At 40.2% G+C, this 61,418-nt stretch overlaps 4 protein-coding genes across 4 annotated transcripts; all 4 read right to left on the reverse strand.

The window, feature by feature from the left end:
* Nucleotides 1-324: 324 nt before the first annotated feature.
* mfsd2al2 (major facilitator superfamily domain containing 2a-like 2) lies at nt 325-11,701 on the reverse strand. Its single transcript, XM_030734148.1, has 14 exons — nt 11,696-11,701; nt 11,151-11,270; nt 10,926-11,050; nt 10,672-10,804; nt 8,176-8,254; nt 7,929-8,092; nt 5,410-5,518; nt 5,038-5,135; nt 4,843-4,926; nt 4,620-4,703; nt 4,421-4,533; nt 4,041-4,184; nt 3,783-3,950; nt 325-694 (listed from the first exon to the last, which is right to left on the reverse strand). The coding sequence occupies exons 1-14, from the start codon at nt 11,699-11,701 to the stop codon at nt 325-327; spliced, it is 1,797 nt and encodes a 598-aa protein (XP_030590008.1).
* Nucleotides 11,568-15,820, reverse strand: fam110a (family with sequence similarity 110 member A). Its single transcript, XM_030732662.1, has 2 exons — nt 15,684-15,820; nt 11,568-14,579 (listed from the first exon to the last, which is right to left on the reverse strand). Exon 2 carries the CDS (start codon nt 14,397-14,399, stop codon nt 13,119-13,121), a length of 1,281 nt encoding a protein of 426 aa, XP_030588522.1. The 5' UTR covers nt 14,400-14,579; nt 15,684-15,820; the 3' UTR covers nt 11,568-13,118.
* Nucleotides 15,821-16,274: 454 nt separating this feature from the next.
* Nucleotides 16,275-44,030, reverse strand: prickle3 (prickle homolog 3). The gene is made up of 11 exons (XM_030733749.1): nt 43,812-44,030; nt 35,509-35,591; nt 24,945-25,128; nt 24,649-24,762; nt 24,010-24,147; nt 23,526-23,729; nt 21,640-21,826; nt 19,729-20,070; nt 19,327-19,632; nt 18,827-19,225; nt 16,275-18,746 (listed from the first exon to the last, which is right to left on the reverse strand). Exons 1-11 carry the CDS (start codon nt 43,851-43,853, stop codon nt 18,286-18,288), a joined length of 2,460 nt encoding a protein of 819 aa, XP_030589609.1. The 5' UTR covers nt 43,854-44,030; the 3' UTR covers nt 16,275-18,285.
* A 2,356-nt stretch (nt 44,031-46,386) lies between these two features.
* plp2b (proteolipid protein 2b) lies at nt 46,387-57,405 on the reverse strand. Its single transcript, XM_030734658.1, has 5 exons — nt 56,984-57,405; nt 52,646-52,801; nt 52,451-52,549; nt 47,795-47,891; nt 46,387-47,671 (listed from the first exon to the last, which is right to left on the reverse strand). Exons 1-5 carry the CDS (start codon nt 57,077-57,079, stop codon nt 47,658-47,660), a joined length of 462 nt encoding a protein of 153 aa, XP_030590518.1. The 5' UTR covers nt 57,080-57,405; the 3' UTR covers nt 46,387-47,657.
* Between the last annotated feature and the right edge of the window lie 4,013 nt (nt 57,406-61,418).

A 61,418-nucleotide genomic window follows, 5' to 3' on the forward strand; every position in this document is an offset into this window, starting at 1 on the left:
GAAATAAGGAAAGCCAAAATATTTTTTTTTCTTTTGCAAAGCCTCCTGGGCTCATGAATATGCTAAATACAATGCTAAATCAGGTCAGGTTGTTAGGATAACATAAAGCAATGACCAAAGTTAAAAACATATTCAGTGTGTACACAGAGGCTGCAGGATCTAAGCTTATGTTTTGCAAAGATTTCTTGGCTGGGACTTCAGTAAATCTCCGTTAATTAACTATCAATGCATTTCCTGGATTGTGCTAATCCAAAGCATATGCTAAGCCAAGTGAACACAGCAAAGCTGTGATATTCCCCAAACTTGGAACTGTGGGGTATGGTCCTAAACCCATGACTCTTTGGATCTCACATGTGACCTGTTAGAGGCAGACTCAGAATGATTCTCAGGAACATTTCTGCCCAGCTTGGCCTCACCTGAGCACTGTTGAGGGTTGAAAGTATGTTCATGACATCGAGGGTGTGATTTAGGCCTGCTCCCATTTCCAAAAGGTCTGTTTGACACATTTGAATGAGCAGATGACTTGACTGAACATTTTTTATCCCGACTGTAACAGCGTGGTGAGGACTGAAATTTTAATGTGTTGGTCTTTGAGTCGTAACGTGATGTTGATGCGACTCCAGCGTGGGCCTGATGGACAACTGTTGGCAGCTCTGTGGTTTCTCTCAGTTCTGAAGATGATGTAGCTTCTGAACTAGATGAAGAATAAAAAATAAAAATGTATATTACATTGGTATTCTTCTTTCTTTTGAAAGTGGCATGTTAATATTGTTATTAACTGAAGTCCTGAAAGGTATTTTATAAGACCACGTGTAGAGGTATTACTGAATAAATCTATTCTGCTCTTTACTTTGACTGACTCTGTTGAAAGTCTTGGAAAATCTGCTCTTTTTTGCTTTCTTTTGGAACAGTGAGATCTGGGCATAACCAGGGAAAAGTGCCGGAAGTGAATATGGCATAATAGTTGGAGGCAAGGAAAACAGCACCTTTAAAGCTCTCCAATGAACACCTCTGTCGTGTGTGTGTGTGTGTGTGTGTGTGTGTGTGTGTGTGTGTGTGTGTGTGTGTGTGTGTGTGTGTGTGTGTGTGTGTGTGTGTGTGTAATTAACAAGACAATAAACTTGATAGGTGCTGTGAGGCAGGCGTGGGTCATATTACTTTGTGTTCAGTGGCTACTTTGGAACAAGTTACTGAACACAAGTTGATGTGTGATTCTTTAATCATTAATGCCATCGTTGGCATTACAAAATCATGTAATCAGATCTAGTTAGTTGTAAATGACTTCAGAATCTAACATTGATAATATTACTCTGTATACTACAAGTGTGTGGACAACGTTTTCTCTCTCTTTAAACATTTTAAAGCATTTTCATTTTTTGCAAATGAAATACATTTCACATATTCAGCATTTTCAATCGAATCAATTTATCCTCACAAAAACAGCACCAACAGGCTTTTCATAATATGAAAGGTTACAGGATTTTAAAAATGTCATATTTTAAGAACATAAACTGTAATCATGTAATCTTTGACAATTTAACTATACTCTGATTACACATCTTTCCAAATGTAATCCTGGCTGATTATATACACTCGCCAGCCACTTCATGCACCTGTTCAGCTGCTTGTTAACACAACTCAGACAATCACATGGCAGAGTTCTGTTGTTATTCACTCATTTTGTTGGCCACATTTTTTCCACTGTTTTATATTTGAGGGTTTAATCTCACTTTGTTAGAAGCAGCCTGTTGCAAAAACAATTTGTTCCTATTTATTTTGTTGAATCTAAGAAAAATCCCAATAACTGTTTGAAAGACATGAAATTTTATTTTTGCACCAACAAGGTTATGTGCCAAAAACTTGGCATATCTCAGAATAGTGTGCACTGTGTTCTTAAAAAAAAAATTGAGGAAACTGGACATATGGAGGATAAAAATAATAATAATAATGAATGTCAGGCTTAAAAAAATTATCAAGCCATTTTGAAATAGGAAAAAAATCCAGCAAAGATCTGACACTGTTGACTGTTGATCCATCTACTGTTCACTGAAGCCTCATCAGAAATGGTCTCAGTGGAAGAAGCCATTCTTAAGGAAGGGAAAGAGTGAGAAAAGGCTGAGGTATGCTAAATCATGTCATGGATTGGCATCCCCAGAGCCTGGACCTGAACGTTACTGAAGCAGTGTGGGCTCATCGTGACAGAGATGGGAAAAAACGGCAGCCAACATCTAGATGAATGTCCTACAAGAAGTCTGGATAACTCCAGTCCATCATGTTCAACAATCCTTTGAATTAAATATTGAATTTCACTAGCCTTTTTGGCAGCCCATATTCATAGAGTCATATTAATATTAATGCTCTTGAGCTATTTCACTCTACAAAGTCACTTTATTGTATAACATTCAGCTAATGTTTTATTTAATTTTCACTTACTGAGATCCTTGATTTTAGGTTTTTCTATTTACATGAGCTTCTTTCTTCTGTATAGTTTTTACCTCATTGAGTTATTTTGTTTTTTTTTCATATTTTATTTATTTATTTTTTTAGCTTTTCTATTATTGTTTTTTTTTTTAATTATAGGTTGTGTTTAATCATTTGGCTGCTTTAAAACACAAATTTGTTATCCTTTGGGATAAATAAAACAGATATTAATATATTTTGCTGAGTGAGACCATGTTATTTTGAAGAGCTCCTGTGTGTCACTGAGCATGCAAAGTTTAACCTGTATTTTTGAGACTGCATTTGAAGTCTATGACATGTAAGTTAATATTCAGTTAGTATTTATTTCACCATTCAATGAAAACATTTTGGTAGGGTGAATTTTTGATAGTTTCTATGCAACTGTTAAAACTATGATTGGCCTTCATTCTTTGCATAGTACCTGGGGAATGAGACTGACAATAAGATTACAGCCAAGATTGCCTGATGAAGATCTAGGAGTGAAACATCTCAAAAACATGCATTCTTGCGAGTTATACTGTGTGGGAGTCTTGTTGCAATGCTGGATCTGTTTGTCCTTCTCCTACGCACCTGTCTTACAAAATAGATGTGTGAAGTGTCTTTTATTTCTGAAATTCCTGCCATGAAATCAGTGAGTGTTAGGCTGTTGCTCCCAAAGAGAAATAATGAGCTGAAACTTTTTCAAAAGACTCAGAATGAGATTTAAACTCAAAGTGAGCACTCACAGACTGTATATAAAAGAAGTGCTTCAGGCACGCGTTGTTGTACAGTGCAGTGTTGTTTGTTTCTCGGTCAGAGCCGTGCCTCATCATCACACCTACTTTAAAAAATAACTATATGGGGATGACTTCAGAAACCAGTGGCTGACATCATGGTGGTTCAGTCCATCTTTTTTACTTCCTTCTAGAAGCAAGTGTTGCCACTCTGCAAACATTTTGAAACACCTCCAGCTATTTACTTGGGACATTATTTATTAGTGTTAAATTAACTTAATTTAAAAATGTCAATTTTATTGGTCATCGTGGCATAAAAAATGCATATTAGCATATCAGATCTCTAGTCAAATGTGATTTTACCTGGAAATTAGGTTTTAGAAAGATTTTTGCACTCTGCACCATCTTTGCTGCTGCAGGGTTCTCTCATGGATTTCAGTTTTACCATTCTTTGCATGCCGTGTGTATTAGCGTCTCTGTTAATAGACATTATATGCAAGCAACCCTTTTAATACTATTGTGTCCACTTCTTAATTTGATGGTTTTTTTTTTTAATGATAAAAATCTTGGTTGTAGCTGCTTCAAAGACGACGTGTCTGAGCCTCTTACTGGATTTGTTCCAGGAGCTGCAAGCTTCGCCTCTCGTTAATTGGGTAGAAGTGAAAAAACACCATCCCTATCAGCAGAAGTGTGATGGGAACTGGCGAGAACAGTACGATCAGAGCCATCACCACTCTGTCACCATGGTTACAAGCACCTGCTTCGTAGCCCACAAACCTGCAGACGAGGAGAGCACATAATGTGACAGACCAAGTGGTGCACCCACATAACAAACATAAAGAGTGAGTGGACCGGAGTCTGACTCACTGTAATGTCATGGTTGAGAGTCCAGCCGACAGTCCTCCTGCCAGCTTACTGCAGAACGCATAGCAGGAGAAAAACAGAGGCTCCAGGTCCTTACAGGAGGGGTGTCTTACAGCAAAGTCATCCACCACGTCTGGGAGCATTGACCTGCGGCACAAACACTACAAATTGACATATCACATGTCAAAACCACATGTCACCTTTAATGGAGTGCTCTGGCCAGCCAACAAAGCATAGTTTCTGGAAGAGTCATGACTGGCCGGGGTTGGGTACAGACTATGAATGATTCATGTGCACCGCATTCAGCTCTGATGCTGATTAGATCTGACAGGGGGCCTTGGAAAGGACAGCGAACTTTGTGTTCAGGCCGGGAGCTGACTCACCAGGGAAGCAGGAATATGGTTGCCACACTGAATCCCATCAGAACGCACATACTCATGAAGACCAGCAGGTTACTGGGAACACAGGCAACTATAATCACCGCTGGGATGAAGAGCTGAGAGACAAAAACAGGGCTGATAGGGAGAGAGGAGATTTAAGGTGTGGAAAACTTCTCTTATCAAGAATTTTCAGAGGTCTCACCGACAGTCCGATGAAAACTGTAGACTTTTTCCCAATTCTCAGAAGAATTATTTGCCACAGAGGAACTGCTACTGAAGCAGAAACCTGCAGAAACATTGATTACATTTTTATTTTAAATTCAAAACATATCTAAAATGGCCAGAAAGCTACTGAAATGTTTATTTTATAAACATGCAGCAGAGCAGAGTCTGTGTAATAGTCTGTTAGGTTAGCTGCACCTTACCAGTAAAACCAGCAGGAGGTGCTGGAAATGGGCTCCCAGCCCAGCAGCATGACTGCAAAACAGTGCAAAATTGCCCAAGGACATCTGAGATAAAACAGATGGTGAGAAAAAAGCAGATAAGTCAATTCACATGTGACTTTGAAGAGGATAAAAACAAAATTAAAAAAAGAGAGAACCATATGCAGAGATGATTACTTGAAATGCAAAGGCACTGAACATGAAGCCCAGCACCAGCCTTTGGTAAGGAACGTGGCACATCAGCATCTTCAGCGAGTTCACATAGGAAGGTCGTACTTTGACATCAGACCAGTGAGGAGCTTGAAAAATAACACACGAGAGAAAAGAGTGAAATTCCAGGCTCCCTATTTTGCTCTTTTTGTGGGTGACTTCAGTTCTTTGGCTAATTTTACAGTTTTGATTAAGTCCTCAGCTACATGTGTACATGCTATGGATACGGCAGAGTGAATTACTTTGTGGACTTGGTCCACATCTACCATAAGCTTTGTTTAACAACAAAAATATATGTTTTATAACATCTTTTATAACATATTTATAGTGAACACCGACTGTCTCTGTGTGACTCCCCCTGGTGCTCCTCCACCCCCAGGAACAAAACCAGGCTGCAGAGGAAAAACAAGGCCCCCAGGACCAGAGCTGAGGTCAGGAAAGCCTTTTGCTGGAGGGGAAAATGTACACATGAAACCATAACTTTTAAATAAAGCATATTATTCTGCCTACAAACCTAAAACATAAAAATAAAATCATTGTTTTATGGCATTATAATTAACACAGCAATGATAGTTGGTTTCTAGAGGGAACATTATCACATGAAATACATCCATTTACATTCTTGCTGAACGTTGCATGAGAGGACTTTCAGCAAATAAATGAACTTGAAGCTGAGAATGTTTATATCACTGTCATAAAATCCAAAAGGAAAGGCAAACTATAGAAAAAAGGTGGCTGGGCACTTTGTTAGGTACACCTATTCAACTGCTTGTTAATGCAAATATCCAATCAGCTAATAACATAGCACAGGGATCCTCAAATCCAGGCCTCGAGGTTCGGTGTCCTGCACCTTTTAGATGTGTCTCTGCTTCAACACACCTGAGTCAAATATAGAAGTCATTAGCAGGACTCTGGAGAACTTGACTGCATACTGAGGAGGTAATTCAGCCATTTGATTCAGGTGTGTTGGATCAGGGATACATCTAAAAGCTGCAGGACATAGCATATTAAGAGTTGCTGACATAGCAGCAACTCTTAGTACAAATTGAGCATCATTTAAATGCCAAAGCCTACAACAGTATTGTTGCATCTTCTGGTGGCTGCTTGCAGCAGGATAATGTGCCATGTCACAAACCTCAAATCATCACAAACTGGTTTCTTGATCTCAATCCAATAGAGCACCACTGGGATGTGGTGGAACGGAAGAGTCACATCATGGATGTTCAGGCAACAAATGTGCAGCAACTGTGTGATGCTATCATGTTACCATGGACCCAAATCTCTGAGAAACGTTTCTAGCATCTTGTTGAATCTACGCCATAGCAAAATGGGGTCCAGCCTAGCAAGGTGCACTTTGACGGTGCTGGCAAGCATATTTGGTCACATATGGACAGAACCAGGCTGGCTTGTTTTCCCTACTTTTGTGCTTGGCTAAGTCAACCATTTCCTGGAATACTGTCATTCATTGTTTTTGCTGAGCAAGAAATTTACAAAAATATCAAACTATATTATATACCAAATACAACACAACAGCTCAACGCTACAGACACACATACAGCTCAATCACTTCAGAGGACTTTGCCTTAAATTAATTTCTTGGAGACTTACCCTAACCTTAAACAAAAATGTCACGCTAAATTTAATGGTTTCAGTTTTGGGGATTTGCAAAGAAAATGATTCCCTGCTGTCTCCACAACATGAGTAATACAGGTTCACCTCAGACACACAAAAACCCCACAACAATAGTGCATACCTCAAGCAAAGAGCAGTAAATTACAGGGTAACAAGATATGCCTGAGACAATGTTAGCACAAAAACATGCTGCTGCGCTGCTGAGGAAATAAGAGTGCTACATCAAGGTGAGCAATTTTTAGTTAACATTAAAGGGGACCTGTTATTCTAATTTCTAGCTATATATTTTTATTCATGCCACATAGTAGCTTTATAAGATTCACAGCTCAAAAATAATCCATATGTATCTCATGCTGGGCCTTGGAACATACTTAGACTATGAAAAATGGATTTGGTTATTATGATGCCACCAACTATTTTGCTAAGTCCCATTTTTGAATCCTTGAGCTGAGAGCTGAAACCATGGACACTGAATTTTTTTAAGGTTGGTGAATTATCAATCAAAGGTAGAGCAGCTCTGACATCTACGCTGCTTTATCACCCTTCAGGACACTAATGACAGCCATAATTTATCAAATTAGCATCACATTGTTTTCAGTTAGACTTAAAACTAGCAAGTGAGACCATAAACTCATCAGGAAAGTGTTTATTCAGGCTACAGACAAGGAAGCCACGGACTGTTCCTTTACACACCTCTACATAATCAAACTTTTTTGAAACCAAAAAAGTCACCCTCTGCTGGCCATTAGGAAGAAGTTTAAGACACTTCTGCACAGCCATCTTTTATATACAGTCTGAGGAGCAGCCCGTAGGTTCGTCCTCCTCATTCCCCTTCTCATTACATTAATTTCCTTCTGGCTGGTTTGTAAGATTTGGTTAGCAAATGGGTGCGGCTTCTCCACTCACAGCCAGAGCTGTTTGCCTGAGTTATCAGGGATGTCCACTCTCACTGACATCATACAGAGCTAACAATGGAAAAAAAAAAAAAAAACCCTCTGAATTTGTGTTTAGATGAGTCTGAAGCCTGAACTTCTGGCTCACAGGTATTACTTTTACATATGTTGACCTCACTATTTGAAACAATTGGCCATGTTTAATATGAGAATGCATCATTGTAACAGTATATATATATATATATATATATATATATATATATATATATATATATATAATGTATGACAAAAAATAAAGAACAGTGTAACTAGCCCCCTTTAACAGCAGCATACCGTCTCTTGAAGGGAAGCAGCCTGTGGTGAAGATGAGCTTTGAGTTGTTTCATGGTACTGGTCCCAGTCCTTGCAGGCCTCCTGCTTCTCTGTATTGTACACAGCCACAACTTGTCCCTGAATTACTGAAGCCAGCAGTATTGCCACCATCTCCACACTCATTCCTGGCCAAAGAAGGGAAGAAACTCAAAAAAGTTTGTCTTTTTGTCCTCTGATTAAATTTCTGAATGTGAGTCAATATTCTTACTGTAGGCTATGGCAGAGTCCCTGTCTCTCTGATGTCCTCCCAGAAACATGTTCAGTGACAGGTAGGGGATGTTGTAGCACTGTTCACAGATGACAGGAGGAAAAACACGATGCCAAATGACACTACACGATTGGTGTGAAAATCAGTAGCCATGGTGACACAGCTTGGAGCAAAAAAGCAGCAGGAACAGTGACATGAGAGTACTACGACTTTCAGTCACCAGAAAGATAAGGAGAAAAGACTGCAGTGACAGAGACTGAGACATAACATGTGGGATAGATGACAAGTGATGGGTAGTGAGTGGGTTATGAGTAGTGGTGAAAACTCACACTTGATAATTTACATAATATTATCAAGTGTTTCAAGTAAAATATCAATTTACCTAAATAAGTACACAAAAGTATTACCAGAAAATGTTACTAAAGTTAAAGGAAAGTAAAGGTCTTTTCTATTTGACATCATATCAGGCCATTTTGATTGCGCTGATAGCTGTCTGTGAGATTTCACCTCAGCTAATTCATGGCACAAAACTGTTTTTGCTGTTGGTGCCTTTTGGAGTATTTTAATAAAATAAAATGATGTGGCTTGCTGTGAGGGTGGACATCCCATCCAAGAAGTCAGTGTGCTAGTTTTGAGTAATAAAAGTTTAAATCTCTCTCTTTCATTTGTATGCAAGCTACTCAGCATTTTAGGCCGCTCTGTCTGTGCATGCTACTGAATCATAAACTGTATATAAAAGATGGCTGGTCTGAAAAGTGAAGCCAGTGTTGACCAAATGCTGGTGGAGTGGATCCTGGGTTCCTCCTGGGATCCTCCTGGGATCCTCCTGGGTTCCTCCTGGTGCTTGACAATGGCAAGAGTGTGCAGGCAGTTCGTGGAGGATGAAAGAATTGATACTACTGACTGGTCCCCACACTCACCTGACCTAAATCCAATTGAATACTTCTGGGACATTATGTTTTGGTCCGTGTGATCCCACCAGCATGATTTTTTTTTTCTCATGTGTGTTTAAAGTGTTTAATCTTTGTGTGCAGTATAGGATGCAGGGAGGAGGTGTGGTGGTCCTGGGTCATGGACCCAGAGTTTTGAGTTTTATGGACTTGTTAATTCCTGATTGTTATAATGTTTGATATTTGACCCTCAGTTTTCTTATAATTTAACTTTTGGTCTTCGTGTATTTTCTTTGGTGTCTTGAATCTTTTAAAGTTCCAGTTTCTATTTGTATTAAAGTTCAGTATTCTTGCTGATCTATTGCTTAATTTTTGTTTGCTTCCATAGCCATTGCATGGTTCTGAGTTTAAGTTTAGAATTTTTATCTATTTTTTTGGTCCTCTGGTTTCTGGTTCTGTTCTGTTTATTGCTCAGGGTATGTGTTCTGTTTATATTAATCCCTATGGTTCTTTGGTTTAGGTTCTATTTTCATGCATTCAGCAGTTTTCTTTGTTCTCAGTTCCTGTTTGGTTACTTTTTGCTTCTGTTGATTTTTTTTTTTCCTCCAGCATTTTCTTCTGTTAAGTTCACCAGTCTGCATTGTTTCAGATTTGACTGGCAGTCACTCCCTTTTTGACTTTGATAGTCTTTGTCTCCTGTGTCTGGTGTCTAGTTTTGCTTCCTCTTTGTCAGTGTCATTGAATTAGTTCAGCTGTCTCTAGTTCCCCAGGTTTCTCCACTTCCCCCTGTCTATTTAAAGCCTATGTTAGCTTGTGTTTTTTGTCAGAGTGTGTGTGTGTTCCCTGCATGTTATCTCACCTCATGTTTGCCTTGCTTCAGCTGTAGCATTTTGGGGTTCTGATGGACCTCTGCAGTCCGCCTAAATAAAATTGTTGTTTTTTTTTTTTATTATTTGTTTGCAGGTTTATGACGTTCTGCCAGCAAGTCCTCATGTGTTGTTTCAGTTATTTAAGATGATCAAACTTTATTCCTTTCATCGTTTGAGTGTGTCATAATAAAAATTTTTAAAAGATATATCTTGTCAAATTGTGCCATGCTGTTTGAGTTAAAATGGGCCTAAACAAAAAAAAGGAAAAAAAAAGAGAGATAATACAACAGACCAAAAGCCAGGTCATAACCAAACTATTTATGTTGAGGTTGTGTCAAACAGCATTCAAACAACGCCTCCAAGGTGAGGATGTCTCATTTGGTTAAACACCTGTTCCCTTGACTCCTTCCTCCTCCTCTTTCTCACCTCCTCTGCTAGCATCTGTGGTGGGAGGCACTAAGATGTGAGGAAACGAATCCAGAATGCAAAATTTGGAAAATGAGGAAGGAGGAAGGCTTCATAACAGGACCTCACTAAACCATTTGCGAATTTCAAATGGCTATGACCATCTTTTATATACAGTCTATGCTAGGAGTGCTCCTTGATAACAAGTGCATCTGTGTTTTTAATGTAGCATCTTGATTTTCAAACAACAAAAGCTTAAATTTTATCTATGAAATGTACTCTAAATCAAACTGAAAGCAAGCGATTGTCCCTGCGAACATCCACCGACTTACGCTCATGAGGGTCTCGAACAGGCAGGCTGCTGTGAGGAACCACAGCACGCTGACAGCCTCAGACATCAAGCCCTGTGGCACAAACCACAGCAGCAGATAGGACAGGATGCCAAATGGAGTGGAAAAAACCAGCCTGTGAGAAAAGCATTGATGGCTTTGCTGAGCACAGGGCTGCAGGAGGACTCGTAGCTCAAGTCAAGATGAAGTGCATGAAGTGTGGCTCAACCAACCAACCAACCATCCAATCAACCAACCATGGAGTGAGTTTGCCAATGGGCGTCCAGTTACTGCGGCTCACCAGATATCCAACCAGGGGGTCAGTCACAGCATCCCAGGCCCGACTCACAAATAAAATCATGGAAACATAGGAGGCCTCCATCTGTGATATTTTTATATACTTTTATATACTTGAAATTGAAAGCAGTATCATGGAAAGTACGGAACATATGTGTAAGTATCAGAACACATTGAACTTTTACCTTTACAACATCCAGAAGGAAAATCTGCAGGGAAATACCGATAGCTACTGAGGTAATCTGATTGGGGACCCCACCCACAGCATAACACATCTTCCTGGCCAGAGGAATCCCCCCTGAACCCTGTGAAGATCAGATAGAGGTAGAGGCAAAACCTGAATGTGGTTACCACTGAACGATGAGTTCAAATACTTAAATTGGCTTATATAGAAAGTTTTTCCTCCAATTGCTGATTAAATTAAATTGATTAAATTGCTGATTCTTTGTGGGTCAGGCCACCTTACTTTTCCCAATGAAATAAGAGGGAACGCTGCTCCTTTCACGTGAGCTCGTGTGAAAGTGCAAAAACATGCAGAAGCATCAAATCACACATGGATGGTGTTTTCTTTAATTTATTAAAAAATATACAGTTGATAAAAAGACAAAAAAGGAGTAAGAAAGAGAAAATGTACTTTTGCATGTGACTTAACAAATGCAGGTTTGACACAAGCGTTGAAAGAAATACAGGAGCTTGCTGCTACTCAGTGAATAAAAAGTTTTTAATTCACCAGCATAAGTTTGAGAGGACAAAACTAATACACTGAGTTCAGAGATACTGATAATAATGATAACAATCAAGGAAAAATTGGGATACTATAACTATGAGGGACCACAAAAACACTTGAAAATGCAAACAAATGCATTCTATACTGTAGAATTTATCCAACTTCAATTAAAGGGTTTAAATGTGAATGCAAAGAAGAAAAAGCAGAAGAAAAAGGTTCCTTACCCCCTGCTGATCCTCTCTGCACGAGTTCCTGTTTGTGTTTTGCTTTAATAAATTGTTTTTAAATGTTTGTAACTGGTTTGAAAAATTCTTAAGGCAACTCATTCTTGATGTGAGGAGGAATAATGTCACTTGAGTATCACTGGACGTGTAACGCTGTCCCTGTACACGCAGCTAAATCCCACTTGTTTGAAATTGGACTCTGCTTCAACGGCTCTTTTGTGTGGAATAGGAGTATTCTTATTCAGTCTACAAGCTCATACCTAAGGACAAATAAGGTGGCTCAACAGCAACGCATGTAAACTACCAGGGATTGTGCTGCTTCCTGCAAATCTGTTTGAAATGAGAAACTTATGGAATGTGTTTTAAATATATTAAAATTAAGATTAAGTGTCGAGGTACCTTTTACATTAAAAATGAAAGGCCTCCGTATTTTCATAAGAGTTCCAATTCTGGGAGTCTGGGAAAAGGCCACAGCTTTCACTGTATTATCAGTAAGTAATTGCAGATTAATTCTGTACTGGTGTGCTGAAATAATGTTAGTATGGATGGCTGTGACCTCTTGTGGAGCATCAGTGAAATGCAGGTAAGTCTTGTTGAAACGGGTATCAAAGTAAAACTAGAAAGTATGGAAGCTTGTTTCTGCCTGTTTCTGACCGAGTAGGTGGGCAACAATGCACGGGGTCTATAAAAAACGTTGTCTGCTGGGTCTGAGGCCAACTGTGTACTTAGTCCTTCAATAGAAAAATCTTACATTTTATGATATTTTTGATTATTAAATTATTGTTATTCATTCAGGCAGAACCAAACCACATTCTTGCAGAATTGGCTCTTTAATGGCATCCATTCACAGCAGAAAGTTATTTTTAACCACTGAGATGTCACTTCATTGTCAAACAGGCCCGATCGTGACACACACAAGTAATCATTTGCAAATAAGCACAGCATTCGTCAACATAACACAAGAAAAACTTCCAGAACAAATATTATGGCTCAAATGATCTAATTATTGGGGAAAAAAAATTAAGAAAATCAACTCACAGTGGATTTCTTAAATACTTCCCCATTAATATCACATTCCTCGGTGTAATGGCAGCTCAGTAATAGGGCACCATCACTTCATGCCAAACTAAAGTTTGTGCTGGAAAAAAAAGTAAAGCTGACATTTTTATTTTTAATTTAAAGCTTATATGTTTAACACCAGCCTATAAATTGGTGCTCTTAGTTGTGTTGTCCTTGGCCTGCTTGATTCCATAGAGCCATTTGATCACTCGTGCATTTCTCTCAATGACAGAAACACCATAGGGAACACGACCTGCAGCTTTGCCAGCCTCCTCATCATCCTCGTCATCCTCGCCTTCTCTGTCAGAGCCCGCACACTCGGACCCCGGAGCGCTCACGCTGCGAAAACGAGCCATGGAAACGATGTCAGAGCCAGATCCTGTCAGCTCCTGCAGGTCTGCAGGGTCCAAGCCGCACAGGTTGAAGAAGCGCTCCAGGTCTGTCCCAGCTCGGGAGTATCGATCGCTCATGTCTGACTTAGACCGGGTCAGAGAAGGGCGTTTCCTGGAGCTGGTGGAAGACAAACGGGTAATTGCTGGGGAGGGAGGAGGTAAAACAGGGATGCTTGGGGGAGGTGGAGCAGGAACCGGCGACTTCGCTGAAGAAGTGGAAGAGGTATCAGGTTTTGATGGAACGACGACTGGTTTCCGAGGAGAAGGACCTGGTGTTGTTCTAGGGTGAAAGAGACGCAGATTTGAAGCAGCTGGGCAGTGTGGCAACTTGGACTGTAAAAAAATTGGTTGAAGGGGCCGTCGAATGACCTGAGGTTGCCTAACGGCAGTCCTCACAAGGCCGGCCTGGGGCACCACGTCCACTCTGCGTACTGTCCCTGAAACTGGAGGCCCAGGAGAGCTTGTGCTTTCTACCTCAGCAGATCCAGATGCTTTTAATCTCACTTTAGCTGCACTGGACCAATTAGGGCGTGGAGGTGGACATGGTCTCTCCTTTTTCTGTTGTGCTCCTGGAGGAGTAGGACAGGGAGAACTGTGTGCAGCTGCAGCACAACCAGGAGGTTTACTGTCATTTGACTTTACAGTTGCATTGAACTGGGGTGTATCATGCACTCCACTGATGAGGTTACTCAGGTGCTCCACATCAAGCTGGACTCCTTCCTGCTTTGCTTTATCTGGTACCGGGGTCTTTCTGATGGGCCACGGGGCAGAGCTGGGGCTGAGCAGGGGATTCCGCACTTCTGAAGGCCTGATTGGCTGCTGCTTGGTAAGAGCTACCTGACTCTTGACATATTTAGCTTTGTCTGCTTCCAGTCTCTCCACAGCACTCTGCTTTGGTCTGCCCGGAGTCATCGGGTACCTCCGGTAGAAATCTGGCCCCACTGGCCCCTTGGGCCGCAAGCGCGGGGGTGCAGGAGCGACAGCAGTCTTTGTTGGTTGCCTCACTGAATGTTGAAGCCTTTCCACAGGCATTTTGTGACCTAGCAGTCGTGTCTTGTCCACTTCCTGAGCCACCTTGGAATTAAAGCTGTTTTCTCCTCAGTGCTTGTTTGTGCTGCTGTATGGTTCTCTCATGATCATCTTAATGGCACATTTGAAGAGACTGAACTTCAGCAACTCAGCTGAAATCTAATTCCTTGACATTTGGACTTCCTGTGAAAAAACAGAGTCAGTCAATAGAGCAGGAAGGCAGCTTAATAAAAAAAAAAAATAACAGCCAATAAAAAACGTTTACCTTCAAAGACAAGCAGACGCCTTAGCACTACAAAACTCCACAAAGACTACACAACCACAAACCCTCCCAATTATTTAAGACTGCAGCCAATCGCTCTCCTGAAGCCCCTGCTTCTAACAAGTTCATTGGCTGCCCTCTCAGACGGATTCAAACAATTACTCGCAGTCATCCATCTCTCCGCAGACAAACACACAATAAAACCTCATTTTCAGTCAGTAGAAAGGCTGTGAAAAGAGTGGCAGAAGTGTGTTTGTGTGTGAGGGGTGATGGGTGATGGGAACATGGATCAGGACAGCTGTCAACAAGCTATTGTCTGGAGGGAATACAGCGCCGATCACACACACACACACCAACAGCTGCTACAGGAATAATGACTCTTCATCTTAAATATAGCAGCCTGTTGCCAACTACAAGCTTCTGTCAGTTAATGAAGTGTAAAAATAAAAGGAGCCTATACTTGGAAACCTTCAAGTCTCTGAATGGTGAAGGTTAGGCTCTTCTTCAGTGTATACATAAGATCCTGTGTGTGCATATGTTATATGCTGCTTGAACAGCCTGCATCCAATAGTCAAATTCTCTACATATTTGCCATTCCAGCCTGAGCAGCCCGGCCAAACTCCTGCTGACAGTTAGCTTCACCACCTCCAGTCTTACCTGTTTTTAAGTTTCCAGCTCCCCCAGAAAATTATCTCCAAATGATTTGTAATATCTCATTAAAATAGCAGGCTAGTGGGTTACAAACTTAAGAGGAATGTCAGAAAGTGAGTCAAACTAAAATAGAGCCTCTAATTCAATGTTTCCGAGTCAAGTGCTGACACGTTCTTCTGACTGAGGGAGTGAAATAGGAAGCCAAACACACACAGACACACAAGAACGGCAGGTAAACAATACAAAATGGCCTACATGCACTCTACACTCAAGGCCCACACACTATCTTGCCCTGAGAAGCTCACACCCAGCCTTTATGAGGGTGCAGGTTAGTAAAGAAAGCTTTTCTTTTTGCCTATCTAGATGAAACTCACCTTCACAGTTTGTGTTGAGCTCCTGAGTCTCACCTGGGTTTCTTTGTGTTGTAGCCCAGCGAACACAATGTGCTAACCTACAGTGTGTTTCAAGCAGCTTTACAGCACAGGACAAACCTGTTTGACAAACCGGTGTGCTGCTCCTAAGCCCGCCCCCTTCTTGTTGATTTGTCCAATCAGGCTCCTACAAGGAAAAACACACTTAACTTCTTTGGTCATGTGACCATGCCATTGATGTCTGCTTCCAGTAAGGTGATAAGCACCCTTTCCCAGAATCCAGGAGTGGATCAAGGTAACTGAAACTGTACAACAGTGTTGTAACAGTATGTCTGAAAATTAGTCTATGGAGTAAAAGGTTTATACTATAGTTAGTTAACATGGAGTTTATATTGGGGGCCTTATATTAACTAAACAAGACTGAACTATTATGAGTTAATCTGATTACATTTACTAAGAAAAAGTAGCAAATCAAATTATGTTTAACTAGTAGTTTTAAACCACAAACTCAAGTAATCTTCCTATAAGGATTCCTCTATGTTCCATCCTTGGGTTCTGCGGTTCAAAGGTCAGTGTTGAGTGTTTACACACATCTAGATAAACAAGTTAGGCGCATTTACTCATATATACACCATACAGTCAGAGAAACATAAGTGTATTACAGCTTCTTGCTTTTACCCCAAATCAGACCAGCAATAACAGTGACCTACACCAAGTATATAGAAATAAACAACCTTTAAGTCACGAATGATTACAGACTTGAAGAATGTTTACAGAGTTTGCAGTATTTCATTTGAACTATACAAAAAAGAAAAAGAAAACTGATCTCTAATATTCACACAAAGTGTGAAACAACCACAGTTTGCTGAAGTCATCAAACTTCACCCCAACACTATTTGGCCATTCAGTATCTATAACTGTAATATATTACAGCCACATAGCGATTGCACGTAAGAGCACAGAAAAGTTGTTACAGTAAAGTTAGACACAAAAATATATTCTTTTTACAAAATGTGAAGGAGGAATGTGCTGGAGCCGGTTTCTCAGAGATATTTTTGACTGGTCTGCAATCTTAACTTTGCTCTTAAGCCAGTTTGATTAAGCCAGTTAATTTAAATCTAAATTTTTAACCCTGCGAACTCCAGACTAACTCAGTCTGGGACAACAGTAACGACGCTTGATGTAGAGTGGTGCCAACTAACAAAAAGGGGGCGTAAAATATTTCCTCAGGAGGGCAGGAGGGCTTTCCGTGTTTGTGATTATACCCTATTCTTCACAACAGGAAGGACAAGATGGCCCATGATAAGTGGGGGGTGGGGGGGGTGGAAAGTTGCATAAGGGAGTACTAAAATGGAATAGAAGGAGAGATTGCATTTCTCTCTTTCGCTCTTCTTTATCTTCTCTGTAAAATTCAGATCTGATCTTAAAATCTGTCTCCGCAGACATGAGTGATCAGGCTCCATCACATCTTAACGACATCATCAGAGTTTCCAAAAGTAGAATGGGAGGCAGAGCCTTCAGTTGTCACCCCCCCTTGACCTGTGAAACCAGCTCCCAGCTTGGGTTCAGGAGACAGACGCCCTCTCTACATTTATAGTTACGTTAATAACCCTGAACCTTTCCTCAGGTACTTTCCATGATATTATCAGTGGTTTTTCACTCCCTCCTTCATTCCTCATGAGTTTAGAAGCCATTATTGCATGCCATTAATTTTTAACTATGCTCTGTTTGTGTTTTCTACTGTTTGTTGTTCCTCATCTCTCTACACTCTTCTTTCCTCTCACACCTCAAACTGGTTGAGGCAGATAGCTGCTCCACCCTGATCCTGGTTCTCCTGGAGGTTTCGTCCTCCTCACTGTTGTCAAGTGCCTGCTCACAGGGGAATCTACTGGGGTTAGCTCTCTCTATTATTGTGGGGTCTTTACAATAGAAAACACCTTGAGATGATGCTTTTATCCTGAGCTTGACTTGTGTGTTGTCTGCATAGTAAATGTCCTTTTTATCTTCTATTTTTTCCAGAAAACACTTTCTGCAGGTAGATGGCTCCTCAGATACATGCATGTTTTTCATTTGAAATTAATCTATATATACATACGCAACACATTAGCCCTACTGTGATATCCTTGCACATGAAAGAATTTATGCTGTCTGAATTAGGCACATTTAAACTACAGTGACTGCCTATCTATGTGAAACGGGCCCCAGGTTACATGTGTTACTGTTTGTTATGGTAATGTCAAACAGTTTAGTTCAAACTTACAAAGGTGTGAGTCTTCATAACAAATAATGACTCCACATTCATCACTGCTCACGAGTCATACACCGAGCACATCATTTTCCACACTGGAACACCTTAAAGTGAGACGACAGCATCATGAGCAGGAGGCCTCTCTGAGGTTTATTTTGCTTCCCTTTGCTAAGTCAGGAACAATGGCTGTGGTTCACCTTTGGAAAAGTCAAAACATATGTTTTAGATCTGACATTATGTCACTGTCATCAACCTGATAAACACCAGCGTGATGATGGTCATTAGTGTTTCTTGTGCACCATAATTTAAAAAAAAAAAAAAAGTCTGCTGTGTTTTTATGTGGCTAGCGGTTTGCGGTTAGGAGATAGCACAGTTTTTATCTTTGTCCTTTGCACCCAGGCTGTGAGCTCTTCTCCGCCTTATGCTGCCCCTCAGGCCAAAGTCCCTCTGCAGCTCCTTCCCCTCTTCTCCTCCCCTGTCTTTCCCGTCCTCAGATTGCTGCTTTCGAAGTTGTGGGGGCAGAGGAATGGGCTGTCCCAGGAAGTAGCCCTCTTCCTCTGAGTCTGAGGATGAAGAGCAGGTAGAACAGGAGTCCTCGTGTTTGTACTGGCCCGGCTGGAGAGTAAGAGAGGAGGCGCCGGAGGAGCCTCGGCTCTCTCTGTCTTTCTCGCCCCTCCAGTCCAGGGAGTCCAGCCTGGGCCTGTCTGGTCGCGGACGCCGAGAGCGCCTCTCTGACCCCGGGTGTAGAGCGGGGTCTGAAGGGACGTGGCAACGACCCCAACCTCGTCTCATATGGCGCTGCTGGTACGAGGATCCGTCTGGAATAAAAAGAATCTATGAGAAAAACAGAAGGAACTTCATTTGATTGAGTTAATATTCAACCTCCCTGAAGGCTTACCCAGCAGATCCATGTGCGGGGAGATACCTTTCTGTAGATGCAACCTGTTTCCAAAACCTCCTTCCCCCTTATCTTCATCTTCCTGGTTCTCCTCAGCCTCTTGCAGCCCCTCCTCATTCTCATTCTCATCGTCATCTTCATCCTCATCCACAGAGTAGCTGCTGCTGATTGGCTCTCTGAAGCTGACTCTAGCTGTGCTGCTACGAGTCAGCGGGGGTGGAGAGTCAGAGGGTCTGTCCTCTGGGGTGGGGAGGTTCGGCGAGGGTGAATCTCGGGGCATCAAGTCACGAGACTTAACGGGCAGGGGAGGTGGGAGGATGGAGGGGTTGTCTGGAGGAAGAGGAGGTGAGTCAGGTGAAATGAGTTGGTTCACATGAGAGTTTTTCTGAGGAGGATTTGCTGAGGAGAGAAAATCAAAAGACACATTGTAGTTATGAGAAAATGACGTGAGATTGTAACAAGTATATAATACTCATACCAGTTTTAGTGATTTCTGATACCTTGCATAACTTTATTTGTTTTTTCCACCCAAGTCCTACAGTCTATTTCAGTAGACGTTCCCCTTGAATTAAGACCAGTTAGTCCAGTACTTCCATTTAGCTCCCCTTGTGGCTGGGGACCACTGCCTGGAAGTTTGATACTGCAATCCCCTGGCAGTAAACTGTAATGTGGAAGGTCACTGGGCCAAGACGGACCTAAGCCATTCCCTAAATGAATATGTGGAAGAGGCGAGTAGGAGCCTCTTTGACGAGGATGATGACTGGATGAAGGCACTCCATTTTGAACTGGAGCAGTGCAGTGGACCCCTGAGAAAAGCAAAATAAATCAATGTGTTATAATAAATACAAAAACATCTCTATAATCAATGTGCACTTACTGCCAACAGTTCAACAGCGATTCACCTCTGTTTTCCACTGCAGTATGAATGCACTCTTTTGCGGGCGTTAAAGTGGGGTTGATGCCCTCTAGTGGCTGCAGTGGAGAACCACATTGAAGCTTGTGGTGTTTCTCTGCTGTCCCACATCGTCTATTATGGTGAGGCGATCTGGTCTGCAGAGCAGAGTCGCAGGAATCCGAGTTATTGGGGTCCTCTCCCAGTGAGCAGGACCTGGAGCAGAAGATAAGCCCCCTGCGGGGTAGGAAGGGACGCCCCAGCAGAGGTAGCTGACAGCGAGCGCAGCAGAAACACGAGTCCACAGCGTGCCAGTGCTGACCCTCATACGTCATCTGGCCCTGGTCGATACCTGAGAGGAAACATGTGTCAGCTGAAGAACTTAAAAAAAATAAATAAATCTTTATCACCTCAGTGTGTGCTTACATTATACAGGAAGTATACACACCAGTGGCTCTGCTGTTTTTATTTAAAGTCATTGAACTTTTATAAGCTCATTTAAATAGCAATTATAACACATTATACTTATCTGTCAACTAAAACTACCTCGTTCAGTTACTTTTTAGGTCTGACATTAGTTATGTGCCTTTAGACAACAAATATGGAGGATTACTGGCTTCCCTTTTTTATTGATCTACTCAAGGCATTTGACACAGTTGATCATGAAATCTTAAAGCAAAGACTTGTCAGTGTGAGGTTGTCATGAAAACAGTTGGATGTTTTTAAAATTATTCATCAGGCCAGTCTCAGTGTTTACAGCTAGAATGAATCACTTCTAGCTTGCTTAATGTAACAACAGGAGTTCTTGGGCCACTATTATTCATTTTATATATAAACAATCTTAGTACAGCAAGCTTTTATTTCTATGCTGATGATATGGTGATGTACTCCACTGCATCTACTCCTAGCCAGGCTCTGTGTCAGTTTTCCACGTGGTTCAGTGTAACCTGTGTGATTTAAGACGTGTTTTAAATGCAGACAAAACTAAACTGATGATCAAATCTAACCCACTGAACCTTTCATGTATTACTACAGTTCAGGGCTCTGAAATTGAGTTTGAAATTGGCGCGCACTCTTTTCCACCTCACATTCAGCAACTGGTGGAAAAACTGAAATTGAACCTCGGTTTTTACTTCATAATAAAGTCCTGTTTGTCCTTTGAGCCAAGAAAGAGACATATTGTTTCCACTTTTATGTCTGTACTTGATTATGGTGATGTGATTTATATGCATGCATCCTCAGAATGCTTACATATGCTGGATTCTTTCTATCACGGAGCACCGAGATTAATTACAAATTTTAAAGCTCTTACTCACCACTCTATGTTGTATGCTTGGGTTGGGTGGTCTGTTTTGTCATGCCGTTGACTCACCCACTGGGTGGGTACTTGCCTACTGCATGGATTTGGATGTGTATGTACTACTAATGTACGCAGCTTATGATTGTACTGCCATCCTTCTCGGCCATGGAAACTCTTGTAAAAGAGATTTTTAATCTCAAGACTCTTATTCTTATTTCCTGGTTAAATAATTTCATTTTAGATCCAGGGACTCAGTTCATGCATGCCGTGCTTTGAATTTTCAGGCATGTTGGAAATGAATAATAACAATATCCTAGAACAATGCAATATTATAAAATGACCTCAAAGAAGATGGAATAATTGTAGACAAACACTTGCATCACACTTAGAGCGGTAATGCTGTAATGTGTTAACTGTAATGATCAATTTTAAAATTGTTTACAAGCTGCTAATTAACATTTTATGATTAGTCTCACAAGGGGAGAGACTGGAAGGCTGCCTGAGGTAAAACTGCGATATGTATCAAACTGGTATAATTAAATTAAAAGTGAAAAATGTGTTGTTGCACAAACTAATACAGCTTTTGGCTTCACTGACACCCCATTAGAGTTAGCTCAGTACCTATGTGTTCCCCGCAGTTATCACAGTACTCTGCGTACAGAGACTCGTAGCAGGAGCAGCAGTATGGTCGACTCTCTCTCATGATGTAACGCTGGCCGCCCAGAGCAGCCTCGCATTCAAAACAGCAGAAGTGCTTCATGTGCCAGTATCTTCCTTCAGCCTCTGTACATTCATCTGCTAGAATGATCTAGGATAGAGAAAAAGAGAGAGTGAGAGAAGTACTTTCACAGGAAGCAAGTGAATTCCAGAAGAATACTGTGGAATTGGGTTAACAAAACAGAACAAAATATTCAATCAGTGCCATCCTGTGTGTCAGCTTCGCAGTTCTCTGGGTCTAACCAACAGTTGTAGGTCAGTTGTGGCAGATCCATTAGTCAGCTATCGCAACTAATCCCTTAAGTCACAGTGAGGGACCATTCAAAACAAGAAGAGACAAACAGAAAATTCTACAAATAGCATGCAGTCATTTTGGGAAATGCTGAAAAACAGTAATAGTTAATCTGGGAATGTGTTAGAGGATCTGTCTACATAAGAAACTTCTGTGCTGTTATGAGAACGGAAAGATATTTGAACTGGATCCACTGAAGACATGTAAAATTAGGTCCACAATTTGTTGGACAAAGACTCAAAGTTTTATGTCCAGGTGAAAGTTGTTGCCTTGTTATTTCATGACAAATGAAGCAGACATAATATCTGAAGTGGATTCAAAGTGTTGAAGTTGTATTTTAGATTTTCACTGTAATTGAAAATATGAGGCCCAAAGAGATATCAGTCCAAGTGATGGAGGCCGTCATTATTTCCATGGTTAAGAAAAGCTTCGCAACATCTAACCAAGTCAAGCAGTAAAGGCCTGGTGGAGAATCTCAAGGGACGAAACACAGGATTTAGTGATGTCCCCGGGTTCTAGACTTCAGGCAGCTACTGACTGCAAAGGATTTTTATCCAAGTATTCAAAACAATCTTTGTATATAAAACTATGGTGGTTTGACCAATTAATGTTGAGCCTCTTAAACTGGGGGACTATGTATAAAAATGGCTGTAATTTCTAAACAGTTAACACAAGATTTTTGTTAATCCCCTTGAATTAAAGCTGAAAGTCTGCACTTCAATCACATACTGATTGCTTGATTTACAATCCTCTGTAGTGGTGTACAGCTTTCTTTCCTTTTGACTCCTACTGCAGTTTATTTGTAGACCTGCTGAAAAATACCAGTGTTTTTCCTCACATAGACTATTTTGTGTAGCCTCCCAGGTATAGTAATAGCTGCTCAAGAATATTTGGCAACTTATTCAGGCATTATTTATCTGTGTTGGAGCAGAATGCCACCTGCGACTAAGTTATTAATCCCCTCGCTTTGAAAATTCAGTCACCCTCTAACTCGCTAATGTTCGCCATTTCACCTCGTGTTTTTTCACCACCTGATTTGCTGGCTCATTCTCATTCAGCTGCCTTAGGATGGACTCAAACTCCACCATCTTGGGCTGCAGCTGTTACTGTAGCTCTTGTTCTGCTTTGGAGATTTGCTGCTAGCTAGAGGGCCACTCTAACCAGAAGTAGCAGCAGGTGGTGCACCTACGCTGAGCTCACGCAGGCTGTAGACCCGAACAAGGACTATCATCACCAACAGCTCTCCAGGATGATGGAGCCGACATCTGACCGTGGAGAGGCAGCTGTTGTTTGTCAAAATAAGTCTACTTTTCTTTGCATACGAACACCTCATATCTGTTATTATTTAATACCACAAACATATGCACCCATTATTTTGTATACAAAATAATGGGTGCACCTCCAGAAATAACCACCTCCAGAAATAAAATGCATTTCTGTTGGAAACATTTAATGCCATTGTGGTGGAAAAAAAAGCCAGAGGATTTTGGCGAATCACCTCATCACAGGCCTGGCAGCGGGGCTTGAGCCTCTCAGCATGGTGCCGGCCGCAGTAGATCTGTCCGTCCTGGTAGAAGTAGATTAGATCGACCAGCAGCTCGCTGCAGGAGGCACACTGGAAACACTGAGGATGCCAACAGCTGCCGTGTCCCGCCCGACTGGCAAACACGGCTATATCTCCCCCGCAGATCTGTCTGCCACACTGGAAAATAGATGGGTGGGTGGGGGTGGGGGGAAGGAAGTTAGGTGCTATATCCTTTGACAAAATAGTAAATGCTCCAGGTTGCACAGCAATTTACTTACACAGCCCTGTAATCGTTAAATCTCAGTGTGATGTGACCCCCTGAGCTATGCCTGTATCAACTTGTACCTAAAATTACTTCAGTCTGCATGACTCTGACGTGCTTTATTATGCTCTCACATGCGAGATACTCCTGCCTATAATTTTATATAGACCTCAACAGTAAAGAAAAACACTCTACCTGCTGGCAGATTGCTCCAGTCATAGTTACTGGGAAAAGTCTTACGACACCTCTGCCCAAGTTTTCTCTTTTTCTCTGCTGACTGAACAGACGCAGCTCCTTTTTCTCCTCTTCATCCAGAGAGTTGCAGTACTGCGGCTGCAAAAAAACACACAGACATTTATGTCACCATTCAACCAACTAGACCCAAAATTTCCATGTATGATTACTGTCATTAACAATTAATCTGCCAATAATATTTATTTGTTTGAATTCTTATTTTTCTATTTTACAGTTCATAGTTCATAATATTTTTGTACCCTCTGTCTTCTGTGTGTTGTTTCTTTTCCTGTTATTTAATATATGTGTTGTAAAACCGACACAGAAACGAAGGCAGCCAGTCCTCAAGACAAAAGCCTGCACACGTAAAGGCTTTGTACTTTGTTGTAAAAATGGATTTAAAAAGGACTATAGAAAGAGATAATGAATACTTTATTTTTCCCAAAAGTTGGAAATTTCCTGTGTTATAGCAGCCAAGACAAACAAAGATAATGAAAGGAGTGCAATAAAAACAAAGGAGGATAAATTATTACTTGTTCAGGCACATCACCGCTCTATTATTGTCTAAAGCATCCAAAGGCAGAGTCACAGGGATGTTACCTCACTGTCGTGGGCTGGAAGCTGGTGCAGCAGCTGTTTGATTCGGTATCTCTCTCCTGCACTGTTCACATAAGGCACCCTGTCCTCTGGTAAGCAGCTAAAATACTGGTAAACCTAAATGATGAGACAAGTATGTTCACACAGAGAATATAGATAGCCATTTATCCAAATATAGAGCTATTCAGTTAACTGCCCATCTATGCATGAACATGTCCAAATGAAATGAACATCATGCAGCCCTGCACAGTATTAATTTATGTCTCGACGCTGCTTTTCTTCTGCACCCTGATTTTTACCTGTTCAGGCTTGAGACCAGGTGGAACCCATGCATACTCCTCGGAGGCACAGCCTGAGTCGTCATCAGAGATGGAGTGTCTCTGGAAATCAGATACTAGCTTTGTCATCATCTTTTCCAGCTGCCCTGGCACCGGGCGCACAGCATGCTCCTCTCGCACACACTTGCAGTGTACACAGATTTTCCTGTGGAGACAGAGTCATCCGTGAGGACTTGACAACTGATTTATAACCTAAACGAAAACTGAGCAAATGTCAAACATCTCAGTAAATACATTTGCAAGGGTTCTCCTGGTTCTTCAGGTAGCAAGGTGCAAAATACAATGTTTTCGACCTGACTTAAGAGGTGACAGATTTTCCTGTATGCTTCTTCCTGACAAAACACTAAAAGAAAGAAAATATATTAAACATTTAATTAAACCAGGCTTTTATTAGGATGAGGTATTAAGGCCAGCTGCTTAAAAAACACAACAGTGAGGCTCTTTAAGTAATAAATGACTCCCACGGTGTATAACCATATTATTTATGAGCACACACTGTGTTGGAAACATTATGTCACAAACCAGCCCATACACACTCTTGAGGCTGGCTCAACAAGACTCCCTGCTGTCACAAATTACTAATACAACAGTTGTCACAATCTGATTAGGAGCTACACAGTCAACAGATCACTTAAAACTATCTCAGACCAGTTCATGCCCTCATTACACCAAGATCTTGCAGGATCTGCATCAGAGCCAGGACATCCAGAGTATTTTTCTACCAAACAAACAGGAAATCAGGTCACTGGCATAAGCCTGGCTGTCAATCCGGGGCAGTTAAGAGTGGGAGGTGAAGATGGGAGCAATAATCTCCCTCAGCCTCGTATTACAACCCATCTCGTCCTCAGACTCTGCCACATTCAATCTGGTGGTGGGTGGGCCTGTGTGTGGCACCAGTAGAGTCGGAATAAAACACCCTGGGTTAACAGTGAGGGGTGGGTGTTGCATTTTTTTTTGTGTGGATCTGACAATGTGTCCATATGCAGCATGTACTGCATGTGTACATCTCTGTTGCAATTGCATAACAGCCTGCCAGCTGGCACTTGTGGCTCAAGTTCACAAGGCACAAAGCTGCTTTATCTCAGCGCCCAGCCCCCACACAACCAAAAAGCCCACACACACCATCACACAACTGCTCGTAAACTGCATGAGCACTCCACCTCTAATCAATCACGTCATAAAAGTCATCCAGGTGACAGCCGGTAATCACTGCATGTCATTGTGAATGTGCTCCTGTGTCTTTACCCAACACAAAGTAATTCTTGAAAAGTTGACAAAACAGAGATGAGAAGTACTTCTATGGGATTCCAGTTCCTTTTCTCAGGCCCAGAACTGCATATTCAGTAATATGCAGTTGTCTTGCATTGGCATGTTCTGTGCTCATGGCTGCCAAGCAGTTAGCACCAATACAAATAATTACAAACACAGCAAGTCAGCTTAAGTTAAGCCACATTGGCACAAATCTGTTGCCAGCTGTATTGGTGTGGATACCTGGGCAAATAAAAGGTGAGGGGGATGAAGATGCACTCACCTACAAAAGTGTGTAGGAGGGCTCAGCAGGTGACCTGGCACTAAGAGACAGTTGGTAGATTCACCCCCCCCTCTCACCCCACCAACCATCAGCAGTTTGTACATGATGAAAGCATTAGAAGTGCTTTAATTACAAGCAGGTGCCAACTCTCACATGCAACCTACGGTTACTGAGAAAAGAGCCAGTTTGGAAGAATGTGGGGTATAAAGGTACTACAGGAAAGTCTCAAATTATGCCTCTCTTTGTGCAGATTTCTTTGCAGATATTTCACCAAATTAGGGCCCCTGTTTGAACAAATCTGGTTTGTGGGCATGCCAAATTATCTACATATGAGGTACTTTGATAATGAAAACACACGGGCTCACTACATATACAGCAGACAAAATGCAAATATGCACATGGATATAAGTTTCATTTGAGCACTGGGTGGACACAGAAAATGATGGGTGGTCTGTCTGGACATTTTGACCACCAGACATTTCCTGCATTCTGGTGAATTTGAATGCACCACAGTAGTACTATTTTGTTTTTTCTTTGGGAAACTAACTTCACATATGCATTACAGATTCATGTATTTACATTTATACACCTGTTTAAAGTTTTTTTTTTTTTTTTTTTGGGGGGGGGGGGGGGGGGGGGGGGTCTTTTTTTTTTTTAGCAAGAGTTCTGCTCCTGTTTAAAATTTTCTGACTGAAATTAAGAACAAGCAACATTACCTTAAGGTTAATTAGAAAACTAGCAAAACTAAACTCAAACTAAACTGAAAAAACCCCACTCTTACTTAATCCTGCCCAAGTAATGTTATAGCAATGTCTAAATAACCCTTTCCTTCTTTTATGTTTTTCTTTTTTGTTTGATATGGGGTACATGCACATGTTCCAAATATTGAGGGGACATGTCTCCTGAAAACCCCTCTAAAATCTACACCCATAAATCTACAAGCAGCAACCCCAGTACAGGGTGATCTGCAGTTATGGCACAGACCCTCAGGAGGCTTTTCTAAAGCATTCCCATTTTATGCCTCTTTTGCAAGTGGCTGTTTGATCATGACTTCAGAAACATACAAACATTTGGAAAGATATTTCAGCAGCGCAATTTACCAGCCTCTGCTGTGTTTTCAGCCTTGTCCTGTTCAATTATTTGAGTCACAAGCCTCTGATGTAACACAACTAGGCTCTGTCCCTTCTGGATATGTGCAGGGCCATGACGAGCTTTGATGAGTCAAAAAATTCATCCACAAACGAGCAAATGAGAGAACATCCACTCAAATATACTTTGAGTTTCCTGACATTTATAGAGCAGGCTCTGCAATGTGGCTGGCTAAAAGTTGTGATGGTCCCTGTCAGTTGCAATTGTGTAAATGGCAAAATGCATCACTCATCCAGGGTTTTTCCAGGCTCAAAATGGGGGTCTCTTCACACATAAACATGACTGGGCTGCATATAGTTGAGGCACTGAGTTTGTTGTGCTTTACTTGTCACTTAAATGAATTTTAAGCTTGACTCAACTGGTTAAGGTGCCGTTTACACGAAGCCGTTTTCACTGGAAACGGTGTCGTTTTGATGCGTTTCAGCCTTTCGTTTACACGATGGCGTTTCAGAAACGATCCGCGTTTACACGAGGACATGTGAAACGATGAAAACGATGTAGTTCCCATGCCAGGCCACAAGTTGGCGTTGGTTTTCTCTTTGCAGTTTATTTACGCAAGACGCGCATGCGTGGAGTGACACAGTAGGTAGTGCGGCAAATTGTTCATTACTTACAAAACGGCCAATGTGAGAGGTTTTGTGTGGACCGATGATGAGGTTGGATCGCTGCTGCACACAACGCTGAATTACAAAACGGTAAAAACACAGGAAAAGCATAAGAAGCACTCGTGAATTCGCGAGTACTGTTTATCAGTTTGCGCGTGCGCGAAAAACTGGCCGTCTCAACCATAGTGCGCATGTGCGAGTCGAGCGTTTTCAAATCACCCCGGTTTCAAGTGTTTACACGAAAACGCAAGCCGGTGCGTTTCTGAAACGCTCCACTCTGGACCCCGTTTCTGAAACACATCGTTTTCACTCTGTTGTCGTGTAAACAGAAGGGCGAAACGCATCAAAACGACACCGTTGTCGTGTAAACGCAAGGCCGAAACGCATCAAAACGACACCGTTTCAAAATGAAAACGGTCTCGTGTAAACGGCACCTAAAAATCCTGGTGATTTTCCAAAACCAATTTAGTGCGTGCCAAAACTTTTTATATGCTAGAAAAATGCTGCACTCATCCAGCTGCAACTACTGTGAGCAAACAGGAAAGGCATCACTTAAGACCAGGCCGATTTTAAATACTTTGATTCAAGTTCGAAACAACTTAAAACTCTTTTCACCTTGTGTGTTCAGCAGCTGTTTTGCAGCTTTAGTCAAAATCAGACTAACTGGATCCTAGATGCAGTTTGTACCAAAAGCAGCCAAAGTGCAGTTTTCCCAGATTTCACTGTAGGAGAATCCTCGTGTGCTTCAGCAAAAAAAGTGCAGTGACAAATGTATACAAAGTCAGTTTGTTCCTATTAAGCAGCAACTTAATCCTCATCCACCTATGTGCATTATTAACAGGAGGCACGGCAGATGCTGCTTTCACAATCTGCCTCTAAAGTTGCTTTGCCCGACCAAATCTCAACCACTGAAACTGCTAATGGTGTAGCTTTTGTTTGCATTACTGGCTTTAGTAAATGAATAATAATAAAATGAACTTAATAAGCTGACTGAGAACATACAGATAAGAACAGTGTGTTTTTCCGCCCGCAGAACGATTAAATGGAAAGATACAGAAATGATTATTTAATTTTTGTTTAGCAGACCTTCCCCTGGATACTGAGTTAGCCTGTAAAACATTACCCTGCACTATTACAACTTCTAAAACTTTAAATAAGGGAGCCTCTATTAGGTTACCATGTCTTAAAAAGGCAATATGTGATATATAATAACCCAATTGTGTACAAGGGGAGTTGAATAACAGCAGTATCTGTACATGACCTCATACTGCACATTATACAGATAAGTCTCTGTGTACAAAACAACACAAAGTCAGGCTAAGAACGATAATCTCCTAAAAACACAAAAAAGCCCTCTTCCTTCACATCTCCCAACTGGATTACTGCTTGAGTTTCTTTTCTGCCTAATTCCATCAGCCAGTAAAATATGCTTCCTTCATTACCTGGTGTAATCATGACAAATTAGTCCAAGTTGGCCTGTTGATGGAGTCCCATCTAGTACTGTGTTCCTCTTGCATCCAGTAGGTTCCTACTGCCTGACAGTCTGTCTGTCAGTGAGAGCAGGATATTCTATGGCAGCTCCTTTTCATGTGATAGCAGCTCTTTTCAATGTCCCCCTGCAGCCCCAACACCCACCCCTCCTCCGTCTTGGTAGAGGGCGCAAACAAAAGGCTCTGAACGCAACCATACACTCCACAAAATGCAAGCACAGATCTCAAAGTACACAAAAGCTCATGTGACGTTTAAATCTGCCCACAAAGATAAGCTAAAATACACACGCCATGGACGTTTCAATTAAGCCTCTCAATTTACTCATGCTGCCTTTGAAGACATGAAACATCAAATGACAATCACGAAGCACAAACTCACTGCGTCTTTCCTCCCCTGAACAGACTGCTGTAACTGATTCATAACAGATGGATGTAGCTTAGATGCAGTTATTAATCATAAGAGGAGCAGATTTTGAGCCTGTGAGCAACGCTGTGCTGTGCAGTATTTATAATGTTATGTGATCAAGATGGTCATGCATGACAACAAAGTCTCTGGTGAAATATCAAACCGACAGCATGACTCTTGGTCTTTGTGAAGTCACGACACGTCTCTGAAGTCATAACGGCTCATCCGACTTTGGTCACTCGCTGAAGATGAATACCAGGAAAGATATGATTGCTAAAAAAAGACCCAGCAGGATTAAAATCTTTTAATGGGATGATTGATTTTCTCCTTTTTTCTTTATCCACCCAAATGTTTTCAAAGAACACTAATTTTTATAACTCCAGCATCAGCATCTGAGTCACCTGAGCTGCTTCAACAAACAGCAGATTATCCCATTAGTGTACTGACAACAAATCAGTCTGCAACAATTTTTGACTTAATTGCTGATTCTTGAAACAAAAATGGCAAACTTCTTAAATATAAATATTTCCTGCTTGTATTTTTGTAAGGAGATTATGGTTTCATTTTGACAGTTATACAGATAAAGAAAATAAAACAAAATTGGCTTTACTACTGCTTTACCAGTGTCTTTCCCACTTTAATGGCAATATGATTGATCAGGAAGATAATCGCAAGATGACTCAACACTGAATGAATCAATGTAATTTTTAGACAACTACAAGCAGCCTATCCAGGAAATTATAGTTAACTAAAAAATAAAACTAAGTGTGCAAAAAGCATTTTAGTTAGCTGAAATAAAAATAAAAACTAGATTTTATAAATATTAAATCTAACTAAAACATCACTCTTTACTTAAAAAATATAAGCAAAATATAAGCATACATTTTTTTTTTAACAGTGTGGTTTATTAAACTAGACTGTCTACATGTTTGTATTCTTGTATTATATTATTTTTCAATAGTTATGAACTTCTTCAATATCAGAATCTGAAAAATGCCACCTGTATTGTAACAATAAAAATTAAAAATAACACTGAAGCGGATAAAAACTCAGCTATAATGAAACAAGTAAACTAAAACAGACCATTTTTAAAAAAAAGAAACTAACGTAAGACAGATTGAACTGTAAACAAAAAAATAAATAATGGCTCTGATCCAGACTGTGACTGAACCTACAGGTCTGTTCTAGGTCAGCATACATTATTAAAACTGGTGAGACATCTAGTGTGGCAGCCATACAATAACTCTTTGTTTTAAATAGCTGGTTCTGGTGTGATAATCTATACCTGCAGTGGGGAACTGTGAACCCTCCTTAGATCTGGTTCTAAGAAACAGATGGGCCTCAGCCCATAACTCCCTGCCACTCATTAGTGACAGACTAATTGCCGCATGGCCACCCGCGCTAATAGCTATGGCGGCTTTGAACACTTTTGAAGCGTGTTGGGGACCTGTGGGTCAAAAGTAACTCAATTCACTTGCTGCTGGGCAGCGGAAACACCATCTGCCCCCCTCCTCAGTTTAAGCTGTGCCTGATAAAGCTCAGGATGAAGATGGATCACTTCCTTCTCAGCAAGCATCAGCAGCTGAGCCTGTGGTCACTTGGAAGATCTTCTCCATCAGTGAAGGTGTGAGTCTAAATTGGTTATTAAGACAGATGCAATTAGTGCCAGACTGTGGGGTCCTAAAATCTGACCCCTATAAATCTCAATCATTTAATCACTTTCACGTTCCTCATTCTCCTGAATCGCCTAAGAGACATGCAACAACGAAACAAGACATTTGTCCTTGTCAACTCACCCAAAGTCATTTCTGATCTGTCCATCAGCCAAATGAGTAATGAAAAAGCATAAACAATGAACTATAGCATTATGTTAATGCTACACAGATTAAATACACTGTAAACAGATCAAAGTGCATGGTAGAGCACAGCACACATGTTTCAGATTACATCTTAACTTCTAAGCTTTTGTCTTGACTCGAACAGAGGGAAGAAAACTTAAAAAAAAAAAGATAAAAATTACAGGCTTTTGGTTTTATGGACTACACATTCCTGCCATTTGTTTTACTCTCTCATCACCATGCCACAGTTTGCCTCAGCCACGCAGTACCCATTAGGGGTTATAAATGCAGCCTTCATTATCAGGAATAAATCTTGTGTGTCTGTGTCAAACCCTGTGATTGTCCTCTACAGTTTCTGGGTCGGGAAGCACTAAACGCAACAATGTAGTTGAATCAGCTAGTTTCCTTCTAAGTGACTCATTCTTTACTTCTTCTACACTGACATAATGTGAACAACAACCAGTGAGCCTTAGTTTTGTACAACTTGTAGACCTGAAGCATCCACAGTTTTCATTTCATACATCAAAGCCTAATGAAACAAAAAAGTCACATCTGTAAAGGGCAAACTGTAGTGAAGAGCAGAAAATGGAGAGACAGAGGGGGGCTCGAAGTGGTTGCTATCACAGCAGTAAGGTCTAATCTTATTAGCGAGATTGACAGGATTAGACTAACCAAGAGACCCTACCAGCTGGATATACACTAAAGGACTAAAAGAGAGAGGGCAAAGAAAGAGGGGCTCAAAAGAAAGCACACAAAAAGTGAGTTGATAGAGGAGAATGAATTGTTGGTCAGGAGGGACTTTGACAGTGTTCAACAACTCCTGAACAAATAGGTGTAAGAGGTATGTGGCAGTTTAAATGCAGAAATCCGAAGAATTAAACATCAGTTACAAAATCTCTGAACACAATATGGACATCATATGGAAACATGTATCCCTCTGCTGAGTACAGCTTTGTTTGTGCCTATAAAAAACTATTTTTCATATGATTTGCACTGAAGAAAATTTGTTTTCCCCCTAAAGGTCAGTTTGTTTCCATTGGTAGCTGCTTCAGTAACTCGCCTCAAAGTTTAACTCGTATCTGCCCTGCAATGCCAAAATTTTTCAGTCTCAGATCAGATTGATAATCTGTGGTCACTGGTCGCTGTTTCACTGCAAGTCGATTTCCTGTGCATACACCCCTTAAGCGCGAGTATATACACTAACTAGATAAGTCTATTTTTCTTGGATAAGAACTGCTTATCCTGTGAAAAATATCCCATTACTGGTAAGCAATGCATGCAGCAGGACCCACAAAAGATAAAAATAAAAAATCCACAAAATAATCTTTCAGCATTTTGTAATTTAACAGTATGAGGGGAACTGGACTTCTGGATCGTCTCTGGGACCAGAGTCACCAACTAGTCTTTACTAAACCTAGTCTTAACTGATTAGTAGATCTTTGTGAATACCAGTTTTTAGAACTATGTTTGGTTAATGCAACCGACTTGGGTCATGTGCACTAACCAAACTTAAGTCTTGTCTGAACTACACCAGTCTTACTGACTCAGATGGCACTTGCCAACAAATGAGTCCGTATAGACGGATGTAATTATTGATGTCTGTTGAGAGGATTCACCGGCTTTTCCTTGTTTAGTCAACCTGGAAAGCGGGATGCTGATTAGCTGCTAGGATGTGGTCTGACATCAAATGGAAGACTCTTTGGTAAGAACAATAAAGATATCTTGTGATCAAAAACTCTCAATGAGCTTCTTAGTGTTGAATATGTCTATCAGATGATTTCTGTCCCAAAAATCTAAGACACAGACATGGTACCCCTTTATGACCTATAAAAAAACAAGTCCGCCACACCATATCTTTACATTTATACATGCTGTAGTACCACCTTGTAGAATATTTCAACTCACTATACGTCAATAGAATCTTCATAACCCCAATTTTAATAATATGTATGAAAGAAATCTATAGTGACTACAGAAAGTAGCCAAGAAATCGAAAACCGTTTTTTTGTATCTACATAATATGCTAGATACAGAAATGCTATAGCTATACATGCTAATGAAAACGATAACGCGCATTAAGTATGTTTTGTTGTTAGTGCTTTTTACGCGATTTCTGCAAACCCGTTAGAGGAAGGATACAGCGCTCTGGGACACATTGAATGCATGATACAGACATGTAAATTCTCTGGTTTCATATGCAAAAAGCATTATTGCTCTGTGTGGTTGCAATTCTACTGGCATTGAAAAGCAGTTACACAATTGGGAGTGCCAATGCACAGAATTGTAAATTGTGGGAGAAAGACTAAACGGGGCATTGTCAGCAAACCACAATACATTTTGTTTATAATCAGATTTTACTGGAGAAATTATCCATGTATTTTTTCTGTACCAGTGGGCACTAGAGTTAAAGTTCATTCAGAAATGCATAAATAAAAGTGGTGTTTCAAGATACCAGTTGCCTTTAGAAGGACATAGTCTAGAAGCAACCTTTGGCTTTATGCCTGCTTCTGACTAGGTGTATTATTTACACCCAGTTGTAACAAGAAGGCTTAAAGCTGGATGGTAATAGGTCAGACTGAGAATGCCAACTGCCCCGAGGCTCATTTTTCAGGTTTTAGAAAATCTAGCCTATGCTGGGAGACTTCAGCTAATCAAAGAATTATAGGCACAAAGGTTATAATCTATTTTTAGCCTGTATGAAGCACACGCATATACCCACATGTTCATCTGGTGGGAGGGGCTTAAAGAGGAGAGGGCGGCAGGTGAGGCTTGTCTATTTTTGAATTCTGGTGGCTTTTTTCCTCCCTTTTCTAATTTTCTGCCTAATGCAGCTTTAAGTTTAAATCACTGCAGCTTGGACATAAAACACATGTTAAGGGATAACTATTGGTAATCCTGCTTCTCTCTAATGCTTCTGTTTTTCCTATGAAGATAATGTTAACTCAAACTAAAGCTGCTGTTGTGAATATAAAAGCTTAATGACACATAAGTCTATAGCCTTGATTCTTTTGTATCTCAACAGTCAGCAGCAGTGATCTGCACTGATCTGTGAATACCTTGTAGTGTCCTGAATGGGTCACGTTTTTTTGTTTCCTAATGTATATCTGTGCTCATCATGTACACAGATCACAGCTAAGCTCCTTTGCATTGGCATACATGATGCTGTCCTTCATGTGTGTGTAAAAAACACAAACACATAGTTTGCCACTTCTGTTTGCTTGCTGCAATAAAAGTGAAACTCCGCCAAAACCTTTTAATCCATATTCTTCACACATTGTTTCTGTTTGCAAAATAATCAAACATTTAATGTGGCTTATCTCTGTAAATCACTTTTCTAGCTAAAGTGTCAGTTTTTTTTAAGAAAGCAGTCACAAAATAGTTGCTTTTAGACCTGCTCCTGAAATCCAGAAAGCAGCAGGAGAAACTAACTCTACGACATGAAACAAACATTTCCTGCAACGCTCACACGCAGTGCTGGCAGTGATTAAGAGTCCTACAGTTCATACCTCCAGCCATGGACACGGAAGCCAGGGCACTGGTCTCCGCAGCGCATACAGGGCTGGCCTCTGTCTGGATCCTCTTCCTCCTGCTGAAAAAAAAAAACAACACAAATCACTTCAGCTCACATAATTTCTGACTGGAACATTATTCAATTGTGTCTTTTGGCAAAAGACACAAAAGAATAAGATATATAGTGTTTGCTAAGGGAAACATAAACACCAGACCAAGCTAGTGAGTCCACCTAAGCCACAAGCAGAATGCACTTATATTCAACCGCTTCAGCATTTAGCTTAGCATGTTTGTGGGGGAGTATAGGCTGTGTATAGATTAGTGACATCACGTGTTAGTAAGTTTATTAATACCCCTCCATTATACCAAAAATCCTACCTAATGCTGCATATGAGCTTGAGGTGGCAGATGTAATATCCATGTGTTTTATCAGTGCAGATCAAGCAGCAACATTTTGAAGTGACAACAACTGCAGTTCCTCTTGTGACCACTTGAGGCTGGCTCCAAAAGTGAGACAATCCCCATTGGCTCCCACGTGAAAATGCCCAAAATTATGTTTACAGCCTAATACAGAAATGGTTTGGAGCTCTGTGAATTAGGGATGGGCTTTTGGAGCAAAATTACTATTCAGTTTTTACTACAGACAGACTCACTAACAACCAAATCAAACAGTTTTCAAATAACCATGCCCTATTTATTAATGTGACATCTGGTTGTTAAGAATTAAGAAGACTTTATTTGTCATTATATGTAAACATATAATGAAATTTGCATTCCAGAACACCCATCCAAGAGAAATACAAACAACAGAAACAAACAGGGGAGACAGGTGTCTGCGATCATGCAGCCATGTTGTTAGTAGTACTTTATTCTATTTTTGTTGTTTATTGGCAGTCAGCAAAAAGCTTCTACCGTCACCTTCAGTCATCTAAACAATCTAGTTAGCATTAGCTGATAACTTAGCACTTTACCCTTTCATCCAAATATGGTCATTTCTTTCAAAGAAACCAACAAGGAAAAAGCACTGACCTGACGGTTTAAACTGTAGGGTCCAAAACCCACTGTGCCGCATTCTGGTATCTATTTTTATACCGTCTATAACTTCCATGTTAATACGCCCAATGTAACAGCAATAAAAAGCATGTTTACAGCCTGGTTAAAGAGATGTTTTGGGTTCTGTGGATTAACCTTGCTAAACAAGTTAGCCTCCTTTCTCCAATAACTTAGCACTGCACCCACTCGTCTAAATATGGTCACTACTTGCCAGTCCAGAAACCAACCGATGCAAACAAAGTGGCTCAATCCATCTTTTACATACAGCCCGTGATGTCGTTAAGTTACTTGTCACAGCTTGTGAGTGACAGCACATAAGAATAACAACACTGATGGTTTGCGTTGGGTGCTCCAGTACAGCATGAATGTAAATAATACAGCTTTTATACCTTCTTTTAGTGTGTTTAATCAATGCAGCAAAGAATAACAAATGATCTAGCACTTGGTGTTCACCTTTCTAGGTTACAGAATACACAAAAAACAGCAAGTGATACCTATAATTTAGCATAACTATCCCCCTCACCAAACCTGTTTACTTGAGATCATTTCAGCCACAGTTGCATATTATATTCAACAGTGAGTTCCAGCAATTCGTTTTGTTTTGCAGAAATATATAGAAGAATACATGACAGGTAGTAAAATCCCCAAAAATGCCTCTTGCAAAATGTGCTGACTGAGCAGCGCATTGCTGAAGGCAACTCCACAGCTTAGCACTACTAAATCAGCCACCTCACATCTCACTTGGATTGCTGCCGCTCTGCTGCATGCACAAGCCCCTTTTTAGAGATGGGAGGAAGGAAACAGACACAGGATGAGAGCTGCACCCTTTCCCTCTCAGTATAGTTACTCTGTGTGTACCTTCTTTAGTCCTTTAATATGCAGTACCTCTATCTTATTTGAAAAGAGCTTACAGAGGGGTAAAATGTTCTTTCCAGGTTGGTAAACAAGTTTTCCCCTCTGCTGAGATTCTTATTTTTTGGCTACAATTGTTTTCACCATACTTCATATGGTTTGTACATAAAACAAACATGACAATAATAGTGCTGTTTTTTTTTTTCTAGCTTTAAAAATAGAGATGTATAAATCTACACTTATAAATGACTTCCAAACGCATGAAAAACACCACGTAAAAATGCACGTCGCTGAGTTTAACGAGCAAAGTAATAAAATGCAGATATGTGATACAGCACGATACCTGTGCATACCTGTTCCCCTGTGTTTCTTTTCTTTGCTACTCTGACCATATAATCATTGTTCTTCACGTTAAGCCTGTTTTCCCAAGTAGAGATTTTTATAAGCCACTTCAGAAACTGCAGTGCATTACTTTGATTAGTAATGAGTTTACTTTGCTTTCTCACAGACCTCTGAGGGCTCAAAGTGTATTATTACTAGAGTGAGAAACCACAGATACATAAGTTGAAATTTTGACTATTTAGCTGTCTTTAGGGTTGAGGTATCGGGGTTATTTTCACTGATGACAACACCGAGTTTCATGGAAACATGGGAACTAGTTAATCCAGAATTCCTGTATGAACAATAATTTGCATGCCTTTATTTTTAAACGCCTTTCTGTTTGCATTACAAGAGAACAGAGTGACACACACTGGCATTAGTTTTCCTCCACGCTGCCTTGTTAATCACCACTTTAATTTGGCTTTAACTGCTGTTAGCAAAGCCAGGTATGAATGGTGACAAGATGGGTTAAATGAAGCGTACATATGATTTCTGGGTGACTGAACCTTTCAGTTGTTATTTTCTTTGGAACGAACGCTTGAGATGTCACACTGACAAAGTGACAGACAAAGCCCTGGAGGCACACACTAAAAAAGGTCTGTACATCCAACACTGGTGTACAGATGCAGCCCTGCATATTGCATTTATTAAGGTTTCAGAGAATGACCGTGAATAGCTGCAGGATAAAAAATGCTTTTGGAAATTGTAGCCGACCTGATATGATTACACTTCAGAACACTACAGGGTGTTGCTGCCTTTCAATTCACAGAGAGAAGAAATTAAATGATACTTTATATGTTTATGCTTTTGCTGTAATTTCACTCCATTCAGACACCCTTTTGATTTCTTAGTAAAGCAGAAGTTGATTAATAAAGTTTCTTGTGCCAGTGCACAATACATAACAGCACAAAAACTGCTTTGCTGGACAATTTTGAGGATTGACATCAACATCGCTGCGAAATAGAAAACAGATTTAGAAATGATTTTCTTTTTTTCTCCTTAGTGGATTTCACTTTTGGTAGGAGAAACCAGTGAAACTGATGCTGAAAGTTTGCTGCACTTGTCTGAATGTGTAACACAAGTAATTAAAAAAAAATACCAGTCTCTCAGCCCCAATAATAACAGATGTGGAGAGCCAACACTACAAAGTTGGACAGACTATTTTGTACTACGAGTCTACATAGCTTTCAAAAACAGAATCTCCAGTTTCAAGTCTTAGTGAGTCCAACATGATGTTCATTTTAGAAATTATGGCCCCCACTGGAGTCAAAAAGGAAGATTAAGCAGAATATGCTTTAGGAAGGGCCTATCTTAAGACTGAAGGGTTGCTACCCTATGTCGTCATGCCCAGTTTCAAAACACTAAAAAACAATAGTGAAGTCGCTCAGCTCAGGAACCTGCTAGCAGGGTACGTCCATCTGTTCTAAACAGTCTGTGCGCTGTTTATATAAGATTGAGTTACTGACCTGGAGTGAGAAAATCTGTCTTTTATCGTTTATGAATACAACTTTTCATTTGTAAGAGGGGAGATGGTGTTATTTCTTCTTTAAGAATTTACAGTCTAATTTTAGGTTAAATCTGAACAGGCGTTTGCTGTAGGTCAGAGGTCCGAGGACAGAATCGGTGTTAATAAAGTAATCCAAACTATAGCTAGATGTGAAAGAAAATACAGTTAACTGTTCATTTGTTGTTTTTAGTTTGTTTTTAATAAAAAAAATCCTGAATCCTGAATCACCCCTTAGTTGTGCTACTATAAGCTTAGGCTACCAGGGGATTTCCCATGATGCACTATTTCTTCTAAACTTTCACGTTTTCATGTCACTAACCTGTCTTTTCTGTCCTGAAATAAAATTGTGTACTTACAACGCTAAAAGTGAAATACAAATGCAGAGAAAATGCCCTAAATTTTTTTTTATTTAACTTTCTTGATTTGGTCTAATTTCTTACCACAGCTTGCATAATGAGTCTTTGGTGCAAATGAAAACTAAACAAAAACTAAAGATTTTAAGCAATAAGAACAAAATGATCAAATCCACTGTGGAAACTAAATGAATCTTAACTGAAACTACTCAAAGTGGCCACTCTGGGCAGTGAGATTTATTATTTATTAAAAGGTGTTCTGACATTATCCTTTATTACAGCATAACAACCCACTGTGTCATTGCCCCTCAGCATAAACTGTACAAAACAGATTAGAGGTTCAACATTATAGCATAAATATTCACTCACTTAAGGGCAGACAGTAATTAAGAGCTCAGCGTGGTTTCAATGGTGACGTAATGAAGACAGATTAGGAATCCTGAGAAAAGCTTAAAATTACCTAAAAATGAGCCTAAAGGAGAACATGGAATCATATCCAAACAGGCAGTAAACCATGTAGGGAGGGTTAAAATTAGTAGTAATTGTGGTTGCAAATTCAAACTAGATTAAGAGATGAAAAAAAAAATCCATCAACATCTTAGGTTCTCCCAACTGCTAAGAGTTGATTGCATTTTGACAGGACTATCCCACAGTCTTGAAATCGCCACTGTCAATTTTATATTTCCATATCAATCCTACGCAGACTTGGAGGTTTGATGCGTGTTTTCTTTCAGGTTTCCCCCACAGATAAAGTGTCAAGTTTGCATCCGGACAAAGAGGTTTTCCATTTGTGCTCTGAGTGAAGGATGTGGTGGGAGTGGTGATAGGAAGTTTCTTCTAAAATGAGTGTAGGTAAAGTAAATAATACATTTAGGAGTGTGTGTGTGTGTGTGTGTGTGTGTGTGTGTGTGTGTGTGTGTGTGGTGTGATGGTGGTGGGGGGGGGGGGTCAAGATTTTTCATATCAGGTCCTTTGTTTTCACTAAGTAGGTATAAAGTTTAATTACGTGGCATGTAACCAGGTAATGGGCAAACTGAAAGCCTGCCAGCTTTGTTATCTGACATCAGCATACAGCAGCACTGGCTAAGCCAAGAATTACATGCAACAATTTTAAAGGAAAGGATGAATAATACATCTGAATGATGTCGTGTGGCCTATACTGAGGCTAAGTGAGTTGTACTTCTCAGGTAGTGGAAAAGACAGCTGACCACATAAGTGAAAATGACCGTATGTTGGTTTTGGATCTCAAAGCTGTGGTATTGGATGGATTAAACATTAACAGGAAAGGTTACAGGTCAGGGGCTTTGTGGTCTTGCCCTGCTGAGTGGACGCACCTCTCTTCAAACATTCTACATTTTCAGTGTACACCTTCCCCCACTGCCACCCCCCCGAGCCAACAGATCTGAGTTTTACTGGCTCCTCGGGTAGTTTTACAATCCCGGGGTGAAAAAAACAGTTAGTATTATCTTATTTATATGCTGCTGAGTAGCTTAATCTATAAAAAGAAAAATCTATCAATCAAGAAGACTTTATGAGTTGATGTATTTTTTTGCATTAATAAACTTAATCTGCAAAATACTTGATGGAGATGTAAAGTAAATGTACCTGAGTAGTCACTTTGTTGCTTGCTATCATGTAGAAGTTACGCTCCTAATTACATTTTAGCATCCACATGAACCCTTCTTTTCTTCAGTAGTCTCTTATGCTTCCTTGGATGATAAACTTTTAGCAAATCAAGGCTTTGCTTCATCCAGTTTGCTTCACAGGTGAAAGTATGACTATAATTAGTGAAAACACAGTCAGCAGCCAGAAAAGACCAATAAAATTGTGTGACATACATTTTTTTTTTAATTGGCCCAGGCCAGTTTATGTTAAATCCCAATTTTGCAGCCACAGTAGCAAAAGCACGTTACTAATATAATATCAATGAAGTGACTGTACAGGACTCTAAATCCAAAGCAGCTAAAAGGCATTCTAGTTGTGACACCTGCTGTTTTCCCATGTTCATCTTTCAATATGTCTTTAATAAAATGAAGTTCAGCTATAGCCACATCCCACATTTAAATTGCTAGCAAAAGCAGTGCACGTTCCCTTATGCCAGCAGCTTCTCAGACCCCAAATAATTGCAACAAACAAGAGCATACAGTCAATTTTGTCATACTATCATAATAAAATTTCATAGGAAAGAATTGGAAAGCACAATGACATTGGTTTTCTTAATAGCCATTTGGGAAATATTTGAATTTAATGAGGTTAATTTATCACTTCCTTTTTTACAAGCTAAGAAAGAGGCGAGTACTTGAAAGACTTCTGCAAATATATTATCTAAGACACTGTGACAAGAAAATCATGAGTTTCATATTGTTGCTGAAGGCCTCGTATCCTAATTGTGTACATAGTCTGTATTCCCAAATCGTGTACACTAATTAAATTTGTAATCCAGCCTGAATCAAAAGGCTTTTGTGCAAATATCTGTTCAGAGCTGCACTGTGGAAGGGCAAAGTCTAAAGTATATGGATTATTTGTCACATTTCAATGTTGATTACACCATATTTTCCCAGAGAATTTCTTGAGAAATATTTAAAAGAAAAACAACAGAAAGTTGTTCGTGCACTACTATTTAATAACAATTTATAACTTCAATGCAATTCAACTGTCAGGAAGAGGAAGACGTTTAATCTTCCATCCATTTTCTGAACCACTTAGCCAACTCAAGGTCAGCTGCTGTCCCAGCTCACACAGGCTGGGACAGGGGTACGCCCTGCTCCATCAGAGGGTTAACACAACCAATTTAGGATTACCAGTTAACCTAACAAGCATGTCATTGGACTGTGGGAGGAAGACAGAGTACCCAGAGGAAACCCATGCTGGCACAGAGGGAGTATGAATAACCATTTAACCACATGTAATTAAACTGCAGATCATTGCTAATCTCACATCCTACAAATCCAGTTCATCCCCACTAAGCCTCACATGAATCTAAAAATTGTCTAAGTTAGACAATTAGAGTTTTTATGGTTTAAAACAACCCTTTTGGGATTGGGGGTAGTATGTGCATAACTATGACTGGTCTACCTGTAGTTAAGGAAAAATCTGTTACCTTATTTAACAGAAGTATGCTTATTCCTCTTATTTCTAGACATTTTACAAACAAAATGTACTGAAGCCCAAGTAAACCAAACCCCACTTTGAAAAATGGGTAAAAATATTTGTATTGGTCATGATAATTTTCCTTTGGTGGGAGAAAAAAGAAAAACCTCTTTAAATGTAGGAAAAGCCCCATTGATATATACATGGATGTTGAGCATTGGTGCTGTAAGATGAGTCAAACCTCACTTTTCTAATGCTGGTGTAATGGGAGTGTTGCATTAAATATTGATGGAATTAATTAATTCTTCAGTGTTGTTATTACATGTACAGGTAGGAACAGGTGTGCTTGTGTTACAATAGAATACCTACATAAATTAATATTAAATACTTAAGATTTTGCATTCAAACATTGTCAAACGAGTCCGTTTTCTTTGTGAATTTTAAGTATAGTACAGTTATAACAGTAGCTGGATCTACAGTCACTGGACTCATCTGGACGTAACCCAGGTGAGCTGCAGAGCCAGATGTTCCACGTCAAAACAGATGTAAATGTTCTCCCATGGCCACTAACCTCCTCACTGCGTAGGCTGCTTTTTAAAGCAGCATTCCAACCACAACGCAATTCAACACACAGCATGAAAGCCTGACAAGGGTGATAAACACGTCCAGGTTACAGCTACTCCATCCTAACCTGTTAAGGTACAAATATGACGCACACTCGCCCCTCTGAGTACACCTGAGGCGCCAGACATGACCCAAAAAACGAAGAATGTACGACTCTGTGGCAGATAGGACAATAACGCTCGTTTATTTCGAGCATAGTGAGGGGAACAAAAGCCAGGTGAAGGTGGGACGAAGTTCCGCTTGGACTGCTTTCTGTGTTGGACTTGAATGCACAACAAGTTCATTTAAAGTCTACGTTTACAATGAAAATGCTTAGAAAGCCTAAAATCACCCCAAAGTGTAACTTGTGCTGGAAGAAGATGATATCCAAGGTGACCTGTGATTAAGGAATAAATGTATGGGAGACAAAAAAAACAACAAAAAAAAAACAGGCACCTACCGAGCGGTTGGACCGTCGCTTTTTTGACCCGCGAAGGAACATGAAGTCGGCTAGACGCTGAAAGCAGTTTCCAGGTGAAGAAGCAGAGCAGAGAAACTGTGAGCAATAAAACTGTAAGTAACACGCTTTGTGTAAAACTACATGCCGTTTCTTCCAGACTACCCCGGATTCTTCTTTCCGTCTCTGCTAACTAAGGAAAGACTTTTGGCATCCGAACTAAAGCTAGCCTCACTGTAAAACAACTTCCGGAAGAACCTTCAAAATAAAAGCCCTGCTAACTCATATGCGTGAAGATTTTTGCGCAGATACGAAATTAAAGCAAAATTAATAAATGCGCTTTCGTTAATTATTCATGACATTGTTTAAATATTCAGTATGTTAGCGGACAAACTGTTATCAATCAAACCGATCCCGTTCCTTTTTTACTTTGAATGTGTGGACACGGAACTGCCACCACCTGCCACCTTGACGAACCTCCAACTTTACCTGTCCTGTCCGAGAGAGACCTCAATAGCCTACTGTCCCAAAGTTTTGGCCCATACTTCACCTTGGCTACAAGGAAGTTTACATGCATATATACAAAGTTCTGTAAAGCCTACTGAGACGTTTTGATTCATAACATCTGCACATGAGCATAGGAGTCAGCTACACTGACTTTAGCTTCAAATTAAATATTCCTAACGAGACGAGAATATATGCACACAGATGTGTTTAGGGTGGGGAATGGCGGGTTAATATTACTCTTGAATGTCACTCGTAAATAGTTTGATGACATCCAGCATGACCCCAAACAAGGGATTATCATTCCACTGCAGGTCTTTAAAATAACACGGGTCATGAAATGGTTACTGCAATTTAAAGGCAGCAGCATCAAAGCTCAAAACAAAGTAGGAGAGGATTTACATAAACACAATGTAATCCCAGAAAGGAGAGTAGGGGCAACATGTACAAACTGCAAAAATAATAATATTCGAAGGGGAGAAAAAAAAAAAAAACTCAGATGAGATTAAAGATCACAGATGCATGCTGCCCAAGGTCATTCAGTCCTGGCAGGAATTGTGTCAAATCATAGTAATTTCTGATCATATCTCAATATCAACATGCTGATGAGGGACACCAGCATAACTTTGTTGATCCTTGATGGTTGTACACTGTTTCCTTTCCCAGTGGCTTATACAAAAAAAAAGCAGTTAATTGTCGTAGAGTGGAAGACTGCTTCCATCTAGTGGCAGTGAGATATAAGACAACTTAGAGTACAAATATACAGCACCTAGGAACACAATCATGGTAAAAACGAAAGTACGCCCTCTTTCAGTTGTAAGGTTTAACATTTTGAGACATAATAAAAAATAATGTGGTCCTTAGTAGTTCTTAAAATTAAGTGAATACAATCTTGAATAAAAATTAAACCAAAAAGCAGAAGCAGTGTGTGAAAAATGCTCTTACTGCTTCCATGACAATTGAGAGTGTAAGCAGCAAGAGTATTTGATTAGTAGCCAGGTGCTGCTAATCAAATACACTTGATTAAGTGCACATCTTTAAAATCAGACATTTTGTCAGTTTGCTGGAGTATTCAGGTATGTGTTAACACGATACCAAAGAGAAAAGACATCAGCCCATCAATCTTAATTGGCTGATGTGTGAAAACCCTTCCCAGACTGACTGCTCATCAATCTGAAAAGGGTTATAAATTTGAAATCCATCATTCTAAAATGAGAAAAATTACACAAGTGGAAAACATTCAGCCAAGCCCAACTCCTGCATCTCAGATTCTGTTGGGCTCAGTTAGCCTTAGTTAAATGTTAAAGTTCATGAGAGTGCAATTGGAAAAAAGACTGAACAAATATGGTTTGTTTGGAACGGTTGCCAGGAGAAAGCCTCTTCTCGCTAAGAATAACATGGCAACATGGCTTAGGTTTGCAAAGCTGCAGCTGAACAAACCACAAGACCTCTGGAATAAAGTTCTTTGGACAGATGAGGCCAAAGTGGAGATGTTTGGCCATAATGCACAGTGCCACATTTGGCAAAATACAAACACAAATACCTCATACCCACTGTGAAGCACGGAGGTGGAGAAGTGATGATGTGGGCTTCTTTTGCAGCCACAGGACCTGGGCATCTTGCAGTGACTGAGTCGACCATGAACTCCTCTGTATACCAAAGTATTCTAGATTCAAATGTGAGGCTATGTGTCTGATAGCTAAAGCTTGGCCCAAACTGGGTCATGCAACTGCAAAATGATCCCAAGTACAGCAGCAAATCTACAGTAAAATGGCTGAAAAAGAATCAAGTCAAAGTCCAGCTACTGAATCATGGGGGTGTACTTAGTTTTTCACAGGACTGCTTCTGCATATGTCTTGTCTTTTTATTCATCTGAGATTGTCTAACCTAATTTTAAGACCTGGTAAGGTCAAGATGTCCAAATATAAAATACCTAATAGACAGGTGGTGTCCTTTGTTTTTATCAAACAAAATAAATTAAATTAAATGCTTAAAAATGAAAGTTGATCTTAGGCATTAAGATTATTTAGCTGGAAACATAAGCATACAATACAAACCACAAAAACACATTTTCTTTGTGGTAAAATGGCTTTTTTTATTTCCCTTTGTACTTCGATGTTACAGACTCTTGTAAATCAGGTTAAAAATGACAAACACCAAAGGGGTCGGAAAAACACTTGCATTACAGTATTATCTCAATATTAACATAGCATGTTCAAAAAAAATGAAGAGTGCTACTGGACAGTATAAAATGTCAACAGAAAAATATTGTAGCACCTTAAAAAATGTGTTACAAATAACCTGAGCAAGAATCCAAGAACTGGAGGCAAAAACTGGAGGAAGGGACTGTAATTTAAATAATAAATGTGCGGTTGTTTGGTTAATGGGTCCTAAATTCCAAAACTCCAGAACAAAAACAGCAACAGATTGCTGATTAATAACAATCAAATCAAATGCTTCAGTACTCAGGAACAAAACAGGAACTGGTTACTCTGAGTAAGACTTTTAAGGCACTGTAAAACACACAGAACACAGTGATTAAATAACGGAAAAAGGAAAAGCTAAGAAAATACAAAAAAACAAAAAACAAAAAAAAAAAACCCTTCAAGAAGAACACACTTACAATATTAAACAATTCCAAAAGCACCCACCTCTGTGTCAGTTGCTTCTGAAGTCCAAATAACACAGTTACTATTTAATACAGCAGTCCATTAACAGTAGACAAGTGTGTTAGACAAGTTGCACGATGACATCAACCAAAGTCCAGGAGAAGCAAGTCTGGCCACTTGGCAGCCATCTTAGTAAGGCCTCAGGGCACTTATTTGGGAGGATATTTTAAAGGATTAGGAAACTGAACTTTAATTTCAATGATTTAGGGGACATAAAAAAAAAATCACCTGTCAAATCAAAAAAAGAATGCTTAATGAGTTTGTGGACTTTTTTGTCCCTCTGGAGGTTATAGTTTTACCAAATTCTCTCAGTGATATCAGCTTAGGATTCTTTGAGTGCCACATCACTCTCTTTTAATGTCTCTGCATCAATCAGTGTTACATTGCCTATTATTGACATTTTCCCCTTTTTAATCTGGTTGGAATAAAAGTTTGAGAGGGGAATCCCTCATGGAGTAGACATACAGACAGATGAACAGTACCTCTCATTAAGGCTATGTCATCTTCCTCTCTGGCTTCGTTCTGTAAGATACATCTCATTTCTTCAGGCCATACAGTGGCATTTATTAAACTGTGACTTGTTTCCTCTTTGACCTGCTCTTCTGTTAACTTTTGCACAAATGACTGCTTTTTGTTCTTCTGTGTTCTTGACAGAAGTATTTCCGTCTGGGAATGCTTAAACTCTGTCATCTGTTTTTATAAAAAAAAAAAAAAAAGTCAGATGTTAGGGAAAATTGCACATATGAAATAAAGCCGAGAGCACATTTTGAATGCATTTTTAAAAAAAAACAAAAAAAAAACTGTTTCTCTCACCAGTGGGAGCTGCCGAGTGCTGCCTGTTACTTTTGACTTGCAGGAAGATGGTGTAGGTGTCATATGCAAATATCAGACCAGCGATCAAACCAAACACCTAAGAAGCAAGAACTGACAATCAGAATCACAACTACACATGCTGGACATCATTATAAATAAATTAGCAGTATTCTTGTTAAAATGCTAGAAGACTTTGTGCTGTTCACGCCACCACACATTTCAGTCCCAGACTCATGAAGAAGCCAATGCGGGGGCAGATTTGTGCCTGATATTCAGGTGCAGATCACGTGTTTGGTCCCAAACACATGTGCTACGTTCACAAACAGAAGACCACATGTAGATATAGCACACCACAAGAATGGTTGTGGTGGGGAAACAAGATGTGAAATTTACATTTAATCTACAGACGTTAGAAGCATGCTGAGCACACCTACTTCATCTTCTTTAAAAAGTACACAAATATTTTTTAAAAATTACAGAAAATAAAATTTAATGTCCTCTGATTAGTGCAAAAGGAAAGAGGAGCCACATGGATTAAATAAATGTTAATGCATTTATTTCAGTTTTCCATTAAGAGATTAGATGCATTTACACCTCTGAGCTGTACAGGTGCTGGTCATAAAATTAGAATATAGTGAAAAAGTTGATTTATTTCAGTAATTCCATTCAAAAAGTGAAATTTGTATATTATATTCATTCATTACACACAGACTGATATATTTCAAATGTTTATTTCTTTTAATTTTGATGATTATAACTGACAACTAATGAAAACCCCAAATTCAGTATCTCAGTAAAGGTTCAATATTGAAGACACCTGGTGCCACACTCTAATCAGCTAATTAACTCAAAACACCTGCAAAGGCCTTTAAATGGTCTCTCAGTCTAGTTCTGTAGACTACACAATCATGGAGAAGACTGCTGACTTGACAGTTGTCCAAAAGATGACCTTTGACACCTTGCACAAGGAGGGCAAGACACAAAAGGTCATTGCTAAAGAGGCTGGCTGTTCACAGAGCTCTGTGTCCAAGCACATTAATAGAGAGGCGAAGGGAAGGAAAAGATTTGGTAGAAAAAAGTGTACAAGCAATAGAGATAACTGCACCCTGGAGAGGACTGTCAAATAAAACCCATTCAAAAATGTGGGGGAGATTCACAAAGAGTGGACTGCAGCTGGAGTCAGTGCTCCAAGAACCACCACGCACAGACGTATGCAGACATGGGTTTCAGCTGGGTTTCCTTGTGTCAAGCCACTCTTGAACAAGAGACAGCGTCAGAAGTGTCTCGCCTGGGCTAAAGACAAAAAGGACTCGACTGCTGCTGAGTGCTCCAAAGTTTTGTTCTCTGATGAAAGTAAATTTTGCATTTCCTTTGGAAATCAAGGTCCCAGAGTCTGGAGGAAGAGAGGAGAGGCACAGAATCCACACTGCTTGAGGTCCAGTGTAAAGTTTCCACAGTCAGTGATGGTTTGGGGTGCCATGTCATCTGCTGGTGTTGGTCCACTGTGTTTTCTGAGGTCCAAGGTCAACGCAACCGTCTACCAGGAAGTTTTAGAGCACTTCATGCTTCCTGCTGCTGACAAACTTTATGGAGATGCAGATTTCATTTTCCAACAGGACTTGGCACCTGCACACAGTGCCAAAGCTACCAGTACCCGGTTTAAGGACCATGGTATCCCTGTTCTTAATTGACCAGCAAACTCGCCTGACCTTAACCCCATAGAAAATCTACGGGCTATTGTGAAGAGGAAGATGCGATACGCCAGAAGCAACAATTCAGAAGAGCTGAAGGCCACTATCAGAGCAACCTGGGCTCTCGTAACACCTGAGCAGTGCCACAGACTGATCGACTCGATGCCACGTCGCATTGCTGCAGTAATCCAGGCAAAAGGAGCCCCAGCTAAGTATTAAGTGCTGTACATGCTCATGAATGAATGAATGAATGAATGAAGTTTTATTGCCATGTGGGTGAACAAGTTCACACATTGGAAATTGCAGTTACAGAACACCATCCAAATACACAAACACAACACACATAGGGGGATATGTGTCCTTGGGTCATGCAGCCGTTTCTTACGGCGCTACCTTTGGCAGGAGGAGAAAACAACACATCATGGGGAAGTTAGGTTAAAAAAAAAAAGTCATCTGGTACAGTGCTCAAAAAGAGCACTATACCAGGGTCCAAAAAAAACCACCTTAGCAAAGCATTTGCACATGTAAAGCAAGGACAGCGGCGGTAGGTGAGGTCAGGGCAGGAGGGGATGCAGAAGGAGACGAGAGGTGGGGGCATTGTGGAGCCAGATGCCAGGTTCCAGCCAAAACAGTTTGCTGATAGTGGTGGAATTTCATCAGCGGCCGTGATACACCAGACCCAGCTTCACAAATCACAACGCGGAGTGGGGGGGAGAGCAGCCGCACACAGTGCCCTGGAGAGAGATATGGTTGCCAACCCAAGGCCGGCAGGGGAGCCGAATTCCTGATAACAGAAGTTGTTTTGGAACAGGCTGCTTGTTTTTCCAACAGCCTTCAGTCTTACTGGGAAACCATTCAAAAATCCAATATTCCAAATTAGTTGATTGCCATACTTTTCATGTTCATACTTTTCAGTTGGTATTTCTAAAAATCCTTTTTTTGTACTGAAATATTCTAAATTTCTGAGATACTGAATTTGGGGTTTTCATTAGTTGTCAGTTATAATCATGAAAATTAAAAGAAATGAACATTTGAAATATATCAGTCTGTGTGTAAGTTTCACTTTTTGAATGGAATTACTGAAATAAATCAACCTTTTCATGATATTCTAATTTTATGACCAGCACCTGTATACTATGAGCTGTACTGGTCTTTCCCTCTCATCAGAAAAACGTTTACCGGGGTCCATCCATACAGCCCGACTTCTCCATGTAACCAAAGGAATTACCACCTGCTGGCCATTGCAAAGAATGCAGGTTTAAGGCACTTCTGCACTGGCTTCACTTTTCAGACACAACCTGTGTCCATCTTTTACATATGGTTTATGATTAACTTCTCTCACTTGGAAAGACTTGTCAGAATTGCTCAGTGTTCTCATGTGGACTTGGGAGAGCAGCAATATGTTCAGTCAGATGTCAAAACCAACCACTAAACCTCACTGTTGATCTGGGAAAGCCCTACCTTGTTTTCTAAATAATTAAGTCTACTTTTTGTTTTGCTTTTTTTATTGAAAAAAACAGATTCTAAGTGTAAGTTTATTCTACTGTCTGGACTACAGTTTCATATTTAGCACAAGTCACAAAGTGGCACAGTGATATTGAAGTATCAGTTCATTATCAAGGTAATCCAGTGATAGTTGTCAGTACCTGAATTGGTATGTGTCAAAAGAAAAGTATAAATTTGGCAATCTTGCATCCAACCATCCAGGTTTTTTTTTTTTTTAACGTTTATCCAATTCAGGGTCCCCGGGGGGGCTGCAGCTTATCCCAGCAGCCTAGTTACTGTTTTCCCTGAAAATTTTAATTAAAAGTGTAAAATAAGTTAACACTTGGGTTTAACTCTTCGGGAGCTTCACAATACTGTCACATAATAAAATCCCACAAAAACAAACGTCTCCTTTACTGTTAATACATTTATTAAATTACAGCATTTTCGGTCCTGTTGACCTTCATCAGATACTTGATTGTAATTTAATAAATGTATCAGGGGTAAGTGAGACAGTGTGCAGCAGTTACATTTAATTGTTTTTGTGTGTTTTCCTCTGGCACATCTCTCACATATTCAGGAGTGCAAAGAATTTGAATTAGTAGTGTCACATAATAATATTAAAATTGAAAAATATTTTCTACCTGGGATGTTTTATTTTACGCCCAGCCCTGTTTTAATACCATTTGACCACGTCAGTAATTTCCCTCCACTGTTTGCTCTTCCTGTCATATGAAGGGCAACTAACAAGTACTCGAGCCAAGTTTGGTTGAGTCATTTGTTTGCTTTTGGGTCGCACAACACCAGCTGCTAGTATCTCCTCCTTTGTAGCCTGCTTGTACCTGAAGGTGTGTTTTTGCCTCAAGTAGCGAAACAAGTATGTTGTTTCCACTTTTCTTTCATATTTCACAAAACATTGTGCTTTTCAAAAGTATGCAAAATCATCATCAGACACTGACACGCAGCTCTCAGATTTGCCTGGGCTATGCTATCTTCCCTGTTCCTGATTCCCACTGCACTCTTTAATTTCCAAGATGTTCCAGTCATGACTGTGTTCTGTTTTTGACTGCAATAAAATCCAAACTGTCATTATATCCAGGACAGCTCAACAGTTTAAATTACATATCCTGTGGATTCAGTGTCATCTTGAAAATTCCTTTTTGCCTTAGAAATTTGCAAACAAGCTAAATTAAGGCAAAAAATAAGTCACACCCTGCAGCTCTAGACGAAAAGGAAGGAAGTATGACAGTACCAGTATTACTCAATACAGAGGGAGAGCTTTTTCAGAAAGTCTGGCTGTTTCATATTGAACACAACAAGTGACAAAAAGCCCAGGGGTTTCTAGTTTCATATGTATAACTGGTAGCATTGAAATTAGTCAGAGATAACAGTCATCAGTTATCAAAGCATAAAACAAACAAAAAAAACTATGAGCTGATACAGCCAAGAACTCAGGCTGAGTCATGCTGGCGTAACTAACCGCGCCTGCGATACGAGCTCCGTCCCCAGCTCCTCCAATGAAATTGATCAGTGAGGTGATGATGTAGAGGACAGCACCAATACCGGCACGGAACAGATCCTGCACAAATGAGGGAAGCAGAAGATGCAGCATTATGCAATTTGGCACAGAAATGTGTCAGAGTGTTTGTTTGCGCATGTGTGTGTGTGGACTCACAGTCCAGACCCAGTTGATTACTAGGATCTGCTTGTCCAACTCCATCATGAAGATGCCAAAGAAGACGATGGAGAAGATCATTTCACATATGGCCAAAGCAGAGTAGCCGCCATACACGGATGCAGCGTAGCAGATGACGATGATTAAACTGACAAGCTAAGACAGAAATGAGAGGAAAAGGGGGAAATAATAAGGTGTGATATCAGGAAAATTCACAGGAATTTAACACGCACTGCCCACATTCCTCTCTCCCGTTAGACTTTGCAGGTATGCAGATCAGCTGCAAAGTCTAGCAGAAAATAATGTGTGTCCATAGAACTGTGGAGTCCAGCTGGACAGTAAATCACTCCAACAAAGCCACCATTGTTCTGTTTACAGCAGCCACTTGACTGCTTCCAAATCAACATTCACATGATAACAACTATTCATGCTATGAAAGTATTTTCTAGACTAAATACTATTAGAGTGAGACAACTGCACGGAGTATAATGCACTCTATCACATGCTGCTTTCATCTTAGATTTACAGCGAGTGTTTGTTCCATCATATTTTTCCATATGAGGGAAAAAAAGTCAGCATGCATTCTTGTCAGTCCAGTGAAATGCTGCCAGTGCGGAGAAACCATAAACTCAGGCAGAACACGGCTCATATCAGTCTCTATTTCAATATCAGTATTGTTGCTGCCGTCAAACTCTGTGGGCAGATGCTTTCACACAAACTATATGCCAACTGTGAAGGAGTGGAAACTTCAACTGGTTAAAGGTTCAAATGTATAACAATTACATTTACTAAAACATGACTAAATTGCATTCATTTTATTTGCTTTATGACAACATTCAGTGAATCCTTTCCTTGCAGTGTGCTGCACATTTGCATATTTGTGTTTAAACCTCACAGCACAGTTTGCTCTACAACTGTGAAAAACGGTTTGTGCATTATAAATTAATAGAAAAAAAATGGACGGCACACCTACACATGAGGCCAACAAACAGGGCGGCAACTATTTTTCTATAATATAGGACAAGGGGAAATGGTAAAAACCAGCTGAAAGCATTAAATGCATGGTGTATATGCTTGAAAACTACTCTTAAACATATAAGTATCTTAACACTCAAATTACACATTTTTGTTGATTTTTTTTATTTCATACAAATCTATATATTATATGATTTCTTGGCCAACAAAGGAATCATAACTAATATAAGAATTGTATAAAATACAAAAAAAAAAAAAAAAAAAAAAAAAAAAAAAGAAATCAGCAAATATGTGTAATAAAAAGCCAATCACCATGTGACAAATAAAACCTTGAATCAATATACATCATAATCTGTGGCTACATAAATCCTAGTTCCAACAATTTATTCTTGTAATGCTTATTAAATAAATCATACTCTGATTCTGACGTGCATCTAAAAAAAAAAAAAAAGCACACTGTTCCCACCGCAATGTTTTATTCTCAGACACAGACGACTCAGGAGACAGTGTCAAATCACAGCAGTCTATATGATACACACATGATTTAACTGACTTGACACCAGCTCTACATCTGTCACTACAGCCTCCCCTCCCCACACACCAACAGCCAGCCAGCAACTCAGATGCATCAGTAGTTCATGTGTTCCCGAGACTGGCACAGGCTGCCTCTGTAGTGCAGTCAGGAGGCCGAGGCCAAGCTCCTACACAAAAGAACCTCTATTCAGGCTCGAGGCGGCTGCTCCGAGAGCAGTGGCTACTGAGGAGGCCGTCACATAGAGAAACTCCCGCTAGACAAGAGTCCCTCAGAACAAGAAAGTCTCTCAGTTGTTGACACCTTTATGTTTTTCACACAGCAGTAGATCTGTTTTACATGGGGCAGCTTTAAAGGATCCCAGGCAGGATCTTTTCAAATCAGCATAATGAGCTGCTCTTCTAAATCGACTGGAGGGAAACTGTTGTGAACGGCTGGCTATTTATAGTCAGAAGCAACATGAGAGCCAAGACGTAGTACATAGTGCAGAGACACCCTAAACAGCAACGGTTACTAGGGAAGTCACTTAGATTTTGGGTTTGCTGCAACTTGCTAAAGCGGAGAGCATGTGTGTAGAGAGCGAAAAAAGGAAAGTTCAGTTTTATTTCATCACTCTTCTTGCTCATTATCAACGCATTTGTACCTTTTACACAATTTGTATTCTTGGAGTTTAAAAAAAAATGGTATCCACTCATAAAGACACTGGAGCCACTTCTTATTCATAATATTACACACAAGGCTAATAATTAGCTCAGTGCACAACTCATCCCAGCTTGTCACCACTGGCTTAACTGTGAACTTTTCACTACGTGGGTGTGACTGTGACTTGCAACTTCAAACATGTTGATGCACGGTCATGCTTCTGACAGGCAGAATTAAAGAAAAAACTAAATAACTCTACATGTTATTTGGTGAAGCACTGAAACGTTGCTGCTAAAATACTGTGCGCGAAGTTAGGACATTTATTCCTTTAGATTTTTGGTTTAACAACTGTCGGACTTCTGGAACCCTGGCTGCTGGGGTGAGATGCCCCATTTCCCATGAAAATGGAAACACCCATAATAAGCAGTAATGACATTTGTCTTCCTGTTTGCTCTCACAGCCCGTCTCCCTGCACTGCAAAGCATTTCAGACATCCACTAAAAAAAGATGACTTCCTTTAGAGTTTATCAGTTTCCATTAAAGCGAGTAGGAGAGGAAACAAACTATGACGGGTGTTCAGTGAAGCATAAAGGAATCCTTGAATGGCAGAGCAGTGATGGGAGCATTAAACATTTCATGGATTCTTTGTTCCCCGGGCAAAACTTCACACCAGCCTGGAATTTCCATTACCTTGGCAAAGACTTTTTTTTTTTTTTTTTTTTTAAACAGTGGGTGGACTACTGACCACCATCATCTGAGAGGCTGCTTTATAATGAGCTTTTTGAGCTATGAGAGCAACATGCTTTGATCAGTAAAATAAAGCGCTTCCCCTGTTTAACTCAGTGGGAATGCAATGATAGTTTTTTGTTTTATTTATTTTTCTTTATCTTTGCCATAAATAACATGGACAATGATTTTATTCATTATCAGGTGGATATAGGCTATTAAATATTTGGCATCTATGTTAGCAGTGAACCTATTAAAGCAGAAAGACGTGGCAAATACCTGGCAATGTTTCACTCAAGTCATTTCCCTCTTATCATGTAGGCCTAGTAGAGATGCAATAATACTTCAGTGCACAAGCCCAATGTGAAGCTGATAAATAATTTTATAGGTACTCAGTCACTACCTGAAGTAGACGTAAATACAAGCAAAAGTCCTTTATTCCAAGGTTTCCGACTTGATCCGCACGGTTGTCATATGAATATGTAAGATATTATGCTTCTCTAAGTGGGGCTGGCTGTTCTGCATTTTCATACAAGGTGTTATATTTCACCAACTGGCTCGTTTATATCTAAAATCTTAGTCTGTAAATTGCTAGACAGAGAAAAAAGTAGTGGAAGTGCAGCGACATTCAAGTGCAGTACTTGAGTAAATGTACTTAGTTACTCTCATCAACTAAAAATATAAAACTCATGCAAAACATTTCAGGTTAAAGTGACTCATGTGTTAAGAGATCACACCGCTGTGAAATGCAAACAAAGTCGTTCATGTGAAAATAGTGGTCAAGGACAGTATGAAGTACAAAAGTATTCCCAGGCAGGAAGTGATTGTACTTTGCCCAGACTACACTATTATTATTCCTGCCGGTTGTTTGCATTTACACATCTATTTCTGCCTTTGCAGGGTGCATACTGGCCTGTTAACCAGAGCCAGATGTGCAAAGCTATAAGGTATAGTGGAAAATCTCTTTATGAGCCTTTATACTGCCAATAATGTGACATACATTGCAGTGCCAGATTTGAACTATTGCTATTCTGCCTACAAATACTCCCCAGCCTGTAAGTACAGGAGGAGATGCCTGACAAGAGTCACTGGGTTGAGTTGACCCATAGGTTAACTCAACCCAGTGACCTTTAATGGTCAGCATTTCAGCTCTTTGGTGCCAAATGGGATAACAGTGGGGAACTCGTGACAGGTGGGAACTCTTAACCTCTGCGAATGATCCCTCAACCCCCAGAGCAAATGCTTTATATTTCCTAAACAGACTACAGTCAGAAGTTAGGAAAAAAATACAAGAAAACGAAGAAAAAATGACTCATAATGATAAAAATCAATAGATATAGAACATAAATTATTATAAATTATTGATTAGTCACAAGGACGTTTTCCACAGCACATTCAAGCCATGTCTGTGAGCCGTTAACAGTGGATAATCATAGCAGAGCTCAAGCTCAAAGCAAACTCACTATTTCTGCTGCGAGGATGAACCCTTTCTGGGTCTTCACGTAGCTTTTCAGTCTCTCCAAGCAGCTGGCGGAGCCGGACCCGGTTGTATCGGCCATTCTGCACCTCACTGAACTTCACTGAGCCGACAGTGTGCTGTATTTCTGGATTTTAGCCTTAACGCAGGTAAACGACGAACAGCGTAAACAAACAAGCTAGTCTTTCTTTAGCGCCAAAGTGGAAGAAAGTTTAGAGCGTGCGGCCCCGCTGCGGCTTAGCGCTTTTCCTGCTCAAACTGGCGACTCGTTATTTCCCTCCAGGAGGATGAATCAACTTCTCCGAGGAGCGGTCTCGATAAAATGCGCTGATTGGACTCCGGCACGACCACAGGAGATCTGCGGAAACTCTGCTTTCTGAAAGGAGGAGGGGAGGGAGGAGCTCACGGGGCGTTGGCTCGCTACCACGTTCCTCAAGGGGAGTTGCTGCTGGCGAAATACTGTCACTATCGTTTGTCTGAAATTATTTTATTGTTTTTTGTCATTTTAGTTTGCTTAAACTTGCTTTATATTGCCGCAGCGTTGGGGATTATTTAACTGCTAATAAATAAGTAGTTCGGTGTGCTAGTGGTTCTGCTACATATTTGCACAGGGCGACCAGATTCTAAAAAACTGCATGTGTGGCGTACGTGTTGCTAAAAATAAAAACAAAAGCAAACCATGCAAGTTACAAGTTTATATGAATATATAGTATGCAACTTTCCCTTGTCCCCCTCTAAGTGAAAACAATAAGCCTGAAAGGAAGTTAAACAAAGAAAAGTGCATGTGGAGTCTTAACTGTAGCGGTTTTCCCTCATGTATGTCAGTTTTTGTTTAAACAGGGGCGTTTCCAGGATTTTTCTAATGGGGTGGCACGAGGCACGGGGAGGAGCCGAGGACGAGGCAACAGGAGCTATTGTATCAGAAATAAATCTAGTGTTGAATCATTTTCTGTCTCATGTGCAGCCTTAATACAGATATATTATTATATATAGATCCCTAGTTTGAGGAGGAGGAGACACAAACCCAGCCTCAGGGTGGTGAAGGTGGCATCAGGAAGGGCATCTGGCATAAAATCTGTGCCAAATCAATATGCAGATCCATCTGCTGAAGTGACCCCTTGGGAAATAAGGGTGCAGACAAGAGTCTTTAACATTGTTGCAAAGTGGTGAAAGAAATATTTCGACTCTTGTAGTACAAACATTTTTGCATCAAAAATAATAATATACATTATATTGATGGATCAAAATTATTGATTCATTAAAGTATGTATCACTTTAAGTTGCAGCTGGAGATTTTAATTAATTACTGTATATACTGCTTGGTAGGTTTATTGATAATAATACAATATAAAGTTATAGTAGAATATATTTTCAAATCTGAAGAATAAGAAGTGGCATGTGTGTGTGTGTGTGTGTGTGTGTGTGTGTGTGTGTATGGGGGGGGGGGTCCACTCTTTGGACCCACCCTTGATGATGACAGCTTTCTCATGCTAATCAAAATGTGGGACATTGTCTCTAAATACGATACCAGAGCACAAGGAGGGATGAAAATACTGTACTGTGTATTTTCATATTGCGTCAGATAGTTACAATACCATTTTGGCCTTACTTATCTGAAAAGTTGCAAACAACTGTAGTATGAAAGTAAAGAAAAGTCTGTTATGTCTGTTTTTATTAGAGTAGGTATTTAAAAAAAAAACAAAAAACTAAAGTATACTACAAGCTAACTTTATTTTTGAAGAGTGTGTAAGGCGTGCGCCACTTTAAACAGAAAGCAAGACGTTTTAAAATATTTGTTATGGCGACAGACAAGCTGATAAGATCTGTACACCAATACAAGAGACTTTTATCTCTCCCTGTGCACAGGTTACAGTAAACAATGGGAGTGGTTCTTTCAGTTATAACAGTCATATTTCTTTATGCTTTTTTTGTGATCTCTGAAAAATCACCATCTGTTGTATGATAGACTACCTGTAGTTTACACTTATGTTATAGGGCTATCCCCAAATAATAAAAGGAAATTTAAAAAATTGGGAATGTGAAAGTGAAAGTGAAGATCAGTTTTCACTACTGTTGTTTCTACAGTGCATTTTTCCATGAGTTACATTATATACATTATATACTCTACCATTATGTATACAGTAGGGACAGAAAGTTAAAATACACTGCCCCAAAAAAAATTTTTTTAAATTACCGTATTTTCCGGAGTATAAGTCGCACTTTTTTTCATAGTTTGGCTGGGGGTGCGACCTATACTCCGGAGCGACGTATATGTGACATTTATAACACATGAACCAAAATACTCCAGCCACTTGACATCTCCGTGAACTGCAGCTTTAAGGCAGTCTTGCGTAACCTGTGGGCGCAGTGGATGATGGATGGAGAGCACAGCTTAACGGCAACTGGGAGAATGCGCCACCCAACTTTCCTGGAAGTCATTGGATGGATCAAGAAAACATGGGCTTCAGTGACAAACCATCCTGTTGGGATTCAGAAAGGCTGGAATAACTGGAACTGCAGCTGACGACGAGTCTGACTAACGCGACACAGAAGAGGAAGCGGCGCTTCGTCTACGGAGTGTACGGAATTGTTTAGAAGTGACACCGAGGATGAAGACTTCAATGGATTGATGGTTTGGTTAACTTGTTAGTATGTTCTTTATGCTATGGTTATCTGAATAACTTAATGTTACGTTAACATACCGAACACGTGTTCGTTGTGCGTCATGTAGCTGAATGTGCTACGTTAGCATAACGTAGGCGTAACCGTGTTCGTCCTGTTCTTTAATCCATTATTATTTTAAATTGCCGTTCAAGATGGAATTTCTGCTCTGGGTCTCGGATTCTATCAAACCCCCCCCCCCAAAAAAGTGCGACTTATAGTCCAGTGCGACCTATATATGTTTTTTTCTTCTTTATAATGCATTTTTTGGCTGGTGCGACCTATACTCCGGAGCGACGTATAGTCCGAAAAATATGGTAATCGAAAATTAAAAGAATACTTTGAAAACACATTGGATCTCAATGGGGAAAAAAGTCATGCTGGATAACTATACTGACACGGACTAGGGAATGTGCTAGGAAAGAAATGAAGAAACATTGTTTGATAGAAATGAAAATTATCAACCTACCAAGGGCTGAATTCAAAGGCACCTCGAAAATCAAGGTGAAAAAAACCCAAAACAAAACAAGTCAATTTTGCCAAAATTTAATTGCAGCAACTCAAAATGGTACTCAGTAGTTTGTATGGACCCCATGCACTTGTAAGCATGTCTGACAACATTTAATTGGGGCATGCCTTTAATGAGATGATGGATGATGTCCTGGGGGATTTCCTCCCAGATCTGGAACAGGGCACCACTAAGCCCCTGGACAGTCTGAAGTGCAGCCTGGCAGCGTTGGATGATGATGTTCTCCAATAGTGTTCTATTGGTTTCAGTTCAGCCGAGCATTTGGGGGAGGGGGGGCGGGGGGCAGTCAGTAGTATCAATCCATTCATCCTCCAGGAACTGCCTGCATACTCCCACTACACAAGGACGGGCATTGTCATGCACCAGGAGGAACCCAGGACTGACTGCGCCAGTGTAGGATCTGACAATAGGTCCAAGGATTTCATCCCAATACCTAATGGCAGTCAGGGTGCCGTTGCCTAGCCAGTTGAGATCTGTGCGTTCCTCCATGCGTTCCTGAGACCATCGTTGACCCACCACCTGTTCCTCCTTGCACAAAGGAGCAGATACCAGTCTCGCTGTTGGGTTAAGGACCTTCTGTGGTCTTGTCCAGCTCTCCTAGACTAACTGCCTGTTTCCTGGAATTTTCTCCATGCTCTTGAGACTGTGCTGGAAGACACAACAAACCTGGCACTCCTGGAGGACTCCTGGAGTGCCAGGTTTGGAGGAGTCTGACTATCTGTGCAACCTCTGTAGGATCCAGGTATCGTCTCATGCTACCAGTAGTGACACTGACCCTAGCCAAATGCAAAATTAGTGAAAAAACAGTCAGAGAAAATGAGGAGGGAAAAATGTAAGTGGCCTCCATCTGTAAAACCATTCCTGTTTTGGGGGTTGTCTCATTGCTGCCCCTCTAAGTGCACCTGTTGTTAATATCATAAACACCAAAGTAGCTGAAACTGATTAACAACCTCCACTGCTACTGAACTGAGCAGATCAATATCCCAGAAGTTTAAGTGACTTGATGCTATACTCTAAAGTGCTCATTTATTTATTTATTTTGAGCAGTGTAGTTCAGATGTGGCCTAGATGAAGGGAGGTGATTTCAGAAAAACTGGTGAGCACCATCCAGAAGTGTCATAAAAATACAGTTAAAAATTTAAGATTAGGCTGCTGCTGTAGGTCATCTGGCTACTGTAGGTCTAAATCCACCCTAGTTTACAGTGTGCCAAAACAAATATTCTTTAAAAAA

The sequence above is a fragment of the Archocentrus centrarchus genome, chromosome 7 (assembly GCF_007364275.1).
Source record: "Archocentrus centrarchus isolate MPI-CPG fArcCen1 chromosome 7, fArcCen1, whole genome shotgun sequence".
Taxonomy (NCBI): domain Eukaryota; kingdom Metazoa; phylum Chordata; class Actinopteri; order Cichliformes; family Cichlidae; genus Archocentrus; species Archocentrus centrarchus.

Excerpts from the sequence above, each read along its gene's own strand:
- mfsd2al2 (XM_030734148.1), bottom strand. Across the intron at positions 5,136-5,409 it reads GGGGGAGTCACACAGAGACA|TACGACCTTCCTATGTGAAC; the intron begins GTCGGTGTTCAC and ends CTGATGTCAAAG. Across the intron at positions 4,704-4,842 it reads ACCTCCTGCTGGTTTTACTG|GTTTCTGCTTCAGTAGCAGT; the intron begins GTAAGGTGCAGC and ends ATGTTTCTGCAG.
- fam110a (XM_030732662.1), bottom strand. The coding sequence starts at position 14,399 with ATGCCTGTGGAAAGGCTTCAACATTCAGTGAGGCAACCAACAAAGACT.
- prickle3 (XM_030733749.1), bottom strand. The coding sequence starts at position 43,853 with ATGTTCCTTCGCGGGTCAAAAAAGCGACGGTCCAACCGCTCG. Across the intron at positions 35,592-43,811 it reads AGCGACGGTCCAACCGCTCG|CAGGAGGAAGAGGATCCAGA; the intron begins GTAGGTGCCTGT and ends TTTTTTTTTCAG. Across the intron at positions 24,148-24,648 it reads TTCCAGCCCACGACAGTGAG|CCGCAGTACTGCAACTCTCT; the intron begins GTAACATCCCTG and ends GTTTTTTTGCAG.
- plp2b (XM_030734658.1), bottom strand. The coding sequence starts at position 57,079 with ATGGCCGATACAACCGGGTCCGGCTCCGCCAGCTGCTTGGAGAGACTG. Across the intron at positions 52,802-56,983 it reads TCATCCTCGCAGCAGAAATA|CTTGTCAGTTTAATCATCGT; the intron begins GTGAGTTTGCTT and ends TTTCTGTCTTAG. Across the intron at positions 52,550-52,645 it reads TAATCAACTGGGTCTGGACT|GATCTGTTCCGTGCCGGTAT; the intron begins GTGAGTCCACAC and ends TCATTTGTGCAG.